The sequence below is a fragment of the Dasypus novemcinctus genome, chromosome 30, assembly GCF_030445035.2.
Source record: "Dasypus novemcinctus isolate mDasNov1 chromosome 30, mDasNov1.1.hap2, whole genome shotgun sequence".
NCBI classification, from domain to species: Eukaryota; Metazoa; Chordata; class Mammalia; order Cingulata; family Dasypodidae; genus Dasypus; species Dasypus novemcinctus.
The window spans coordinates 27,795,378-27,867,466 of NC_080702.1; the positions used below are offsets into that span (position 1 = coordinate 27,795,378).

Here is a 72,089-nt window from a genome sequence, read left to right on the forward strand (position 1 = left end):
CCTTTGGCTTTATGTTGGCATATCTTACTATCAACTATCTTTTTACCCTTACTAATAATCTTCATCTCTACACTCTCCTCCAACTCTCTTGTCCTTGTCTTTCCTTCTGGCTGCAGCACTCCCTTTAGTATCTCTTGTAAATCTGGTCTTTTGGTGACATACTCTCTGCTTTTGTCTGTGAAGACTTTAAACTCACCCTCATTTTTGAAGGACAGATTTTCTACATACAGCATTCTTGGCTGGCAGTTTTTCTCTTTCAATATCTTAAATACATCATAGCACTTTCTTCTCAAGTCCATGGTTTCTTTTTTAAAAAAGATTTATTTTATTTAGTTATCGTCCCCTCATTGTTTGCATTTGCTGTCTGCTCTCCGTGTCCATTTGCTGTGCGCTCTCTGTGTCACAAAGAACCTAACCTGGGACCTCCCATGTGGGAGAGACTTGCCCAATCACATGAGCCACCTCTGCTTCCTGGTTTGTTGTATCTCTCATTATGTTTTCCTTCGTGCATTGCAACATCTTGTTGCATCAGCTTGCTGAACCAGCCCATCACATCACCTAACTGTCTTGCTTATCTTCTCTAGGAGGCATGGGCAACTGAAACACGTCCTCCCATGTTGGAGGTGGGAGCTCAATTGCTTGAGCCACATCTACTTCTCTCTTCTGCCATTTCAAATGCTTCAGAATGAGACAAATCCTATGCCAGCTTGCAGCTGAAACTGGGAAGAAATCAGAGCAGCTGAGCTTCAGAAAGAAGGCATGGAGGGAAAGGTAGAGAATAGGTAGAGATCATCTGCCATCTTGCTTCAACACATGGCAGATGACTTTGGTGAGAAAGCACTTTTTAAAAAAATTAACTAATTAATTTTTCTTTTTTCAATTTTTGAAAAAGATTTATTTATTCATTCATTTATTCATTTATTTATTTATTTATCTCCCCTCCCCCTCCCTCATTGTCTGCTCTCTGTGTCCATTCGCTGTGTGTTCCTCTGTGACCGCTTCTATCCTTATCAGTGGCACTGGGAATCTGTTTCTTTTTTTGTCGTGTCATCTTGTTGTGTCAGCTCTCTCTGTGTGTGGCACCATTCTTGGGCAGGCTGCATTTTCTTTCACACTGGGCAGCTCTCCTTATGGAGTGCACTCCTTGTGCATGGGGCTCCCCTATGCGGGGGACACCACTGTGTGGCACAGCACTCCTTGTGTGTATCCACACTGTGCATGGGCCAGCTCTACATGGGTTATGGAGGCCCTGGGTTTGAAATGCAGACCTCCCATGTGGTAGGTGGATGCCCTATCCATTGGGCCAAGTCCGCTTCCCAGAAAGCACTTCTTATGGTACCTCAAGTTGGACTTTTCATGGCCTTGTAAGCTTTTACCCCCAAATAAATCTTCTTAAAAGCCAATAGATTTCTGCTACATTGTATTGCAAACAAAAACACTCACCAATGGCCTTATTGTCTCCATTTGGCAGAAGAAGCTGCTGAGATTCAGAGAGCTCATAGAAATCCAAGGTCATCAGCATGGGTGTTAACTCAGTTCTTTCCAACTGCAAATCCTGGAATTAATTCAGCCTCCAGGACTACCCAGACCTTTGCATAAGACTGAGTCAGCTCTGGGCTTTCTTCCTTTGCCTACCCTGAGCTTCCTTCCTGGAGGGTCCTTACCTCCATCCCAACTTTCCAGAGCTTTGCTTTGGACTCACATCAAATGGTTTATTTTTAATTTAAAAACTTTTAAATGTGATAACATATATACAACATAGCACTTCCCATTTGAACTATTTTCAAGTATACATTTCAGTGGTGTTAATTTCACTGTGTATGTAGTGCTACCCTCCTCCTCATCCATTATAAAAATTTTTCCAAACAGAGACTGTACTCATTAAGTAATAACTTCCCATTACCCCCCATCCCTGGTAACCTGGAATCTAATTTCTCTCTCTATGAATGTGCACCTTCTATTATTTCATTGTAATTGGAATCATACAATATTTCTTCTTTTGTGTCTAGCTCATTTCACTCAACATGTCTTCAAGGTTCCTCCATGTATAGTATGTGTAGCAGTTTGGTATTGTTTATGCATTCCCAAGATATTGGATCATGTTTGTAAACTGGTCTGTTCCTCTGGGCCTATTAGATTGTATTAGATTCAGACATTTCACTTTCACTTGATTAAATTATGGTTTGGGTTTTGATTAAACTATTTCAGTAGAATGTCATGTGCCCACCCCCTCGGTGTGTGAGGACTCACAGAGAAAACTACATGGCAGAGGAAACAGTTGAAGTTTTGATGCTGGAGCCCTGGGAAGTAAATATACAGGAGAAGAACAAAAAGGAATTGAGACAACTTTGTAGACACAGCAGAGGCTCTGGAAAGAGAATGAGCCTGATCATCTACATCTGTAACTTAGTCTGGAGAAAAATGAGCCCTGGGGGAGAGTTAAGACTTATCCCATCCTACGGCTGAGATCGGAAGAAGCTGGGACCACGAAGCCTTAAGGGGAAGAGGAAGGCTGAACCCTTACAGATGTCACCCACCATCTTGCTCAACACATGGCAAAATGACTTTGAGTAAGAAAGTACTTCTTATGATACCTTGAGCTGGAATCTTTAGGGCCTGGTAGAGGTGAGCTTCTACCCCAAGTAAACACCCTTTATAAAACCCAACAGATTTCTGGTACTTTGCATCAGCACACTTTTGACTGACTAATACAGTATGTATCAAAATTTTATTCATTTTTATGGCTAGATAATATTCCATAGTATTGGATATACCACATTTTGTTTATCCATTCATCTCTTGATGGGCACTTGGGTTGCTTCTACTTTTAAAGAAAGACTTAATTTATAAATTTTTTCTATGGTACCACTTTTTTTTAAAGGAGTTGTGAATATGCAGGGAAATCATGCATAAAATACAGGGTTTCCCATATACCACCTTTTCTAGTGGGTTAGACTGCTTAAAGCATATACCATGAAATGATTCTGCTTGAACAATGGGAATTTATTAGCTCACAGTTTTGAGACCAAGAAAATGTCCAAATCCACGCATCATCAAGGCCATGCTTTCTTCCTGAAGACTGGCTGCTGCCAACTCTTTGCTCCTCTGCTATATGGCAAGGCACATGGCAGTGTGTGCTGGTCTCTAGTTTCTTGCTTCTGTAGCTTTCTCTCTATCTGAATTTCCTTCCATTTATAAAGGAATTCAGTAAGAGGATTAACACCCATCCTGAACTGAGTCACACCCTATCTGAAGTTACCTCATCAAAAGACCCTATTTATAATGGGTTTACATTCACAGAAATTGATTAGATTAAAAACATGTATTTCTGGGGTGCATAGAGCTTTAAACCACCACACCAACCTATTATTAACACTTTGCCACATCAATCCACTGTCTAGTGGATCATTCAGTCTGAAAATTTTCCATTAGCATTGCTTGTAGGGTGGGTCTAGTGGTGATGAACTCCCTCAGTTTTTGTCTGGGATTGTCAATCTCTCCCTTATTTTGAAAGAAAGTTTCACTGGATATATATTCTTGGTTGGCAATTGTTTTCATTAATCATTTTAAGTATTTCAATGCACTGCCTTCCTGCCTTCATGGTTTCTGATGAGAAATTGGCATTTAATCTTATTGAGACTCCCTTGTAAACAATATTTTGCTTTTCTCTTGCAGCTTTCTGAACTCTTTGTCCTTGGCATTAGACAGTTTCACTATTACTTGTCTGGGTGTGGTTCTCTTTGAGTTAATCCTATTTGGGTTCCTTGGCCTTCTAGAATGTGCATTTTCGTGGACATAATGGACAAAGGGTATGGGGAAAGGCAGGAAGAGATGAGAGGTGGAGGCGTCTTCGGGACATGGAGCTGCCCTGGATGGTGCTTCAGAGGTAATCACCGGACATTGTAAATCCTCACAGGGCCTACATGATGGAATAGAGGAGAGTATGGGCCATGATGTGAACCAATGTATATGAGGTGCAGAGGTGCCCAAAGATGTACTTACCAAATCCAATGGATGTGTCATGATGATGGGAACGAGTGTTGTTGGGGGGGGGGAGAGGGGGGGTGGGGGGGTGGGGTTGAATGGGACCTCACATATATATTTTTAATGTAATATTATTACAAAGTCAATAAAAAAAAATTAATAAAAAAAAAAAAAGAAAATAGAATGTGCATTTTCATGTCTTTCATTAAAATGGGAGGTTTTCTGCCATTATTTCTTTATTTCTTTTTTTTCCTTAAAGATTTATTTATTTATTTCTCTCCCCTACCCCCTCTCCACCCCAGTTGTCTGTTCTCTGTGTCTATTTGTTGCATCTTCTTTGTCTGCTTCTGTTGTCAGCGGCACAGGAATCTGTGTTTCTTTTTGTTGTGTCATCCTGTTGTGTCAGCTCTCCATGTGTGTGGCACCATTCCTGAGCAGGCTACACTTTCTTTCGCACTGGGTGGCTCTCCTTACGGGGTGCATTCCTTGTGCATGGGGTTCCCCCACAAGGGGGACACCCCTGCGTGGCAGGGCACTCTTTGTGCGCATCAGCACTGCACATGGGCCAGCTCCACACAGGTCAAGGAGGCCTAGGGTTTGAACCTTGGACCTCCCATGTGGTAGATGGATGTCCTAACCACTGGGCCAAGTCTGCTGCCTGATTATTTATTCTTCCCCTTTCTCTTTCTTCTCTTTCTGGGACTCCCATAATGTAGTATATTAGTGTATTTGATAGTGTCCCAAAGATCTCTTAGCTCCTATTCACATTTTACATTCTTTCTGCTCCTCAGCCTGAATCATTTCAATTTTCATGTGTTCTATCACACTGGTTATTTGTTCTGCCAGCTCAGTCTGCTGTTGAAACCCTCTAGGGAATTTTCCTTTCAGTTATTGGTGTTCAGTGCTAGTTTTACTGTTTTGTTCCTTTGTAAAATTTTTATTTTATTGTGTGTAGCAGTTTGATATGGTTATGAATTCCAAAAATAGATATTGGATTACGTTTGTAATCTGATCTGTACCTGGCCATGATTGAGTTGTGATTAGGGCATTTAGTCCCCGTGCCTTGGTGGGTGGGGACTCACAGATAAAAGGCATGGCAAAGAACAGAGTTGAGGGTTTCTGATGTTGGAGTTTTGACATTGGAGTTTGATGCTGAAGACTTAAGCTGGAACCCAGGGAAATAAGCTCACACTGAAAAGAGAAGCCAGCCCCAGGAAGAAAGGAAACTTGAACCCAGAGAGAATCAAGACCCTGGAAGGGAGGAATCCAGGAAGCCTGAACCCTCATAGCCGTCAGCACTCATCTTGGTGCAATAAGTGAAAATAGACTTTGGTGAGGGAAGTAACTTATGCTTTATGACCTGGTATCTGTAGGCTACTACCCCAAATAAATACCCTTGGGAAAAAAACCAACCAATTTCTGGTATTTTGCATCAGCACCCCTTTTGCTAATACATTGTGATTCTCATATTTTTATTCCTTGTTTTGCAGATATCATTTAATTCTTTCTCTGTGTTTTTATCTCCATGTGCATATTGATGATCACTTTTTAAATTCTTTGTATGTCTAAAGTCTAGTCTGCTTTGTTGATGGCTTCTGGGTTTGTATCTTTTTCCTATGGATGGGCCATCATTTCCTATATCTTTATCTTGTAATCTTTTTTTAAGGAGGTACTGGGGATTGAGCCTGGGACCTCATCCATGGGAAGCAGGTGCTCAACACCAAGCTTCTTCTGCTCCCCTGTTTTGTAATTTTTGTTGCACACTGTACATTTTAATATTTTAATGTGTTAATTATAGGAAATAAGTTTCTGAGCTATATGTTCTTTAAATGACTATCCATTTGGTGATATGACAGAGATTTGCTTGAATGCCAGGGGCTAACAAAAACAAACCAGTGCAAAAAGTACCTTTCACCATCGTACAAACTGGCCCTGTTTGACTGGTGCTCTCCTTCAGATTTTAGCCCTCCTCTCAGGAAGATTGGCCCAAGGCAAATGTGAATGCAGAATCCTGTCTTCTCTGAGCCTATGCCTTGTCCTGGGTTTGTACTTGTTCTTGGCCTTAGGAATTCCATTTACAAGACTCTCTACTATGTCCATTCCCTGTGAAATAGACTTTCTCCCTTCCCAGGTGCTCTATCATGATCCTTTACTGCTGGCTGCTTTGACTTGTTTCTTACAGTGCTTTAGCAGTTTGCAAGCTGATTCTGCCTGCAGGGCAAGTTCTGGGAGGGTGAGCCAGAGACAAGTTTCCTGGTTCAGTCTTTCAGTTTGCTCCCTGCTAGACTGGCAATGACAATCAGGCATAGCAGTATGCACATAGGGGTTATTCTGTTTCTTCCAGAACAAGGTCAGGGACCTACATGGAGTGCAGGCTGACTCCACACTCTGCAGTGAAGAAGTGGGGGTGGTGCCATGAGCTTCTCCTACCATTTTCAAAATTGTGTTTTATTGATTTGGCACTCACCCAGTTATCTCAATTCTTTACTTATTTTCTGGGGTTGAGGAAGATGGCTTTGCCAGTTTTTGCTAGGTGTTCAAATATTCTGTAGGAGAAAGTCTCTCTGGAATGACTAATACTGCCATCCTAGTCACATGGCCCTCCCAAAAATGTTCTTTTGACCGTTTGTATATTTTCTTCAGAGAGATGCCTATTTAAGTCTTTTGCCCACCTTTAAATTGGGTCATTTCTCTTTTTATTGCTGAGTCACAGGATTTCTTTATATATTCTGGATATTAAACATTCATAGGATATGTGGTCTCCAGATATTTTTTCCTATTGTAGGTTGACATTTTACTTTGATGATAAAATCCTTTGCTGCTCAAAACATTTAAATTTTGATGAGGTCCCATTTATCTATTTTTTCTTTCATTGCTTGTACTTTGTTTTTTTGTTTTGAGGTCATGGGGCTGGGGATTGAACACAGGACCTCATACATAGGAAGTTGGTACTCAACCGAGGTACCACATCGGCTCCCCTGATCTGATTTTTCATTTGTTTGTTTGCTGTGTGTTTTTTATTTGTTTTATTTTAGGAGGTGTTGGGAATGGCACCTACGGTCTCCCATGTGGGAAGCAGGTGCTCAAGCACTTGAGCCAACCCAATCCCTACTTTAGTTTCAAAGTCTAAGATATAATTTCCTAACAAGGACTTGAAGGTGTATCCCTATGTTTTCTTCTAGTTTTACAGTTCTGGTTCTTATATTTAGGTCTTGGATCCATTTTGAGTCAATTTTTCAAAGGAGGTACTGGGGATTGAACCTGGGACCTTGTAAGTATGAAGCAGGTCTTCAACCACTGAACTCCACCTGCTCCACCATTGAGTTGATTTTTTGCAATAATGTCCTTTTGAGACTTTTCTCTTCTTTTGATAGATCCCATCCAGGATCAAGTATTGCATTGAATTCTCATTGTCTCTTTAGTTGTTCATTGTTTTTTAAATTATGAAAACATATATACATAAAGTTTCCCATTTCAACTGCTTCCAAACATACCATCCCATGAAATTACTGATATTTACAATGTTGCAGTATTCTCACCACCATCCATTCTTAAAACTTTCCCCAAACAGAAATCTTGTACCCATTATGCATTATCTCCCCATTTTCTTCTGGACTCACCCCCTTCCCTGGCAGCCTGTACTCTAATTTCTGTCTCTATGTGCTTGCATATTATGACATTTTCTCTATAGTTACCATAGGGCTTAAATTTAACATCCTAAGTCTATAAAAAAAATTCATTTGCTTTGATATCAACTTAATTTCAATAGTGTAGTGATTTGAAGCTGTATGTACCACATAAAAACATGTTCTAAATTTAATCCATTCTTGTGGGTGTGGACCCATTGTAAACAGAATTTTTTGATGAGGCTATTTCAGTTAAGGTGTGGCCCAGCTCAGTCAGAATGAGTCTTAATCCTATTACTGGATTCCTTTATAAGCCGAGAGAAAGCTAGAGGGAGCAGCTGGAAGCTGAACATCAATGGAACCCAGAAGAGAAGAAGAGATGAAGAGATCCCATTGTGTGCCTTGTCATGGGATAAAATAAGGACCAAGGATCACTAGCAGCCAGCCCCAAAATGTCATAACTTTTGGGAAGAAATCAGCTTCTTGATGGTGTCTGGCTTTGGGCATTTCCCCAGCCTCAAACCATGAACAAATAAATTCCCATTGTTTAATCTGACCAATTTCATTATATGTGCTTGAGCAGCTTAGGAAACTAAAAAAAAGCATAAATACAGACTATGTTCCTATACCCATTGTTCCCCACCTTTATGTAGTTTTGTCACAAACTGCATGTTTATTTAGCATGACTTCCAAGCCACTGATTATTGCATTTTATGTTTTGTCTTTTAGATCTTATAGGAAGTAAAAAGTAGAGTTACAAACTAAAAATACTGTATTACTGGCATTTATATTTACCCCTGTCATTACCCTTATCAGAGATCTTTATTGCTTCATGCAACTTTATTTTCTATTGTCCTTTCCTTTTAACCTGCAGAACTCTCCTTACCATTTCTTGTGAGGCTGGTCTGGTGGCGATGAACTCTCTCAGCTTTCGTTTACTGGAGAATGCTTAATCTCACCTTCATTTTTTAAAAAGATTAATTTTATTTACTTATCCCCCTCCCCCCTTGTTGTTTGTGGTCACTGTCTGCTCTCTGTGTCCATTTGTTGTGTGCCTTGTCTGCTCGTCTTCTATTTAGGAGGCACTGGAAACTGAACCTGGGAACTCCCATATGGAAGAGAGGCACCCAACCACCTGAGCCACCTCAACTCCCTGGTTTGTTTTGTTTCTCATTGTCTTTCCTTGTCTTTCCTCTTTGAGTATCTTTTGTTGCATCATATGGTTGCATTAGCTCACTGTGCCTGCTTGCCCCACCAACTTGCCCTCTCCAGGAGGCACTGGCAAACGAACCTGGGAACTCCCATGTTGTAGGCAGAAGCCCAATCCCTTGAAGCACATCTCTTCCCTCTCCCTCATTTTTGAAAGACAATTTTTCTGGATAAAGAATTCTTGATTGTCACAGTTTTGCTTTCTGCACTTTAAATATCTCATTCCACTGCCTTCTTGCCTATATTTTTTCCAATGAGAAACTGGCACTCAATTTTATTGAGGCCCCATTGCACATGACACATTGCTTATTTCTGGAAGCTTTCAGAATTCTTTCTCTTTGGCATTCAAAAGTTTGATTATGTCATGGTATGGGACTCTTTGGCTTTATTACTTGGCATTGATTGTCGTGGATGTGTATATTCATATATTTCATAATATTTGGGAAGTTTTCACCATTATTTCTTTGACTATTTGCTTTGCTCTTTTCTCATTCTTCTTCTGGGGTTCCCATAATACACATTTGGTTTGTTCGATGGCACCTCATACGTTCCACAGACTCTGTTTATTTTTCTTCATTCTTTCATCTTTCTGCTTACCATACTAGAAGATTTCAATTATTTTCATGTTTACTGATGGTTTGTTCAACAGCTCCAAACTGCTTTAGTCTCTCTTCAATGAACTTTAAATTTGTTACTGTGGTCTTTATCTCTGTTTGGTTCCTTTTCATAATTCACAACAATTTTGTGTTCACCTATAATTTTCCTGATATCCTTTAGTTCTTTGCCCAAGTTTTACTTGAACTCTTTGAATATATTTAGGATCATTTAAAAAAAGTCTTTGTGTGGTATGTCCCAGGTCTTACTTGTCTTCGTTGGTGGTCTCTATTGCTTTAATTTTATCCTTTCCTAGGACACCACTTCCTGATTTTAGGTATGTTTTGTAATTTTTTTGTTCAAACCTATACATTTTGATATTTTAGCAAGTTATTGCTGGAATTTAGACCCTGAGGTGTCTGTTCCTTAAGTTTATATAAAGCTAGTGTTAGGACAGCACTTTCCTTGAATGCCAAGGGTTAACAAAACAAACAAACAAAAAGAAAATGTAATACCATGCTCAGACTTTGCAGATTGACTTGTGCCAGTGCTCTCCTTCAGAGCTTATGCATACCAAGAGTTTAGAGAATAGCTCAGGTCAAAGCACAGGAACTGGTCCTTTGTGTGCATGTCTCTTGTTAGGGCATGCGCATGTGGTCTAAAAAATTCCCTCATTTACGTGGACAGGAATGTCCCTTTTCCCTGGGAAAGAGAGTTCTCGTGGTCCAGCCCCTGCAGCCAGCAATCCTTTGCCCCAGGAAGCAGGATTTGAGTTCTGCAGGAGAGCTCTGTGAGCTGCCTTGTACACACAGGGCAAGTGCAGGGACGGTGAGTCCCTCAGGCTACCAGCAGACAGATTTGTGCAAGACACATACGCTCCCAGTATGTGCTCCAGAGTTATGCTGCTCCCTCCTGAACCCCCACCAGGGATCTGCCCTGGGCATATGAGGACTTCCACATGAGTGGCTAAGGGGTGGGAGTGGGATGAGTCTTGCCATCACAAGGGTCTACTGCTTTTAAGTAAACTTTCCTTGATTCAGTGCTCATCCTTCTACTCAGTCCTTTTCTTCTGCTGTTTTGAGAAAGATGTTTCTGCCCTTTCTTGCTGGTTGTTCAAAGTTTCTGTTGGGGATGGAGCCTTGCAGCATCTTGCTTTGCCATCTTGATTGGGGAATGCCCCCACTATTATCTGATGTGCTCCTCTGAGACGACGTGGGGTCAGCCCTGTGAGCCACTCTGGGCAGATTCTCAGGGCAGCTTGGGCAGGGCCTGGGCGGATGGAGGAGAGAGAAGCAGATAAGGGAACAGGGTAGGATGCTGGTGAGCAGGTGCAGGGTCTGCAGAGGTGCCGATGTCATTTCTGAGTTTTAAATTCCTGCCCAAAGAGGAACCACACGCTTAATCACTCCCCTACCTGGAAACGGTGGGTGGCATTTTAATGGTTTTGATTTGCAACAGGAGGAGGAGGAAGAGGAGCCAGTGTTTCTCCCTGTCCATGGCAGTGGGTGCTCCGGCCCTTAAAGAGGTTTTGTGGAAATCCCGGGCATTCTTCCATCGGACAGAGGCCAGGAAAGTGCGGATCTCCATGGGCTGCAGCGTGATGGATGCAGGATGCAGTGAGGGGGCCGTGGTGTGGACGGCAGAGCCTGGGGTTGCAAGGGGAGATGAGGAGTGAAGGCAGCACCCACCTTCCTCTGCCTCATCCCACGGGAATGCCTCCCTCAAGCCTGCACATCATCTCCTGCTCAAAGTCCCCCGGGGAGCCATTCCACCTCGGAACCTCAGCCCTGTTGCTGGGGCCTGGACAGGAAACCATCAAGCCTTCCCCACCCGGAACACCGCACTCAGACCATATGCCCCTGCCCTGGGTATCTCCATCGCCTCCCTCCTCCAAGCTTCTGCCGTCCCCGGGGCAGGCGCCCACCCGTGTTCGTGTTCCACTGGAGCCTGGACGCGGCCCTCCGGGGCTGGTTGGCAGCCAGCGTGGTCTCCCGCAGGTGGGTGATGGTGAAGGCGGAGAACAGGTCCTGGGGCGTGGGTGGGCCAGGTGAGAATGGGCAGAGCAGAGCCGGGTTTCCCTGCTCCCCCTCTCTGTCCCCTTCCACCTCTGCTCACCCGCAAGTCCAAGGTCACGGGGGAGCTCAGGTGGCGGCCCGAGTCCTCCCCAAGGGCGAACTGGTGCTCGAGGCGCAGCAGCAGGGTCCGCGAGTCCCAGCGGGCCAGCGTGAGCAGGTGCACGGAGGGCGGCAGCTCCCTGCGCAGCGCGGAGAACTGCAGGGACCGGAGGGGCGGGGCTGAGCCTGGGGCCGGTGGGCGTGCCACACGTGGGAGGGCGGGGCTTGACCCGGAGGGCGGGGCTGAGCCTGGGGCCGGCGGGCGTGCCACACGTGGGAGGGCGGGGCTTGACCCAGAGGGCGGGGCTGAGCCTGGGGCCGGTGGGCGTGCCACACGTGGGAGGGCGGGGCTTGACCCAGAGGGGGGGCTGAGCCTGGGGCCAGCGGGCGTGCCACACGTGGGAGGGCGGGGCTTGACCCAGAGGGCGGGGCTGAGCCTGGGGCCGGTGGGCGTGCCACACGTGGGAGGGTGGGGCTTGACCCAGAGGGCGGGGCTGAGCCTGGGCCTGGCGGGCGTTCCACAGGTGGGAGGGCGGGGCTTGACCAGGAGGGCGGGGCTGAGCCTGGGGCCAGTGGGCGTGCCACAAGTGGGAGGGCGGGGCTTGACCAGGAGGGCGGGGCTGAGCCTGGGGCCGGTGGGCGTGCCACACGTGGGAGGGCGGGGCTGAGCCTGGGGCCGGTGGGCGTGCCACACGTGGGAGGGCGGGGCTGAGCCTGGGGCCGGTGGGCGTGCCACACGTGGGGGGGCGGGGCTGAGCCTGGGCCTGGTGGGCATGCCACACGTGGGGGGGCGGGGCTGAGCCTGGGCCTGGTGGGCGTGCCACACGCGGGAGGGCGGGGCTGAGCCCCGGTGGGCAGGTCTCAGATAGGCTAGTACCTGACCGAGTGGGCGTGGCTAAGCAGTCGGCGGGACTAGGACGGGGGTGGGGCTTAAAGGCGGTGTCTTGAGGGGCAGGGCTGAGCTGAGGGCAGGAGGCTGGTCGGAGGGGCGGGGCTGCCTCAGGGAGGGGCGGGGCTGAGCCTGGGGTCTGGCGGGCCTGCCATACTTGGGAGGGCGGGGCTGAGTCCTGGTGGGCTGGGCTTAGATAGGTTAGTACCTGACTGAGTGGGCGTGACTAAGCAGTGGGCGGGACTAGGACAGTAGGGTGGGGCTTAAAGGCGGTGCCTTGAGGAGCAGGGTTGAGCCGAGGGCAGGAGGCGGGTCTGAGGGGCGTGCCACACGTGGGAGGGTGGGGCTTGACCGGGAGGGCGGGGCTGAGTCCCGGTGGGCAGGGCTCAGGTTAGTACCTGACCGAGTGGGCGCGGCTAAGCAGCGGGCGGGGCTAGGACAGTAGGGTGGGGCTTAAAGGCGGTGCCTTGAGGGGCGGGGCTGAGGGCAGGAGACCAGGCTGAGGGGCGGGGCCGACTTAGGGAAGGGGCGGGGCTCGCCCTAAGGTCGAGCCAAGGAAGGCTGCCCTGCGGGTCCCAAGCACTGGTCCACCTGCCCATGAAACGTGGAGGTGCGAGCCTGGGAGCCGGTCAGCCCGCCTCGGAGGACCGGACAGAGGAGCAGCAGGACGGATAAGGAAGGGCAAGGTCCCCGTCCACCTATTTCTCGCCCTGTCCTTACCTGGGCTGGAGGTGGGGCCCCTCCCCAGCCCCCCTCCCTGTCCTCAAGCCCCTTCCCCACCTCCAACCTCCCCGCCCCCACTCTGCACCGAATCCATCACCGTTTGGCCTCGGACGTCGCTGCGGGGGTGGCTGGAAGGGGCTTCGCGGTCCGCGGCCAGCACCACCTGCGGCGCCAGCACCTCCCGCTCCGCCTGCAGCCGGTGCCCGGCGGCCGCGGCCTCGGCCTTGTCCAGCAGCACGAGGTGGCGGCCGCGCACCCACAGCCCCGGCCCCTGCCCGTAGGCGCCCGCCTCCTCCAGCGTCTCATTTACACCTCGATCATCGTCTGTGATGCCCCTCCGGTGCACCTGGGAAGACCGGGCAGGGAAGGGGTGTGAGCCGGGGAAGGCCGTGACCATGAGGTCGTGTACGTGTGGGTGTCGTGGGTAGGGAGATTGGGGGAGGGACCTGGGGGAGACCTGGAGGTAAGGGATGGAAACAGCTGGTGGGAGAACAGGACCAAACAGGAGTCAGGTGAAGGAAAGGGGATGTGGACAGGGAGGACCCCGACTGGACAAAGGTCCTGGACAGGCCCTGGGCAAGGAAGAGACAGTGACCTAGAGAAAGGAACTGGCGTGGGCCTGCAGATGGTCTCAGAGGGCTTGGCCAAGGGTCTTAGGCCCCCTCCACCTCTCGTGGGCTGCGTCTGGGAGGCAAGTGGGACAGAAAGAGGGTCAAGGCTTGGCCAGGACTGCAATGAGATACCATCTTACTCCCATAAGATTGGCAGCTATGAAAAAAACAGAAGAATACAAATGCTGGAGAGGATGTGAAGAAAGGGGAACACTCATCCACTGCTGGTGGGAATGCAGAAGGATCCAACCATTCTGGAGGACATTTTGGCGGTTGCTCAAAAAACTAACCATAGATTTGCCATATGACCCAGCAATACCACTGCTGAGTATATATCCAGCAGAACTGAAAACAAGGACACAAACCGATATATGCACACCAATGTTCATAGCAGCATTGTTCACTATCGCCAAAAGTTGGAATCAACTCAAATGCCCATCAACAGATGAGTGGATCAATAAAATGTGGTATATACACACAATGGAATACTACTCAGCTGTAAGAACCAATACACTACAATCACACGTGATAACATGGATGAATCTTGAGAACCTTATGTTGAGTGAAGCAACCCAGGCATTGAAGGACAAATACTACATGACCTCAATGATATGAAATAAGCAAGCTGCCTCAGAGAGCTAGAGACTGGAAGATAGGCTTACAGGAAATCGGGGGGTGGAGGAAGGATATGAGCCGACATCCTCAGGGGTGGAATCTATGATGAGCTGGCAGTAAGTATGAGCACAAAGAAGAGATAGAATGGGGTCAAGGGGTTGCCTTTGGGTGGGGCTTTGCGGGTTTGAGGGGGGCTGGGGATGGGCGGATGGGTAATAGTGCCCAAGAAATTGGGGGGAGGGAGGGGCAACATACGAACATAGGAGAGTGTCAGGTGTTGGTTGAGAGTAAAATGCTGAGAAAACCATATCAAAATATAATTAAGAGGGTTACCTGTTTAGGATGCTCAGAGGGGATGGTCTGACACGGGACGGACTCTGGGGGAATGTCTGAATGCTCATTTTGCCAGGGTGGGTTGTACCATTGGATGGAGACCCAAGTAGTGAGAGTGGGGGTGGACCCACATCCTGGGGAGGACTAATGCCATCAAATAGAGGGAACTGTATCTTTTGAGAGAAAGGGTGGCTCCCAGGGCATTAGGTCAGTTGAGCAAGTCAGGCCCTGAACACTGTTGCAAGTATCTCTGGACATGGCTCCTCGGGAAATGGAGATTGGCTGTCGCTGTGGGCCCCAAGGGGAGGGGAAAATGGATGTTGAATGGATGGAACCAAGGTAAATGTGGTGGTAAGAGAGGAGTTTCGCGAGAGTACATGAGGATGAATATAAAACATGTAATATTACACCAAAAACATATAGGGGACGACAGACTAATAATGTAAACCATAATGTAAAACATAGGATAACTGAAAATTTAGAAAACTGTATATCCTAAAGTATGGACCACAATGTAAGCACAGATGTGTTTGTTTGAAAGCTATTGTCTCAGAGTCTGTACATCAGTTTAAGTAAATATGACATGAATAAGTTATAAGAATATCGCTGTGGAAGGGAAAATGTTTTAAGGTGGATGTGTGGGAGTAGTGTATATTGTATATATGAATTACTGTAATCTAGGGCTCTTGTGAAGAGAAGCTCAATAATTAGGAAAAAAGAAAAGAAAAAGATAGGATGTAGAATTTTTCCAAATCAATACGTATTTTAGATCTAACTTTTAAACTCATTGCTATATTCCATTTTACTAGTAAGGGAACCTGACATTATATTGGGCTTCCCTTATCAGGAAGTTTTGGATCACAGAGTGGTTCAACAATGGCAGCGGAGGAATACTGGTATGGGATGTTATTGACAGGTGATATATGGCTGACAGGGAGTTATACAGGGCATATGTCCAGGGTGCATGGTAATGTTTGGATATACTCATAGTGGAAACAATTAAAAACAACAGCTGGGGGGGGGTACTGGGTTCCTGGCCAGGGGTGCTCTGTTGTGGTCCCTCGGGGAGCAGCGGCCATTCCCCGGGTGCAACAGTAAGGACCAGGAAGGAATGAGGGTCCAACAATGAGCCCCTGATACTAATGACTATGCTTGTGAGCCTATACGCCTGAAATAAGAACAAGGCCTAGAGCAGCACTGTGCCTAGGAGTTTCCTCCTGACAGCCTTCATGTTACTAAAATATGGCCAGTCTCGAAGCCAAACTCAGCATGTAAATGCAATGCATTCCCCCCAGCATGGGACATGACACCCAGGGATGAGCCTCCCTAGCACCGAGGGATCACTACCAAGTACCAGCTGATGATGCAACTAGAAAATGACCTTGAATTAAAGGTTCAATGTGGACCAGCAGAATATCCCTGTCTACATATAATAACAGGAGTTTAAAATGCTGTTTGACCTAATGTAAGGGGGAAATGGAAAAGAGAAATGAGTTTATATGGCTATGAGTCTCTAAAAAAGAGTCTGGAGGATGTCAGAAGGATTACCCTTCTGCACACCTGAGCAGAGTCTCAGAGACAGATAAAGTAGATACAACCCCAAGTATTGGTTCTTTTGAGGGCTAAAGAGACCCACAGGTTCTATGGTCATGGCAGATAGGGTTCACTGCCATGTCAGTTGGCCCTTCTTTGGAGCTGGTGTTTCTGCGTGATGAAGGTGGACACAGATGGGATCTCTTTTCACAAGACTTTCATGCTACTTCACTGGAATTGTAGTTGGTGCTGGGGTTTAAGATATATCTAGGGGATTTGAATCTCTGGACTGACAATATGATAGCCAGGCCCTGAGCCTCAGCAGACTTCAGCTCCTACACTCTGATTTATTGGACTTACCCCACTCAGCTAACATGGAATTGAAGAATTTCAACCACCACACCATGGAGCCTAGAGTGCCTACAACTGAAAGCAGGAGGAGTGCATCCAGTATCCATGTGGAATCTAAGCCTCCTCTTGACATAGATGTGCAATGGACACAACCAATCCAAGGTCCACAGAGAAAATGTGGCATTGGGTGGGAAGAGTGGCCATGGTGGCTGCTGGGTGCGGGGAATGGGAGGAAGAGATGAGATGTGGAGGCGTTTTTGGGACTTGGAGTTGTCCTGGGTGGTGCTTCAGGGACAATTGCCGGACATTGTAGATCCTCCCAGGGCCCACTGGATGGAACGTGGGAGAGTATGGGCTATGATGTGTACCATTGACCATGAGGTGCAGCGATGCCCAGAGATGTACTTACCAAATGCAATGGATGTGTCATGATGATGGGAGAGAGTGTTGCTGTGGGGGGAGTGGTGGGGTGGGGGCGGTTGGGGTTGAATGGGACCTCATATTTTTTGAATGTCATATTTAAAAAAAAATTGAATAAAAAAAAAAAAGACCTGGCAAGGAGAGCAGAGTGGGAACGGGGCATGGGCCCAAAGGCAGTGCCTGAGTGGGAGGAGATCACCCATCACAGGCCACCTGGGGAAGGGGACCAGGTGACAGTCTGGCAGGAGGACCTGGGCGTGGACGGGCTCTGGCCACTCACCATGAGCTCCAGGGAGCCGTCCCGCAGGCTGCTGCCCCCCTGAGAGCGGTCGGTCAGCACCGTCAGCTGCACCTTCCCGTCCTGGGGTAGGGGCCACGGTCAGGGGCGGCCCCCTGTGCCCGCCCCAGCACACAGGCAGCACACAGGGGAGGAGGAGGTGTGGGCGTTCACTCAGCACGAGGGGCTCATCCCAGGGTGGGCAAGGGGAGGGTGAAATGCTCGGTGGAGGGCCAGGCGTGGGGTCTGCAGGGTACCGTGATATAGATGCGGGTGTTGACCGGGTAGTAGTTTCCCGCCACAATGTGAGTCTGGTTCAGCTTCCAGGTGGGCCGGTAATTGCGCCTGGGCCGATGGGAGGCAGATGTGTCAGGTCGGGGGGCTGGAGCCCTCTGGCCCACCTCCTTCTTTCAACACTTATGTGGTCAATCCATGCCCCTGCTGTTCTCTAGGCCCGTCTCCCATAGGCCACCCCCTGCCCCCAAGGTCCCCACCCATCCATCCCCACCTCCTCTCCAGGATCTCCCGGCCATTGCTGTCTGTGTAGAAACGTCCCTTTGTCTTCAGCCTCGTGTCAAACCGACTGATGATCTCCTTCCCCCAGCCAACACTGTAAGAGATGGGAGGGCAGGAAGGTAAGCCTCCCCTAAGCCCCACCCCGCCCCTTGCCACCTTGTCTTCCCAGCCTGTGTCCACTCACTCCATGGGTATAGGCCCCACCGTCCACTCCAACTCCAGGTGCCTCTGTCCTGGGTACAGGCGGACCACCTGGGAGCACCAGGGTGAGAAGTTCTGGTGCACCTCCTGGACCAAGGGTGTCTGTGGGCACAGGGGGTGGGGTGGGGCTGGAGTAGCCATCACCTGAACCCCACTAGGTTCTGTCTCAGATGTGGACCCCACAAAGACCCACCTTGTGATCAAGACCACTAACCAACACTCTTCCCTCTATGCCATCAAGGGGCCCCTCCCATCTCTTTCCAACCCAGGCTTTGCTCCCTTGCCCCACTTATCACAATTTCCAATTGCCTACAGGAATGAGTATGTTTATGTTTTATTAAGTCAAAATGATACACAATAAACTACACATATAGTGTACAACATGTACAATTCTGAATATTTACATATCAGACCCATAATTTACCTCCTAATCCTCGGTAATCCTGCCCCACCCTATAGCTGCCTGTCCCTCAGTGACTGCTGATCCTTTCTGTCATTATAGATTTTCAGTTTTCTGAAGTTTACATAAAGGGGATCATACAGAGGGTACTATTGCTAGGGTTTCACTTACATCATTATTTCGAAATTCATTCATTCTTAAAAAAAGAAAATGAAGATACACACAGTGAACCCAAAGGTGAACCATGGACTATAGGTAACAGTAAAGTTTCAATATCTGTACATCAGTTGCATCAAATGTAACATCCACATATAAAAAGATCATTGCTGGGGAAGGGGGAAAAGAGTTTTATCTTGAGTATATGGGCATCCCCTATATTCTGTATGTGACTCTACTGTGATCTAAAATGTTTTTGAAGACATAAAAAAATAAAAAAAAAAGGATGTAGACACTGAGGAAGAAATGGTAGATGTTGCCTTGCCACTGTACATACAGGGCAACACCTACTACAGTGATGAAAGGCAAAACATCAAAATAATTTTATGATACTTTTTATTTTTTTAATACCCCAATTTATTACTTTTATTTTTTCTAAATTATTATGTATTCTATTTCCACTCTTTAAACCTATTGTTACTATTTCATTTTCCTATTAGTCGAATTTGGCAATATATTAGACTTCATTTTTGAAGTTTTGTATCACTTAGGGGTTCAACTATGGCAAAGGAAGAGCACTGATGTGGGTTGTCATTGATGGGGAATGCACGGATGGGAAGGAGTTCTCCAGGTCATGCATATAGAGTATATAGATATGTTTGTATGTTCATTGGGTACTGACATAGTGGGTAGTTTCACACACGTACTGAGGGAGTGCTGAGTTCCCATTCCAGGGAACTGCTGCACTCCCCAATGGAGTAGCAAAAATCCCCTAAGTGCAAGGACAAAGACCAGTGAGGAAGGAAGGTCCAATGATGAAATGATGAGCCCTTGATACTGATGACTATGCTTATGAGCCTGTGTGCTTGAAATTTCAACTAGGCATAGTGTAGCAATTACTTCCTGAGAGACTCCATGTTGCTCAAAGTGGGCACTCTGTAAGCCAAACTCAGCATGTAAATGCATTACCTTCCCCCCAGCAAGGGACATGACTGCCAGGGATGAGCCTCTCTGGCACTGAGGGATTACTACCAAGCACCAGCTTGTGATGCAACTAGAAAAAGACCTTGAATAAAAGAGGGAAATGGTAAAGACAAATGAGTTTATATGGCCAAGAGACTTCAGAGTGACTCGGGAGGTCTCAGAGGGATCACACTTATGCTTGTCTCAGCAGGATCTCAGAGACAGCCAACATCGATACAACCTGTTAGTGGTGCTACTGAGGGCAACAGAGACACCCAGGTCATACAGTCATGATAGATGGCTCTGGAGTTCAGTGCCTTGCCAGTGGACCCTACTTTGGAATTTGTGCTCCTGCATGTAATAGAGTTGGACTCCTCTGTCACTTTTACTGAACCTGTGGTTGATATTGGGGTTAGTGTATGCTCAGGAGACTTGAATCTCTGGACTGTCCATGTGCCAGCTGGGCCCTGAGTCTCAGCAGAGTGGCAACACTTACTCTTTCGTTCGTTGGACTTACCCAGGTCACCTAACAGAGAGGTGAGGATGGTCAACCACCACACCAGGGAACCAAGAGTGCCTACAACTGCAAGCAGGAGAATCACATCCATCAGTCATGTGGGATCTAAGCCCCCTCTCAATTTAGAGGTGGAGTGAACATTGCCATCCCAGGGTCCTCAGGATGGAGGAATAAAATATGGATTAGAGTGGACTTACTGGTGTTCTACCAAAGAATTATTGTGACTGTAGCAATGGAAGAAACTGTATCATTGATATGGAGGCAGTGGCCATGGACGTTACTGAAGGCAGGGAGAGGGAAGAAGAGATGTGATATGGGGGCATTTTTGGGACTTGGAGTTGTCCTGAATGATATTGCAGGGACAGATACAGGATATTATATATCCTGCCATAACCCACTGGACTCAGAGGGAGTGTAAACAACAATGTAAACTATAATCAGTGCTGTGTAGCAGTGCTCCAAAATGTATTCAAATGCAATGAATGTGCCACACTGATGAAAGAGCTTATTGCTGTGGTACGAGTGGGGATGGGGGGTGTGGGGGTTTATGGGAACCATTTGTCTTTTAATGTAACATTTCATGTGATCTATGTGTCTCTTAAAAAAAAGATAATTAAAAAAAAACCCACCCTGAGTAATATTCCACTTTATGGACATAGAAAAATATGTTTGGCTATTCAATATTTGATAGGTACTTGGGATTTCAGTTTTTTGCTATTAAAACTAAAAGGACATTTTCAGGACTTGGAGTTGTCCTGGGTGGTACTGCAGAGACAGATGCTGGACATTGTATGTTCTGCCATGGCCCAATGGGTGGACTGGGGGAGAGTGTAAGCTACAATGTAAACCAGTATCCATGTGGTGCAGCAGTGCTCCAAGATGTATTCACCAAATGCAATGAATGTGCCATGATGATCAAAGATGTTGTTAATGTGGGAGGAGTGGGGTGAGGGGGGGTTGGGGGTATATGGGGACCTCATATTTTTTGAATATAACATTTAAAAAAAAAGAACCCCCCCAATGAAAACACCTATGAAAATTTACACACAAGTGTTTGTAAGGATATATGATATCATTTCTCTAAAATTCCATTTTATTCCACCTTGTAGTGGAATGGCTGTGTGTTGTGGTACATAGTTCTTAAGGAACTGCCTATTGTTTTGCAAAGTGGTTGTTCCATTAAACATTCTCACCAGCAGTGTAAAGGATTACATTTTCTCCCCATCTTTACCAACATTTATATAGTCAGCCTTTATAATTTTCGTGTTCCAAATATGTGTGAAAGGTATCTCATTATGGCTTGAGTATACATCTACTTAATAAATAATGATGTTGAGCATCATTTCATTGCTATTGATTCCATTCACCAGTGGGAAATATTCTATAGCAAAATGTTAATTACATTGTTCCCATATTATTAATTATTGAGAATTCTTTACATATTCTGGATATGAATACTTCATCAGATATGTGAATTATAAATATCTTCTCCCAATTTACAGCTCTTCTTTCAATATTTCTAAGCAGTCTCTTTAAAAAAGGAGAAGTTCTTAATTTCAATGAAGTGGAATTTCTCAGCTTTTTATGGATCCTGCATACTTCCTTCATATCTGCAAAATCCTTACCTAACCCAGGGTCAAAATAATTTTCACCCACATTTTCTTTGAGAAGTTTTAGACTTATAGGGTAAAACCTGTGATCCACTAGCTCTGTGACATATTTTGAGTTAATATTTTAGATGGCACAAGACATAGACCCAAGTCCTTAAATTTTGTACATGTATTAGCATTATTTGTTGAAAAGACAGAATCTTCTACTGAATCACCCATTTTTCTCAAAAATCACGGGTTCACCTATGTGTTGGTCTATTTTTTTTTAATGCTTTATCCCGTTTCATTGATCTATTTGTCTATCTTTATGCCCCAAATCACATCATCTTGATTATTTTCTGTTTATAATGTCTTGAAATTAGGTAGCATTAAGTCCTCCAAATTTTGTTGTTGTTCAGAATTGTTTGGCTGGTCTAGGTCCTTTGCATTTCTATATGAATTTTAGATTCCATAATACACTGCTATTTTTATTTTATGTCAAAATATACAAAACTTGCACACTCTACCCACCAAGCAAGAGCTTCTTCCCCTTCCCCCAGAACTTGGTAACATATAATCTCCTTTCTGTCTCTACAAATGTGCTATTTCTAGCTATTTCATATAAGTGGAATCATACAGTATTTGTCCTTATGTGCCTTGTATATTTTACCCAGCATAATAATTTCAAAGTTCATCCATGCCTTAGCACGTATCAGTACTCCAATGCTCTTTACAGATGAATAATATTCCATGGTTTGTATGAACCACATTTTCTATATCCATTCATATGTTTATGAGCACTTGGGTTGTTTCCACCTTTGGGCTATTGTGAATAATGCTGTGATGAATACTGGTATACAAGTATCTGTCCAAGTCCCTGTTTTCAATTCCTTTGGGCATACACCTGGGAGTGGAATTGCTGTGTGATATACAGTAAGTCTGTATTTAAGTTTTTGAGGAGCCATCATACTACTTTCCACAGTGGCTGTACCATTTTGTTTCCAGTAGCAACGTAGGAGGGTCCTAATTTCTCCACATCCTCTCCAACACTTCTTTTCTGTCTTTTGTGGGTATGAAGTGGAATCTCATTGTGGGCTTTTTTTTTTTTAATTTAAGGAAAAAATATATTGAAGATCTGAAAAACAATTCCTAAAACATTGACTTTTCCAGAAAACCATAGGTCCTCAATGCATTACATCTTATTAGACACAAATACAGAAACCAAGAAATGAGTTACATTTCTTCAACAATCTGTGCAAAGATAAAATGCCTGAGGAAAAACTTGGATGACTTGCAATGGATGGGTTCTTTAGGAACCATAAAAAAGGAGCATAAACGGATGCATGAGTTCAGTTAAAGACACCAAATTGAACATTTGGCACTAACAATCAGAGCATTTTGTTATATAGTATTAACACACAAGCGTGTAGTGTCAAAAGTGGAGAACCAGGAGCATTTAAAAGCTGCTTCGTCAACCAGGCAATAAAAAACTCAACAGTGTGACTTTCCTCTGTCCATCAGTGAATACACTGGTAGAAATTTAGAAAAGAAAGAGAAAAAGAGAGGGAGGAAGGGAGGGAGGGGAAGAGGGGAAGAAGGAAGGAAGGTAGGGGCATAATCCCTTTTATTTTCTCTGTTGATAATCAAACAGAAAACAACTCTGTTGTACACTAACAGTTTCAAAGTGCATCATTTGTATAAGTCAAGGTCTAAGAACAAAAATGAATTTACAGATACCCAAATATAAATAAGTGTCACCAGTCCACCACAGCTTTTCAAGGATTCTCAAGAGGACCCGCTTCATAATTGCTGGTGCCAAACAATTCTTTACTGGGTACTTTAGGAAACTCTGAAGATAGTTTAAGAATAAAGAAATATACAGGCCCAAATGTCTCCAATTTGTACAAATAATCTGAGTAAGTGTGGCACTCCATATCCGGGGTATGAGATATATGGTTTGCAACCATTTTCCCCCATTCTGTAAACTGTCTTTTCACTTTTCTGTTAATGTCCTCTGATGCAGAAAAGGATTTAAATTTGATGACATTCAAATTCTTTATGGTTTCTTTTGCTGCTTGTGGTTCTGATGTCATATCTAAGAATTCATGCCAAATTCAAGATTGTGGAAGTTTTCCCCTATGTTACCTTTTAAGAACTCTATGGTTTTATTCTTACATTTAGGTCTTTGATCCATTTTGAGTTCATGTTTTTATATGATGAGAAGTAGTGGTCCATCTGTGGAAATCCAGTTCTCCCAGCATCATGTGTGGAAGAACTATTCTCTCCCCATTGCATGTACTTGATATCCTTGTCAAAACAAAAACAAACCAAAACAAAACCAAAAACAATTGGCCATAATCAAAGACCTAACTATGAGAACCATGACTATAAAACTCCTAGAAGGAAATGTAGGCAAGCATCTTCAGGAATTTATGTTAGGTAATAGTTTGTTACACTTTCCACCCGGAGCATAAGCCACAAAAGAAAAAATACATAAATGGAGTCTCATCAAAATTGAAAACTTTCACATATCATACACTCTATCCAAAGTGTATAATCGATGTTTTTTAGTATAGTCACAATGTTGTGCATTCACAACCACAAAAGATTTAGAACAATGACATTATTCCAAAGAGAAAAACTCCACACCCCTTAGCAATCACCTCTCAATCCCTCTATCCTTCCTTGGCCTACATAACCACTAATCTGATTTCATCTTTATGAACTAATTTGTGTTTACATTTTATATATATTGGATCATACAATATGTAGTACTTTGTGTCTGTTTTCTTTCACTTAGCATAAGGTGTTTTTTATTGTCTGAGTCTAACATCTTATAGTATTAACATATATTAGTTCCGTTTCAAAGAAAACTAGTCTTATATATGCAATTTTACCATATTCATGTTTCACATGCAGTATTACTATGCTATACATTTCCATGTTACAATTTTTAAGCTTCTATCATTTCCAAAGACTAATATATCCTTTCTGACCATTTCTGCACAAGTTAACCCTCAGCTTTCCATTCTCTAACCTCATTCTATTTTCTGGTGACCCTTATTCGAGTTATTAACTCTATGAGTTTATACAAGGTATTTAATTAATAGTAGTGCATTCATGCTGAATTGTCCTTTGTGTCTGGCTTGCTTCAGTCAACATAATGTCCTCCAGGTTCGTCCATATTGTCACATGTTTTATGACTTCATCTTACAGCTGCATAATATTCCACTGTGTGAATGCACTACAATGAATCCATTCATTGGTTGATGGACACCTGAATTGTTTACAACTTTTGGCAATTGTGAATAGCACAGCTATGAACGGCAGTGTACAGATGTCTGTTCTTGTCACTGATCTCACTTCTTTTGTGTATATAGCCAGTAGTGGTATTGCTGGGCCACATGACAAATCTATATTCAACTTTTTTAGGAACTGCCAAACTGTCCCCCACGGTGGCTGTATCATTTTATATTCCCACCACCAGTCAATAAGAGTTCCTATCTCTCCTCAACTTCTCCAACACTTGTAGTTCTCTGTCTTTTTAATAGTGGCCATTCCAATAGGTATGGAATGATATCTCATTGTAGTTTTGATTTGCATCTCCTTGATCGCTAGTGAGGTTGAACATTTTTTCATGTGTGTGTTTGTCATTTGTGTTTGGCTGTTGGATTTAAAAAAAATTATTTTAAAAGAAGCTTTAGATAGTGTAAATGATATATCAAAATATAGGTGGATTCCCATATACCCCCACCCTCCCCCTTCCACACTTTCCCCCATTCACAACATACTTCATTACTGTGGTACATTTGTTACAAGTGATGAACACATATTGAAGCATTGCTGCTAACCATGGGCAATAGTTTACATTATAGTTCACACTTTGCTCCGCACATGTTTATAGGTTTTGACAAAATATATCATGGCCTGTATCTGTCATTGCAATATCATTTAAAGCAATTCCGGTGTCTCCAAAATGCCCCATGTTTCACTTATTCTTTCTTCTCCCTCCCCTCAGAACCTCCAGCGACCATACCTTTCTATCAGTGTGCCAGGATCTTCCAGTGCTAGAATAAGTCTACTTTAGACCATGTTTGCATTGCCCCCTTATGTTCGTTCATTCCTCAGTCTTGATCATTTTAGGATGGGGATGCCCACTGTGTTTCTGATTGAGAGGGGGCAGATGGATGGAACTGTCTTGCTTGCAGTTGTAGATACTCTGTTTTTTGGGATGGGCATTGTCCATCATCATCATTTCGTTAGTTGTCTTGGGTGAGTCCAATGAAGTGGAGAGCAGGTGTTACAATACTGTTGAGATTCAGGACTCAACCAGCATATGAACAGACTGAAGATTTAAGTCTCTGGTACATTTATTTACCAGTTATAGTGCTATTTATAGGTTCAAATTAAAGGGGCAGAAAAGCCATGTATAGGGAAATTGTAAATGAGTCTACTCTGTTGCATTGGGGAACATATATTCCAAGGCCAGCCCCGCTGACAGGGTGCCAAATTCCTGAGCTTGTCTGCCCTGCCTATAGCTTCTCGATGTCTCTAGAGTCCTCAGGAGCACCCCTGCTGGAGGCAATGTTTATGTGGCAGTCAATGAGATCCTCCTGAGACATGCATAAGTGAAACCTCTGGAATGACTTCCCAATTCTGGTGCGGGGTGTCGGTGAAGAGGGATGTGTGGGAGAAGGGGGCATGACCTTAAGGAATGTGAATATGTTCAAGTGGTCATGGGGTGTTGTCTCAGTGGGTGTAGGAAAACACAATAACCGAAAGAATATTAAATTCCCATCCTGGGAAATCCTGTTACATTCTCTAATAGAGCAGCAAGCATCCCTAGAGTACATGAGCAGTGCCTAGTAAAGGAGGACAGACTAATACACCAGGTTCTGGACATTGATGGTTGTACTTAGAAACCTTTTTTTGTGAAATTGAAACTTAGCTTACTGTTACATATTGCTTAAGAGTTACCTCCTGAAGGAGTGCATCCAGTATCCATGTGGAATCTAAGCCCCCACTTGACATAGATGTGCAATGGACACAACCAATCCAATGTCCACAGAGAAAATGTGGCATGGGTGTGGGAAGGGTGGCCATGGTGGCTGCTGGGTGTGGGGAATGGGAGGAAGAGATGAGATGGGGAGGCGTTTTCGGGACATGGAGTTGTCCTGGGTGGTGCTTCACGGTCAATTACGGGACATTATAGATCCCCCCAGGGCCCACTGGATGGAACGTGGGAGAGTGTGGGCTATGATGTGGACAATTGACTATGGGGTGCAGTGATGCTCAGAGATGTACTTACCAGGTGCAATGGATGTGTCATGATGATGGGAGAGAGTGTTGCTGTGGGGGGAGTGGGGGTTGGGGGCGGTGGGGTTGAATGGGACCTCATATTTTTTGAATGTAATATTAAAAAAAATAATGATAAAATTAAAAAAAAACTGAAAAAAAAAAGAGTTACCTCCTGAAAGCCTCCTTGTTTCTCATAAAAGGCTGTTGGAATTCTGATTGGTATTGCATTGAATCTATAAATCACCTTGGGTAGGACTGACACCTTCTTCATGTTTAGTTTTCCAATCCATGAACACAGATTTTCTTTCCATTTGTTTAGCACTCCATTGATTCCTTTTAGCATTGTTTTGTAGCTTTCTGCATATAGGTACAGTACTTTTTGTTTAAGTTGATTCCTAGGTATTTGAGTCCTTTCGTTGCTATTGTAAGTGGTATTTTTTTCCTGATCCCCTCCTCAGATTTTTCAGTACTAGTGTACAGAACATTATTGATATTTGCTTGTTGATCTTGTATCCTGCCACTTTGTGGAAATCATTTATCAGCTCAGATAGCTTTGTTGTAGACATTTCAGAGTTTTCTAAATATAAGATCATGACATCTGCAAATAGAGTTTACTTCCTCTTTTCCTATTTGGATGCCTTTTTTTTTCTTGTTAAATTGGTGTAGCTAGAACTTCTAGTACAATGTTGAATTACAATGGTGCCAGTGGGCATCCTTATTTTGTCCCTCATCTTAGAGGGAAAGCTTTCAAACTTTCCCCATTTAGTATGGTGTTGGCTATGGGTTTTTCATACATGCCTTTTATCATATTGAGGAATTTTCCTTCTATTCCCATCTTTTTTTCCCCCAAGAAGGATGCTGAATTTTGTTGAATGCTTTTTCTGCATTGACTGAGATGATCATATGTATTTTTTCCCTTGTTTCTTAATGTAGGGTATTACTTTGATTTTCTTAAGTTGAACCAGCCTGGCATACCAGGAATAAATCAGACTTGGTTGTGATGTATACGTCTTTTGATATGGTGTTGGATTCTATTTGCAAGTGTTTTGTTGAGAATTTCTGCATCTAAGTTCATTAGAGAGATTGGTTTATAGTTTTTTTTTTTTCTTGGAGTATCTTTATCTGCCTTTGGTATTAGGGTGATGTTGGTTTCCTAAAATGTTTTGGGTAATTTTTTCCTCCTCTTCAATATTTTTAGAAGAGTTTAAACAGGATTGGTGTTACTTCTTCTCAAAATGATTGGTAGAATTCACCTGTGAAGCTATCTGGTCCTGGACTTTTTTGTTGTCGTGAGTTTTTTAATGACTGATTCAATCCCTTTGAATGTGTTTGGTTTGTTAAGTTCTTGTATTTCTTATCGGGTCAGTGTAGGTTGTTTGTGTGTTTCTAGGAATTTGCCAATTCATCTAAGTTTTCTAGTTAGTTGGCATAGTTTCTCATAATATCCACTTATGATCCTTTTTATTTCTCTGGTTCAGTCATAACTTTGTCCCTTTCATTTCTGATTTCATTCATTTGCATCTTCTCTCTTTTTCTTTGTTAGTCTAGTTGAGGTTCATCAGTTTTATTGATCTCAAAGAACCAGCTTTTTGTTTTGTTGATTTTCTCTATTGTTTTTTTTTGTTGCTGATTTCATTTATTTCTGCTCTAATCTTTATTATTTTTGCCTTCTGCTTGCTTTGTGAATGGTTTGGTGTTCCTTTTCTAGTTTCTCCTGCTGTTCAGTTAGATCTTTGATTTTGGCCTTTTCTTCTTTTTTAATATAGGCATTTAGGGCTATACATTTCTCTCTCAGCACTGCCTTCACTGCATCCCATAAACTTTGATAGGTTGTGTTCTTGTTTTCATTGATCTCAATATCTTTACTAATTTCACATGAAATTTCTTTGACCCACTGATTATTTTAGGAGTGTGCTGTTCAGCCTCCACATATTTGCAAATTTATCTCTTTCCTGTCTATATTTGATTTCCGGTTTCATTCAATTATGATCTGAGAAGGTACTTTATATAATTTCAATCTTTTTATATTTATGGAGAACTGCATTGCACCCTAACATGTGGTCTATCCTGGAGGAAGATGCATGAGCGCTTGAGAAGAATGTATAATCTGCTGAGTGTGGGTGCAGCATTCTGTATATGTCCTTTAGGTCTTAGTCATTTATCATATTGTTCAAGTTCTGTTTCCTCATTGATCTTCTGTCTAATGTTCTATGTAATGAGGTGAGTGGTGTGTGTTCACTGCAACACTGGATCAGTGTGATAGAGATTTCTGCCTGGAGGCTCAGGGCATAGTATTTCAAACGTTCTCAGAGGCAGTTCTCCAACCCTTCTTGGCACTCTCTTCCCTTTTCCCAAATAGGAAATAATTCTACTCCCCTCTGTGTCTTCAACAATCAATCCTCATCAGTACAGAGGGAGATTGGGAGGGTGGGATCTCTTTAGTCAGATCTCTTTAGCCACTTGCTGGCTCCCACGGAAAACAATGGCAGGGCCGCACCCTGTCTGGAAGAGTTCATGTGACACAGCGGACCAAATGTGGGTCAGCCTTAGGCTACGTCCCCCTCTCTTCCCTCTCTTGGGAAGTGGTTTGCTGGGGCCCCCTTTGTTAGAAGCTGCTGGCCCCTGAGTCCTGAGAATTCAAAAGTGTGTATAGGGTGGGAGAAGATTCCCCATAGCAGTAGCTTCTTTTGGGGGGTGGGGAGATACCAGGCAATGAACCCAGGATACTGTCCAGGGGAACGAGGTGCTCAGCCACTGAGATACATCTGCTCCCCAATGAGAGTTGGTTTTTTGTTTTTGTTTTGGTCTTTGTTTAAGGAGGTACTGGGGATGGACCTCATACATGGGAAGCAGGTGCTCAACCACTTGAGCTACATCCACTCCCCAGCTGCAGTTTTAAGTTATGGTTATGCTGTCACAAATCTTTTCCTTTGTTCCTCTCTCTTCTGGATGGTGTCCAGCCTTCCCTGGTATTCTAAACCCTAGATTTTTCCCCCCAGACTGTTTCTGCCTGTACTCTAGCTACTTTTCTGGGAGAGAGTCCCATGTCTTTCTAGTCTGCTGTCTGCCGAAACTAAAAATAAAAACTTTTGTACATCAAAGGATTTAATCATGAAAGTGAAAAGAAAATGTACACAAAGGGAGAGAATGTTTGGAAGTCACATATCTTATAAGGGTGAAATATCCATAACATATAAAGACATTCTACAACTCAACGATAGAAAGATAATCAAAATGGGCTGAAGACTTGAATAGATTTCAGAATTTAATCCATATACACTTAAAGTAATTACTTAAGAGACAAGAATTACTACTTCCATGTTGCTAATTGGTTTCTTTTTTGTTTTCTTAGAAAGTACGAGGGATTGAACCCAGAACCTCATACTTGGGAAGCAGACTCCCAACCACTGAGCTACCGCCACTTCCCAGTGAGACTTAGATTTTCCATTTGTTTGTTTGTTCATTTTTCTATTTAGGGATCTAACTCAGGACCTCATACATGGGAAGCAGGAACTCAACCACTTGAGCGACATCTGCTCCCCTGCTAACTGGTTTTTGTATATCTTATGCTTTTCTTTTGCCTCCTTTCCTCCATTACTGTGTAGCATCTGAGCTGGCCCCTCAGGGAGCCACCAATTCATTAAAAAATGAGAGAGAAAGAAGAAAAGGAAAAAGGGGAAAAAGAAGGTATGCTATGGCTTTCAGTCTCCTAATAGGTGATGATGGGAAACTGGAAGCCACAAGCACAGTGCTCAGGAATCCAACCTCGACTTGTGACACCAGTTTTGAGGAGGACAAAGTTTTCTCTGTTCTGGCCCCAGCTCACTGCACTTGCAGAATGGAGTTGCCATTTCCATTGTCGTCACCACACTCGTGGCTGCAGAATAGGAGCTGCTGGTTGCTGGCTCAAGCATGCACTTACTGCACTTGAAAGCTCAGCAGCTTCTCCCTTTGTCTGGAAATCCCATGTTGTTTCTAATGTCTGATCAGATGCTAGGGTTACAAACTGGTCAAGTCCAATATCTTTTTGTAGTTCACTCATTGTTTCTTTGTGGAGAGAGTGAGTAGAACTTCTTAGTCTGCCACTTGGAGTCTAGGAGAGTCAATTATCTTTGAAAAAGATTTAAATAATAATAAGTGTTCTTTATAATGCCCAAGTAATTATCATTTTTGGAGTCCTTCCTTCTTTCTGTACATCCAGATTTCTCTCTGGCATCATTTTTCTCCTGCCTGAAGGATTCCTTTGACATTTCTTGGTGAGCAAGTGTGCTGATTTAAAATTCTTTCAAATTCTATTTTGTCTGAGAAAAGTCATTATGTTCCTTCCTTTTAGAACAAAAGTTCTTAACCAGGGGTCCACAGACCCCCAGGGGATCCACAGAAAGATTTCAGGGGGTCCATGAGCTTGAATTATTTTGTAATGATCCTAAAATTTAATTTAAAGACATGCCAATGTTGCTGGTCATAAAACTGTCTGCTGCTACATTCTGAGAATGGGTCCATGGTTTTCTCTTGACTGGCAAAGGGGTCCGTGGAACAAAAGGGGTTAAGAAACATGTCTTTTGCTGGTGTAGGATTCTAGGTTGCTAATTTAATCCTTTCACTTCTTTATTGATGTTTCTTCCCTCTTCTGGCTTGCATTGTTTCTTATGAGAAATATGCTACCAATCTTCTTTGATTCTCTGTATTTAATGTATCCTTTATCTCTTGTTACTTTTTATGATTTTCCCCCCTTATCCATGTTTTTAAGCAATCTGATTATGATTTTTCTTGTATTTTTAGTTTGTGGTTTGTTGAGCTTTTAGACATCTCGGTTTATGGTTTTCAGTCAATTTGGGAATTTGGGGCCATTTTTCAATGAAATGTTTTGATTTTTTTATATTCTTCTCCCCTTTTGAGGAGCACAATTGTAGGTATATAATGCCATTTCAAGTTGTCCCAAAGCTCCCAGGTACTCTGTTCATTTTTTCAGTCATTAATCTTTCTCTGGACTTTTGACTTTGGATAGTTACTATTGCTAGGTGTTCAAGCTCACTCATCTTTTCCATGCAGTATCTGATCTGTTTATTCTATTCAGTGTATTTTTCATCCCCGACATTGTTGTTTGCACCTTTAGTAGTTTGATTTGTGTCTCTTTTTAGGCATTTTATATCCTTACTTAAAATGCTGAATCTTTCTTCAAAGTTTCTGAATACATTGAATGTGGTTATACCGCATTTCTATCATCTCTGAATGACTTTTTTCTCCTTATTATGGGTTGTAGAGCAGTGCTTTTCTCTATGCTTGGAAATTTTTATTGAATGCCAGACATTGAGAATGCTACTTTTGGGTGCTGTATTGTTTTTACATTTCTTTAAGTGCTTTCACTGTGGGTCTGGGAGACCTTTAAATTACTTGGAAATGGATACTTTTTAGGAAGAACCAGAGCAACCTTTTATCAAAGAGCAAATTTTCCTCAATCATGGGACAAAACTCTGAGAATTCTATCTGATGCCCCATGAATTTGAGACATAACCTTCTTTCTTGTTTAAGGCAACACTGCTTTGTGTGGCTCTGGGGCAGTAGCTAAAACAATGTGGTAATACAACCCAGGTGTAAACTACAGAAACTCACCTTAAGGATATATTTCCAAACATTCATGTCCAACATGAAGCTCTGAAGCAGATGGATTATGAGTTTTATCAACATCTGCCTCATTCCCACTACAAGAAGAAATGTCAATGCCTGGCCATGTGTTACTTTTCAAGTTCCCAACCTGTTGTGTCCTTTCAAATACAGAATCAGGATTGGAACCATGGTTTCTACTCTAGATGTGAAACTCACCAATGTCTAATCTTGGTAAGACCCTTCCAAACTCCAATCAAGGTGCTACTATGGCACCAAGGGGAGTCCTTGGTGTAAACTCCAAAGCAGGCACAATTCCCCCATTCCTAGCTAGAAATGTGAGTTGTCTGCTTTACAGTGTGGGCTTAAATCCTTACATCTACAACAAAAGTGAAAGTTCCCAATAGCTGTTCCCGAAGCTAACATTCCATAACCCCAGGGTACAACCCGGAACCAACGATTCCACGGGTCTTAAACCTGCCTCAGTGTGCAATGTAGGTCCTCAGGCCACCTAGCACCAGGACAGAACCAGTCCAGGATTTCCCACAACCATGTGTGGTCTCCCTTCCAATGCCAGAGTCCCCTTTGCCACCCGCCTCACCGCCCCTAGCTCCGAACCTTCACCAGGTGGGTCTTGGGTGAGAGATTCACTGGCACTGGAGTTGAATACTCAGGCTTGAAGATGTAGACTCCTGAGTAATTGCTGGCTATATACCTGAAGCATTGGTGGGCAAGAGGAGTGGGTCAGGACCAGCTCAGCTCCCAGAGCTCTCCCGGACACGGTGGCCACGTCTCACCCATAAAAGGCCTGTTGGACGAACAACTGAAGCTTCTGGTCCCGGTTCTCAATCTTTTTCAAGAGCCCCTTTTGGGTATCGAATACAGCTCGGATATGCTGGAAAGAGAGGGGAAGACGAGGCTAAGGATATTTGTCTCAGTGGTGGCAGTCTGTCCTTCTAGGTGCTCAGGACAAACGTCTGGCGTCACCTGTAACTATTCCCTTTTTCTCACACTTTCACACTCGCAGATTGTTGGTTCTTCCTTCAAATTCCTTCCACAAAAGATTTGGTAATGGACAGTGGTGGTGGTAGCACAAGATTGTGAATGTGATTAACAGCACTGAATCGTAGATTTGAACACAATTAAAGGGGCAATTTTAGATTGTTTAAATGTTACTAGAAAAAAATTTAAAAAAGAAAGCAGAAGACTATACAACACACACAGTGGACCCTAATGTTAGCTATGAACTCCAGTTACTAATACAATTATAATAATATTCTTTCATCTAATGGTAACAAAGGTACCACACTAATGCAAAGTGGTAATAATATGGTGGAATATGAGAACTCTAGCATGATTTTCATCTGTAAACCTCTAACTTCTCTAATAAAAAATTATTAAAAAAAAAATCCTTCCAGAGTGTGGATGTGTTTTACCATCCCTACTGTTACCACTTGCCGTTCCAGCCCTTACCATGAAAACCTGACTCTTGCTGTCACTTCTTCCCTGGCCAGCTCACTTACCCCCTCCACTCCCACAGGCTTTTCTGCAAAGAGTGGAGCACTCTGACTCCTCACTGTTCATGGAACAGCCCAGAAAGACCTGTCTCATGCTCTCGCTGCAGACACCCACGTCGCCCACCTCTTCCAAGTCTCTGCTTGAATGTCCCCTCCTTGGTGAGGACTTCCCTGCCCCTGGCCCATCACTGCCTCCTGCCTGCCCTGATGACACACAACCCTGCCCTCATATTTCTCCAGAGCACACAATGCCATCATGTGACATCATGTGATCCCTTACTTGCTGGGCTCCCCTCTAGGACCTTTTCTCACTCCTGGGTCACCATGGACCTCAGATAGGTCATGGGGGGTGGTTAGAAATTGGGATCCCACCTCATTTTCAATGGCCAGCTCAAGAGACTGTGGGCTGGTCTGAGAAGAGCTGGTCTGAGAAGAGTTTGGCTGAGAAGAAGTGGGCTGAGAAGAGCTGGTCTGAGAAGGGCTGGTCTGAGAAGAGTTTGGCTGAGAAGAGGTGGGCTGAGAACTGGTCTGAGAAGAGCTGGTCTGAGAAGAGCTGGTCTGAGAAGAACTGGGCCGAGAAGAGCTGGGCTGAGAGGAGCTGGGCTGAGAAGAGCTGGGCTGAGAGGAGCTGGCCTGCGGGGTTGGCTTGGGGACTCGGGTCACAGAGTAGATGTTGATGCCCAGGGCAGGTGCTTTGGCTGGGAACAGCAGCTCAGGGGGTCGCCCCCTACCGTCGATGTCGGGAAGGTCGACAACCTGATGCCGCAGAGGGAGGGAAACTGAGGGAGAGTTCTGCTGCTCTACAGACACCCACACTCTGGGGCAAGGCCAGGCTAGGGAAGACATTGCTCCAGGTGGGGAGACTGCCATAGGTGAGGCAAAGGTGGAACGATTCTAGGGTGCAAGAGGGAGATCCACTGATGGGGCAGAAACTGATAGGGGGAGTGAGAGAAGGGGAAGGGGTGATAGCAGGAGCTGCAGGTGGGGAGACTGTCATAGAAAAAAGATTTATGATGGGCCCCAGCCTGCAGGACATCTTGGGGGGCGGTGAAATCCACGGGTGGGAGATATTCACAGGCGTAGATGTTTCTGGGCGGGAGAGGCAAGGGACGGCGCACCTCGCTGGGCACAGCCTCTCCACTAGCGTCCAGCACCAAGAAACTGCCTTTGCTGACTGGCAGCCGCAGCATCCACTGCACCTGGCGGCCCAGGGGGTTGTAGACGAAGACTCGGAACTGGGGTGTTGGGGTGGATGTCAGCCAGGGCAGGCCTTGCCTCCCCCGCCTGCCCCACCACGGCCTCGCGCCAGGCTGGCAGGACTGACCCGTCCTGGGGCGTTCAGGCCCTGCCCAGGTGTGCACAGGCTCACCTGAGCACAGCGGTGAGGCTCCCTTGGCCTGAGCCCTGTCCCAGGTCATCCTCACCTGCATCCCCCATCCAGGTTGTCAAGGTTCCTTGACCCCCGGGCCACATCAATCTGCTTTGCCCAATTTCTGTCTACACGTGATCCTCTTCACTTGATCTTCCTAACAGGACTCCTACCTACCTACCTGTTTCTGAAAAGACCCCGCACCTCCTTGTCTCTCTGCTGAAAATGACACAGAACCCATGCCTTTCCACGCACTCTTTGGGGTTACTCACCCCAATCCCACGCGATGCTCCCTGTAACTTGGGCTCCCCACGTTACACCCGACCCACGTTGACAAACGTTTCTGCTCTCTACCTAGACCCGCCCCGCCCCGGCGAATCCCCGCCCCTCCGGGCCCCGCCCCCCCGGGCCCGCGCACGCGCTTCGCCGTCTGGGTGAGCGCGCAGGCGCTGACGTTGAGTTCGTGGCAGAACGTGAAGGTCTCCTTGGAGCCGCTGAGCCGGGCCAGCGCGTTGCTCAGGAGCACCTGCGGGGAGGGCGTGGGGGCGGGTTCTGCGGACGCCCGACCCCGGTCCCCGCCCCGTGACCTCCACGTCACGCCCCTCTGATAACCCCGCCCCTAGGCCAGGCCCCATCCTGAGCTATGAAGCCCTCAACGTAGAGCCCTTTAAGCCCCGCCCCCAGGGCCGTCACCCTCTCCAGGCCCCGCCCCATTGCTTTGGCCCCGCCCATACGGCCCAGGCCTCTTCCCTAGAGGCCTGGTCCGACAACCCCCAGGCCCCGCCCCGCGCACCTCGCAGGCCCCGCCCCAGGCTCCGCCCAGCGGATCTCGTAGGCCCCGCCCCTGGCCCCGCCCCACATACCTAACAGGCCCTACCCCAGGCTCTGCCCAGCGCACTTAACACGCTCCACCCCAGGCCCCGCCCACACGCACCGCCCAAGCCCCGCCCCGCGCACCTCGCAGGCCCCGCCCCCCGCCGCGCAGGCCCCGCCCCCGCACCCCGCAGGCCCCGCCCCGCAGGCCCCGCCCCGCACCTCGCAGGCCCCGCCCCGCCCCTCGCAGGCCCCGCCCCGCACCCCGCAGGCCCCGCCCCGCACCTCGCAGGGCCCCCAGCCCGCGGCGAGCTGGCGCGCGTAGTCGTCCGCCACCTGCTGCCTGGAGGTGCCGCTGACGGCGTCGTGGTGCTGCAGCACGGCCATGGCCTCCCCTGCGGGCGACCGGCAGCCTCCGGGAGCTCCGCGGGACACCCCGCCCGACCCCCGGGGCCCGCGTCGGCGGAGGGGGCCGGGGGCCCGCCTGGGGTCGCCTACCGAGGGGCGCGCTGTCTCCGCTGCCGTAGGGTCCCTCGTTGGCCGCCGGGCCCGCCAGCGCCTCCAGCTGGCTGCACACCTGGGCAGGGGGCGTGTTGGGGCGGCCGGGCCTGCGCGGGACCCCCGGGGCCGCCCCCACAGCCGGGCGCCCCCCCCCCCCCACCTGCAGGAAGTTGTAGCTGCGGCGCTCGTAGCGTTTGAGGGCCGGCCGGCTGGAGAAGTAGCCGGTCCAGAAGGCCCGGGGGCCGTCGGCGTAGGGGAAGAAGTCGTCCTCCTTCACCGACCTGGGGGCGGGGGCGTTGAGGGCCGGCCACAGCCCGGGGACACCCCCCCCCCCCAGCCTCCCGGTGCCCCCAGGTACCAGGTGAGGTTGGCCTTGTGCAGCTGCCAGAGGTAACAGGCGGGGGTGGAGTAGAGCACGTGGACGCGGCTGCCCTTGGCCTGCTGTGGGGAAGGAGTGGGGGGTGAGCCCTCGGGGGCATCGGGGGGCCTCACACATGCCCAGACCCCGAGAGCACCATCTCACATCCCATAAACAATTAGGAGTTTTATGTTTTGGCTGAAAGCCAATCCCCAGTGTAATACTTAAAATTTGACCGAGGCAAACTATCACCATCCTTCAAAGAAATCCTGAAATACAAAAACAAATTAACTGCCATATCAGATGGCCCTTCTTTGGAGCTGGTGTTTCTGCGTGATGGAGCTGGACTCAGATGGGATCTCTTTGCACAAGACTTTCATGCTACTTTACTGGAATTGTAGTTGGTGTTGGTGTTTAAGATATATTTAGGGGATTTGAATCTCTGCACTGACAATATGATAGCCAGGCCCTGAGCCCCAACAGACTTCAGCTCCTACAATCTGATTTATTGGACTCACCTCACTCAGCTAAGATGGAGTTGAAGAAGGACAACCACCACACCATGGAGTCTAGAGGGCTTACAACTGAAAGCAAGAGGATTGCTTCCAGTATCCATGTGGAATCTGAGCCTCCTCTTGACATAGAGGAGCAACAGACACAACCAATCCAAGGTCCACAGAGAAAAGGTGGCATTGGAGTGGGAAAAGTGGACATGGTGGCTGATGGGTATGGGGAATGGCAGGAAGAGATGAGAGGTGGAGGCACCTTTGGGACTTAGAGTTGCCCTGGATGGTGCTTCAGGGGCAATCGCCGGACATTGTAAATCCTCCCAGGGCCCACTGGATGGAATGTGGGAGAGTATGGGCCATGATGTGGACCATTGACCATGGGGTGCAGAGATGCCCAGAGATGTACTTACCAGGTGCAATGGATGTGTCATGATAATGGGAGTGAGGGTTGCTGGGGGGGGGGGAGTGGTGGGGTGGGGGTGGTGGGGTTGAATGGGACCTCATATTTTTTTAATGTAATATTTTTACAAAATCAATAAAAAAAAATAAAAAAAAAATAATAAAACAAATTAGAACTTTGATGCAAAATTCGGTTAAAACTTACTATCTAAGGACCTAAAATATTAGTCATCAAAATAAGTAGGATATTAGCACACATGATATAAGAAGAGAGGTTATGGTTATTTAAGAGTATAGTCAAATCATTCCACAGCCCCTAGAGCTTCCCACACTGACTGGAGAAGATGATCCTTAAGCTGAAAAGAGAAAAGGGGCACTAAAAGCATAGTGAGCTTCAAAGATAAGTTGATCTTTATGGAGCTTCCTGCCTAGAAGAAACTGACATAGATAGAGCCTACTGGAGACTTTAGCTTCAGGGCAAATCTAGAATGCTCACCTACATTGGATAGCAACTAGGTTCTAATAAATAGGATTAAAATGCTCTTTGCTCATTAATACCTGTCTTAGTTTGACACAGGGCTGCCAATGCAAAGTACCAGAAGTGGGTTGGCTTTTATAATGGGAATTTTATTAGGGGAAAATCTTACTGTTCTGAGGTCATGAATTGTCAAGTCAAAGAAGAGTCAGAGATGCTTTCGCACCAAAGTCAGCTACGGGTGATCCCGGTGTCCTGCCATATGGTGATCAGGCATATGGCAGGGCTTGTGTCTCCAGCATTGAGCTGCTCCATGGTCCAGCCTCTTGGGGGCCTCTTTCTATGCCTTTGTGCCCTGTTGATTCCAGACTTCAAGACCTCTCTCAGCCTCTCGGGGCTTCTCTGCCTTTCCGCAGCTGTAGACCAGTCTGGAGTCCTCTTACTCTACTTTCTCCATTATCCACATGGCAGAACCAAAATGGCAGCTTCCCTTTTCTCTGTGTGGCTCTTTCTCTGTTTCTCTGCTCACATAAGGTTCAGCAAAAGTGTAGAAAGCCAACTTGTGTCATGCTTCTCTAATATAATTCAATCAAATGGCCCCACACCCACAAGAATGGATTAGTTCAAACAAAATCTTTTTCTTTTTGAGATTCGTTAAGAACTTCAAATTTTCCCAGTCCACCCTCTGAATCCCTAGAAGATAGTTCTTTCCATGTGCAAAATACATTAATTACGTCACAATACCTATTTTTAAAAACCTTAAATCATTTCAGTAAAATGCTACGTATAAAATCTCATAAAAATCAGTTATAATCATGCAGTGTGTCTTGGGGCAACATTCCTCTCTGGCTGTAGACCTGTGAAACTCAGACAAGTTATCTGGGGAGCAGATGTAGCTCAGTGGTTGAGCTCCTGCTTCCCATGTACGAGGTCCTGGTTTCAATGCCAGTATCTCCTAAAAACAAACAAAGACAAGTTATCTGCTTCCAATATACAAGGCAGGGAGACCCACATGATAAAGATTTTCATTCCCATAGGCTGGAATTGAAAAGAGGCATCAATGATCCCAAACATTTCTGGAAACCTGCAGACATATTCCATTAGATTTCAAAGTCTGTGAGTCATTTCTAGAAAGATGTCTTGTCCTCAGGGCCTGATGGAGACCCACCTCTTTCAAGGATTTGCCTGGCACCATCTTCTCTGTTCCACCTTGATCAAGCATCTGGGTGGTAGCCAAGCTCCAGACCTCACACTCCAAGAACACTCAAGTGTGGTCCACACTTTCCGCAATATCTGGGGACAGTCTCAACCCCATTAGTACAGTGGGGTGGTGGCAACATTCTCCCTAATCTCTGGGTCACAGACCCAACCCCCTCTAAACAGTGGGGTTCCACTGATTCCAGACTCCAGGACTTCTCTTAGCCTCTCATGGCGCCTCTGCCTTTTTGCAGGTGTATGCCAATCTGGAATTCTCTCTCTCTAGGTCGTCCTTTCACTCACATGACAGAATCAAAATGGCAGCTTCCTTATTCGTCGCGTCTTTTCTTCTGTGTGTCCATTTATATAACACTTCCATGTATTTGGAAATTTGAAGGACCATTTTCAATTTATTTTTTAGAAGTATAGAAATGTCACAAAAGCACGAGAATAGCAAGCACAGCATTGTAGGAGTGCATACACAGTGACGTGAGGTAGTTGGTCGAGGGATGTTTTAGTTTCAAGGCTGCCAAAGCAAATGCATGCAATGGGCTTATACAAATGGGAACTTATTGGCTCACACTTTGAGGCTAGAAGTCCAACATCAAGGCATTATCAAGGCGATGCTTTCTTCCGGAAGACTGTGGCATTCTGAGGCTGGCTGCTGGTGATCCTTGGTCCTTGGCCATTCTGTCACATGGCAATACACATGGCAGCCTCTCCTGGCCTTTTCTTTCTTTCTTGATTCTGTTGACTTCCAGCTTCTAGCAGCTCCCTGGGACTTTCTCTCTCTCTCTTAGTGACCTTCCCTGTAAGGCCTTTGGTAACCAGATTAAAACCCATCCTGATTCAGCTACACCACATTTTAACTAAAGAAACCTCATCAAAAGTCCTATTTAATGAATTCAGTTTAAGTCCATGTTTTTCTGGGTACAGATTGCTAGGCCGTTCTTGTGTTTCTTGTGGGTGAAACTGCATATACGCAAATGCAACATCTGTGTTGTGCTCAAATCATTCCCTAATATACTCAGCATGTCAGAAAAAATCTGTGTTTTCAAAATGAACATTCTAGCAGAATTGACTGCAGAAAATTTTGATCAAATGCTGGAGTCAGAGGCATACTTTGTTTTTTCTCGAAAAAGTTTCCCATAGGTTCAGGTGACCATGTTTGTGTAAGTGTGCAAAATATACAAAATACACAGGAACACGGGTGCACACTTCTAACTGGAGGCTGCAAAGCACAGGCACCCACGTAGAATACACGGGACATATTTACACCTATCAGCTTCCAAGGGGCAGCCATGCTGCCTGTTCTGTTCAGTGCATGTCACACAAGAGGCACTCAGTAAACATTTGAGTAAATTAAGGGATGCAAATGGAGCTACTGTAACCTGTCCATGCATGCGCACACTCTCAACATCTGCATACACTTGCCTCTCACCAACATCCCTCACAGGCATAGACCCATAGACACAAACATGGACTGACCAACATACATTCTCACAATTTTCCAAGAAGAGGGGGATGCAGACATATCATTAGTCCCTGCCTTCCTGGAATTCACACCTGAGGGGCAGAGAGAGACATCAAACAGATCCTTAACTAGTTGCTGTTGTCCTGGTTGTGACATCAGACAGCTATTCATGGGAGTCAGGGTCTTGCCTGGAGGGTGGTGAAGGCTTCCTGGAGAAGGGGACATTTCTTCTGGGGCTGTGAAGGAGTACAAGGAGTCCAGCCAGAAATATTAATAACTAACAATAATCACTAGCACTTATTCAGCATTGTATGTCAGGCATTGTTCTCCATGCCCGACATGTACTTAATCATTACATTTTACAACAGCTCCATGTCATAGGGGTATACATTTTCACTTCAGATGGTATTGATGGGAAGGGATGGGACTTAGCTTCCCAGGCTGCTCAAGGTAATAAGATAAAATGATTTGGTTTAGCCAGTGGAATTTTAATCACTTGCAGCTAGAGTCTGGGAAATTGTCCAAATCAAGGCTTTTTCAAAGCCATGCTTTCTTTTTCTTTTTCACTTTTTTTATTGAAGATACATAGATCACAAAAAAATGTCACAATAAAAATATAAGAGGTTCCCACATACCCAAAACCTCTCCCCACTCCTCTCAAATCAACAACCTCTTTCACCATTGTGGCACATTCATTGTATTAGGTGAATATATTTTGGAGCACTCCTGCACCACATGGATAATAGTTTACATTGTAGTTTACACTCTTCCCCCAGTCCATTCAGTGGGTTATGGCAGGATATATGATGTCTAGCATATGTTCCTGCAACATCATTTAGGACAACTCCAATTCTCGAAAATTCCCCCACATCACATCTCTTCTTCCCTCTCCCTGCCTTCAGTAACTATTGTGGCCACTTTCTCCACATCAATGCTACATTTTCTTCCATTACTAGTCACAATAGTTCTATATTAAAATACCAGTAGGTTCACTCTAATCCATACTCTATTCCTCCATCCTGTGGACCCTGGGATGGTGATGTCCACTGCACCTCTATATCGTGAGGGGCTTAGATCTCACATGATTGATGGATGTGATTCTCCTGCTTGGAGTTGTAGGAACTCTGGGTTCCCTGGTGTGGTGGTTCATCTTCTTCACCTCCCTGTTAGCTGAGCTGGGTAAGTCCATCAAACCAGAGAGTAGGAGTTGCAACTCTTCTGTGGCCCAGGGCCTGAATACTGACTGCCAGTGATCCTTAGCTCCTCTGCCACATGGCCAGGCATATGGCAGCATCTATTGGTCTCTCCTTTCTCTTTCAGGTTTTTTTTTGCCTCCTGCTTCTTGCTTCTGTGACTCCTCTCTTTCTCTGTATTCATCCCACTTATAAAGAGGATTAAGACCCACCTTGAATGGGTGTATCACACCTTAACTGAAGTAGCCTCCCTGAATGGTCTTGCTTACATAATTTTAGAATGTTTTTCTGGTGTATATACAGCTTCGAACCACTACAGGCTGTTTTAGATTAGAGAGAGGAGATCAGTCTTCCATGCTGATATGAAAGAACAACTACTTGTCCATGTAATCACAGTTATGGCATGCTTATGTGGACACATACCAATGCTCTGTACATAGAAGCGCTCACACACATGCACACAATCCTGCATGTGCAAACATGGGCTTGCAGAGAATGTGTGCAGGTACCATGGGGTTAGCACATGGACCTGAAGATAAAACATTTCCCACAGTTTTAGGGCAGGGATTATTTTTCTATAGAGATGGCAAGTAGTGGTGATTAGAACCTGTTTTAAATTATTTAACCAAGGACAATTTCCCACAGAGACAAGATTTAGGAAAGTAACTACTCAGCAGTGTCTCCAACTAACCAAAGTTTCTAGAACTAACGTCAACACAGTTCCATTTCTGAAAGTATGCCGTGCCCTGAACATGCCCCCAAAACCCAATATGAGAGCACGAGTCTGTTCTGCTCCTAAAAGCTGTGCTTGATCAACATAGCTTTCCCCTACATAAGAAAGCAATCAATTCAGTTTTATGCATGAGGTGGCCTCATTTTTTGACATTACAGTGCATTGGACACAATTTCATCAGGATCTGTCCATATATCCCCATCACAGTTTCCAGTCAATGAGACACTGGGTTTGGTTTTCAGAAAAGTCTATGGGGGGAAGGATTTCTTTCAAGGCATGCATGATAAATTTCAGGTCACTTACATGGCTCTTCAGCTGGAAATTTGAAGCCCTAAGAGCTCATCCTTCTTTCTCCAATTAGGAGCACAATTAGGAGCACCAGGCTGTCTCACTCATTAGTTTGACCAAACTGTTCTAAGGTCTCAAATACATGGTCACCCAGCCTCTTCTAAGCATTTCATTAAGGGGACCCAGTGCTGATATTTTGCGAAGCTCTCTTGCCACAACATGCTGTTGACTCTCACTGCCCTTTTTACTAGTGGAAATAAATATCTTGGTGCTGTTAAATCGAATCAGAGTAAAGAACCACTTCCAAATAATGGGGAGGGCACACTCACCTCTGCATTGACCAGCCAGATGAGCTTGTCCAGGTTATTGAACCACTTTTTTGCATATCTGTAATGGAAATCTGCGCCCATTGTCATGATTGTGTGGTTGGTGCGGTAATATTGGACCTGAAGGCAAAATGGTGGGATCTTAGACCAGGATGCCTTGGAGTCTCCTACCATCCCAATCCCCACCAACAGCTGTTTCACCAGTTGTCAGGAGTGGACATGCACAGACTTGGCTTGTGCAGTGATGGCTCCATGTGGCATGTTTGAGCATGATGTAGCAGTTTGATATGGTTATGAATTCCAAAAGTAGATATTGGATTATGTTTGTAATCTGGTCTGTACCTGGGCGTGATCAAGTTATAATTAGGGTTTTGATTGGGCCACGTCATTAGGATGTTGAGTCCCCACCCCTTAGTGGGTGGGGACTCACAGATAAAAGACATGGCAAAGGACAGAGTTGGGGTTCTTTGATGTTGCAGTTATGATGTTAGAGTTTGATGCTGAAGCCTTAAGCTGGAGCCCCAGGAAGGAAGCTTGCAGAGGAAACAGAAGCAAGCCCTAGGAAGAGAGGAACACTGAGAGGAACCCAGAAAGCCTGAACCCTGGCAGATATCGGCAGCCATCTTGCTCCAACACGTGAAAATAGACTTTGGTGAGGGAAGTAACTTATCCTTTATGGCCCGGTATCTGTAAGCTCCTACCCCAAATTAACACCCTTTATAAAAACCAATCAATTTCTGGTATTTTGCACCAGTATCCCTTTGGCTGACGAATAGACATGACAATACATGTACAAGACATGTAAAGATTTGTTGAGCTCTTCCTAAGTGACCACACAAAGTGAGTCTCCTGAACACGGCTGGGAAGAATGCTGCCCACTTCTGATCAAGGATGCACATAGATTCAGGGGATGGACCTGTATAATGGTACAAAGAATGGACTCAACCAGTCCAAGCTGCCAGGGCTGGGTTCCAACAACTGTGCAAATTTGGGCTTGTGGACATGCTCACCTATTCACCAATCAGCCTGTCAGTTTTTTCATCTTTAATTGCCATGATAATGTGATTTTCCTCCCACTGTTTTGTCAGTCAATTAGGGGACTCCTGTGCCATGGGAAGGCCCACTGAGTGATAATATCTACGTGAGACTTAGAGGCTACTGTCAACTGTACCTGGTGATGCACAGGGGAGGGTCAAAGGTACCTGTTTGTAGACCAAATCCAGGAAGTGGGCCACCACCCACTGAGCGTTGTATTCAGGAGTGGAAATGTTCTCGAATATGATTGGGTCATCACACAGAATATCCCAGCATAGCCCCTTCGGTGGGGTGTAGAGGGAAGGGAGAATACCTGTGGATGCAACACGGGTCGTGGAGGTAAGGGTTGCTCTGGACGCTCGCATACCACCCACTTCTGCACCTTAAGGCCATCATCACTCACTGGTGAAGAGGTCGGCAGATGGGGCCTGCAGGCTGGCACTGCCCCGCCACACCTGCTCCATCTCAGCCGCCTCCTTTCGAACACGCAAGTCCTGGTAGTCCACGCGCCCCAGGAACAAGCCGTCAAAGCCCATCTGGGAAGAAGGGAGACTATTCAGAGCACAGAGCGGGGAGGGGCGGAACCCAGTTCCCATTTGCTCCCAGCAAGTGTGAGCGGGGCCAGTAGAGGCGGAGTGGGACAGGCCAGGAGTGGGACAGGCCAGGAGGCCCTTATACCCCTCAACTAAAGGGGAGCAGTGGAGGGAATGACCCAACATGAGGAGGAAGGCAAGTCTAAGTGCAGAGCGGGTTTCCACCCATTTCAAAACTTGGGATGGGGACGCCAGAACCAGAGTTCAAAGTGGAGGTGGGTCAGAATAAACTGCGTTAGCCAGAACCAGGGAGGGGAGGGGTTGGGGCTCAATCTGGTCACAAAAGGGCACACCTTGAGAGGGGTGGCCCAGCTCGAATCAGGGTGAGCAGGCATGGCCTGAGCACAGGGGAAGCTGGGACAAAGGCAGAATGCAGTGAGGTGTCCTGGCGTGGGTTGGGCCAAGGGTGGGGTGGGGTGGCACCTGGGCAAAGAGTGAGGCCTGCTCCCGTGAGTGGCCGAAGGGGTCGATGTGCCAGGCCACGTGGGGGCGGCCGGCTCTGCCAAATGTGTCCTTCAGGAAGCGCAGCCCCAGCGTCATCTGGTCCACAATAGCGCCATAGTAGGTGGTGGCCTCGTCATTCATCACCCAGCCACCGTTGGCAAATTCTAGGCGCCCTGGTCAGGAGAAACAAGATGGGGGACAGGTCACAGGTTAGGACCTGGAGTGCACAGGGCTTGTGATGCAGGGGCAAGAGGACCTGCCTGAATAGCCATGCTGAGTAAGAGAGAAAAGCCTGAGTCCCTTGGGGTCAGGGATGGAGAGGGTGATAAAGTTCTCTTGGGGAGGCAGGCTCCTAAGGAAAGAGACTGGTGGATGTGGGGCTTTTCAGGATGCATAGGAGTTCTCTATGCAAGTGAAAGTGAAAGTTCACTTTCTGCTGTTCACTTACACAGCAGAAGTACAGCAGAAATAGAAGCCAGACTGGGATTTCTCTTTGAATTTCCTTAGAGCAGGCTCACCTTGATGCACCAGCTTCCGCACAGCCTTCTGAATGCCCGATGTCTGCTGGCGCCACCAGTGGGAGAAGAAGGCCATCTCCACGTAGATGAAGCGACGAGAGGGCTTGGCCAAAAGGGCTCGCACCACTGAGTTCAGGATGTCCTTCACACTCTCAGAAAGCAAGTCATTTGGGTCTGTTTGCATGGCACGCAGATGGTAAGGGCACAAGTGAGACATGGCCACACAAAGAGAGCCAATGCTGGGTGCATCCCAAACCTCAGGGCCCCAGTATTTGGGCCCAGACCTTTGTAGGGGACTCACAGTTGCCCCTGGGAGGCCCGTGGCTCAGGCCCCACTCTCTACTCACCGCCTTCAAAGTACTGGTCCGCTGTTTTGAGCCAGCCCACGTCATTGTGTGAGTGGGCCACCAGGTGCACGTTGAGCATGTCTGGCTTCACCTTGGGACACGTCTGCACAGGGTCCCCAAACCCACACACACAGGCTTTGGCACCTTCCTACCCCAGCCACCCACCTTCTACCCCGGGGAAGATCAGAGGCTGGGAAGGAGGGTACCTTTTGCACCTTATCAAATAGAAGTCAAGCGGGCCCAGGTGTCAAAGGTGGGAACACTGTGCCTGGCCCATGTGCCAGTGAGGCTGGCCCCCTCCCGTGATGACACCCAAAGGAGACACACATCACAGCCTCAGGCAGACAGACGCACAGCCGTGCAGCAGGCACACACAAAGCAAACACACCTCCACGCCCTGCACAGACAAGCTCGCTGTGCCCTCGGGCCCACCCCGGCCTGCACCCACTTGTCAGCACTTTCCCTGCAGGCACCTCACACCTGGTAGCCACCTGCAGCCCCAGACGCCTCCAGGAGCCAAAGCAGGAGAAGGAAGGGGAGAATCTGAGGCCCGGAGACAGCAGAGTTGGTCCCAGCCCCAACCTTGGGGGTCCCCTCTGTGCCCAGACCCCTGTTGTCCCTGGAATCACGACCGTGGGTGCCCATCGCTCCCAGGCTGCTACCGTCACCTGCTTATCGGTTGTGGCTGTGACGAAACAAAGGCCCCACCTTCATGTCAGGCTGGCCAATCCGGGCGGGTGGGGCGGGGCAGGGGCGGGGCCTGGCGGTCACGTGGAGGAGATCAAGCCGCTGGAGAGGCTGGTGCGCAGGCGCAGTGCAGCCTGCTCACGTGACAGTCACGTGCATGCCCGGCTACCGAAGTGTGTTCTGGGACCTGAGGCAGGTGAGCGCCCCATCATCCCAGGCAGGGTTGGGGCAGGGGAGAGAGCTGCAACTTAGGGAGCACAGAGGGGAAGGGACCCTAGGAGGTGGGTAGGTGGAAAAGATGGTGCGTCCATCGGAGTCTTGAGGCAAGTGGCGAGAATTCTCTCCGCAGTCAGCCTTCGAGATCTGCAGATGGGTGGCCCCCCGGAACTGGAGCCTCAGTTCTATCTGGGGACAGAGCCGTATGTCAGCAGGAAGTGGGATCTGCCTTCAAAGGCAGCCGAAGTTAATCCCTTCTACTTCCATCTCGCTGAGAGAAAAAGCCAAACTCCTTGGAGCCCTGGCCTGGTGTATTTTACCTAAATATCATTTAAAATAATAAAGATCTAAAGATGCGTTATAGTTTAGTTGTCATTGGAAAAATCTAATATAACAGTTTTAGAAAGCACATATTAATATAAGCAAGTCTGTCTAGAAGGCCTGTGAAGAATGAAATGATGAAAATGAAATGAGGATCCAGTATATATTGTCAGTAGGAAAGTAAAATGGTGCAGACACAATGGAATAGGTCTGGCAGTTCCTCAGAAAGTTGGAAATAGAATGACCATATGACCCAGCAATCATATATTTTGGTATATATCCAGAAGAACTGGAAGTAGAGACTTGAACCGGTATTTGTACAATATCTGTTTACAAGAGTATTATCTGCAGTAGGTAAAATATGGAAGCAACCCAGTGTCCATCAAAAAATGAACGGATAGACAAAATATGATATATATATACAAAGGAACATTACTCAGTCATGAATCGGAAGGATTTTTTAAAATACATGCTACAATTTGAATGAACATGAAAACGGTATAATCTCATTTATGTGAAATACCTAGGAGAAGCCAATTTCATAGAGACATTTAGCAGATTACAGGTTTCCTGGAATGGGGGAGGGGATGAGGAGGAGAAGAAGGAGTTATTGCTTAATGGGTAAAGAGTTTCTATTTGAGGTGATGAAAATTTGGGGTAATAGATATTGGTGATGGTAGCATGATATTGCAAATATAATTAATATGTCTGAATTGTACACTTGAAAATGGTGAAAATGGAAAATAAGTCCCCATTGTAAAAGCCAATCCATTTTGGTTAATATTGCTTTCCGCAACCTAGAAGACTAAGCTTCTTTCACTTAGTGTGTTTCGAAGGTTTTCATCCCTACTGTAGCTTGCATCAGTCCTTCATTCATTTTTATTGTTGAATAATATTCCATTTTATGGTTATACACCCTTTATTTATCTCTTCATCAGTTGATGCTCATTTTGTTTGTTTCTACTTTTGGAACTCTTCTGAATAATGCCACTGTGAACATTCATATACAAGTTTTTGTGTGGACATGTTTTCATTTCTCTTGGGAGTAGAAGTGCTGGGTCATATGGTAACTCTAAGTGTTATCTTTTGGGGAACTGCCAGACTGTTTCCCAAAGTAGCTGTGCCACTTTACATTCCCACCAGCAGTGTATGAGACTTCCAATTGCCAACAAGTAAATATGTCTTTTTTTTTTTTATCATATTCATCCTAATTGGTGTGAAGTGCTAGCTCATTGTGTTTTTTATTTCCCTTTTCCTGATAACTAGTGGTATTGAACCATCTTTTCTTGTGCATATTGGCCATTTGTATATCCTCTTTGGAGAAATGTTTATTCAGATCCTTGCTCATTTTTAAATTGGGTTGTCTTTTTATTATTGAGTTGGGTGATTTCTTTATGTATTCAAGATATAAGCTCCTTATCCAATATATAATTTGCCAGTATTTTCTCCCATATAGTGTGTTATCTTTTCATTTTCTTGATGGTGTCTTTTAAACATGGAAGTTTTTACTTTTAATGAACTCCAGTTTATCTGTTTGCTCTTTTGTTGCTTGTGCTTTTGTTATCTCTTCTAAGAAATCATTGCCAAATCCAAACTCATAAAAATTTACACCTGTTTTTTACCTAAGAATTCCATAGTTTGAGCTCTTATATTTGGGTCTTTGATCCATTTTTTTTATTCTTAATTTTTCAAATGTTACATTAACATGTGGGGTGGATGATCACCAGGGAGGATCATCCCTGGGAGTCATGTCCCATGCTGGGGGAAAGGCAATGCATCTATAGGCTGAGTTTGGCTTAGAGAGTGGCCACATTTGAGCTACGTGGAGGCTCACAGGAGGTAACTCTTAGGCAGCCCGCAGCTCTAGGCCTAGTTCATATTTCAGGCACACAGGCTCATAATTGGAGCCATCAGTATCAAGGGCTCATTGTTGGACCGTTATCTTTGTTGGTCTTTGCCGTTGCACTTGGGGGATTGTTGCTGTTCCATTGGGGAATGTGAAAGAGCTCCGCTGGCCAGGAACTCAGCAATCTCTCCTCTGTCGTTTCCAACTGAAACCACGATGAAAATATCCAAACCTTTCTTTGTACCCTGTATACATGCCCTGGAGAACTTCCTCCCAACCGTGTGCTCCCCACCAATGACACCCCACATAAGTGCTCTTCCCCCACCATAGTTGAACCTCTCTGTAGTCCAAAAGTTCTTCAAAAAGGAAGCCCAATATATTGCCAGGTTCCATTAAGAGTAAAATGGAATATAGTGATGGGTTTAAAGGTTAGATATAGAATACATAGTAATTTAGAAAAATTAAATAAAGGAAAAATAGATTGGGGTATCAAAAAAATGAAAAAAAGAAAAAACTTTGTTTTTGACATTTTGCCTTTCATCACTGCTATAGGTGTTGTCCTGTATGTACAGTGGCAAGGCAATTTCTTCCATTTCTTCCTCAGTGTCTACCTGCTTTTTTTCCCCTAATCATTAAGTTCATCTTCACATAAGTTCTAGATCACAGTAATTCACATATACAGTATATGGCACTAACACATATCCAACATCAAACCCTTTTTCCCTTCCCAACAATGATCTTTTTACATGTTCATATTATATTTGCTGCAGATAATGTACAGATATCAAAACAATAGCTTTCAAACTTTGTTCCATTTGGGTTTACATTATGATTTATATTTTCAAAATTTTTAGTTATTTTATGTTTTACATTATGGTTTGCATTTTAGCCTATAGACTTTTATACATTTTTGGTGTAATTTAACATGTCCTATATCCATCATTGCACGATCTTTTGGAACACTTCCAATGTCCCACAGTTACACTGATTCCATGTATTCATTACCTCTTTCCCCTCCCCCCAGGGCCCACCATGGCAATCAATCTTCATTACTTGAAGGACCATATTCAGAGATACTTGGGAAAATGTTGAGGGCTTGACATACTTGACTGCTCTAACCCATTGGGAGCCACCAATTCTCTCTAGAAATACAATTCTCTCTGTTTGAGAACATCAGTCCTCACCAGGATGTGGGTATACCTTCACTCTCATTGTATGGGCCTCCATCCAATGATATAACCCACTATGACAAAATGAGCACCCCCACACTCCCTACAAGCTTGCCCTGTGTCAGCTGCCCCCCTTGAGCATCTTAAACAGGTAACCTTCTGTATTATATTTTGTAAAGAGTTTTTTCTGCATTATAATTTCAACCACATACCTGACAATCTCCTAAGTTCAAATGTTCCCCCCATCCTCCCCCCAGTTTCTTGGGCCATCTGACCCATCCTCCCATCCATAGCCCCCCTCAACCCTACACAACCCCACCCAAAGTTATCCCTATGCCCCCATTTTATCCCTTCCCTGTACAAATACTTACCTCCAGCTTATCATAGATTTCACCCAAGTAGGTGTCAGCTTGAAACCTTCCTCTACCCCCCAACTTCCTTTAAGTTTATCATCCAGTCTCTAGCTCTCTGAGACAGCTTGGTTTACTTATTTCATATCAGAGAGGTCATGTAGTATTTGTCCTTCAATGCCTGTGTTGCTTCACTCAACATAAGGTTCTCAAGAATCATCCATGTTATCATATGTGTTTGTACTGTATTTGTTCTTACAGCTGAGTAGTATTCCATTGTATGTATATACCACATTTTATTTATCCATTCATCTGTTGATGGGCTTTTGGGTTGATTGCAACTTTTGGCAATAGTGAATAGTGCTGCTATGAACATGGGTGTGCATATATCAGTTTGTGTCCTTGTTTTCAGGTCTTCTGGGTATATACCCAGCAGTGGAATTGCTGGGTCATATGGCAAATCTATAGCTAGTTTTTTGAGAAACCGCCAAACTGTCCTCCAGAATGGCTGGATCCTACTGCATTCCCACCAGCAGTGGATGAGGGTTCCCGTTCCTCCACATCCTCTCCAACAATTGTAGTCTTCTGATTTTTTGATAGCTGCCAGTCTTACGGGAGTAAGATGGTGTCTCATTGTAGTTTTGATTTGCATTTCCCTAATAGCTAGTAATTTTGAGCATTTTTTCATGTGTTTTTTAGCCATTTGTATATCTTCTTTGGAGAAGTGTCTGTTCAAATCTTTTTCCCATTTTAAAAATCTGCTGTTTGTCTTTTTATTGGTAAGATTGGAGTTCTTTATATATGCAAGATATAAGCCTCCTATCAGATATATGGTTACCAAATATATTTTCCTTTGTGTAGGCTCTCTTTTCACTTTCTTGACAAACTCCTTTGAAGTGGAGAAGGCTTTAATTTTGAGGAAGTCCCATTTATCTATTTGTTCTTTTGCTGCTCATGCTTTTGCTGTAAAGTTCATGAAGCCATTTCCTATTACAAGATCCTGTAGATGCTTCCGTACATTGTTTTCCAAGGTCTTTATGGTCTTGGCTCTTATATTTAGGTGTTTGATCCATCTTGAGTTGACTTTTGTATAAGACGTGAGTTGGTAATCCCCTTTCATTCTTTGACATATGGATGTCCAGTTCTCCAGGTACCAGTTGTTAAAGAGGCCATTTTCTCCCAGTTGAGAGGGTTTGGTGGCCTTGTCAAATATCATATGGCTGTATATATGAGGATCTATATCAGAACTCTCAATTCGGTTCCATAGGTCAGTGTGTTTCTCCTTGTTCCAATCCCATGCCATTTTCACTACTGTAGCTTTGCGGTATGTTTTGAAGTCAGGTAGTGTGATTCCTCCAATTTCATTTTTCTTTTTCGATATGTCTTTGGCTATTTGGGGCCTCTTTCCTTTCCAAATAAATTTCATAGTTAGTTTCTCTAGTTCATTAAAGAATGTTCTGTTGATTTTTATTGGTATTGCATTGAATCTATACATCAGTGTTGGTAGGATAGACATCTTAATAATATTTAGTCTTTCTATCCATGAACAGGGAATATTCTTCCATTTATTTAGGTCTTCTTTGATTTCCTTGAACAGTCTTGTGTAGTTTTCTGTGTATGTCTTTTACGTCTTTACTTAAATTTATTCCTAGGTATTTGATTTTTTTATTTACTATTGTGAGTGGTATTTGATTCCTGATTTCCTCCTCAGATTGCTCATTATTGGTGTATGGAAATGCTACTGATTTTTGTGCATTTATTTTGTAACCTGTGAATTTACTGAACTCATTTATAAGTTCTAGAAGCTTTGTTGTAGGCTTCTCTGGGTTTTCTATGTATAGGATCATATCATCTGCAAACAGTGAAGTTTTGACTTATCCCTTTCCAATTTGGATGCCTTTTATGTCTGGTCCTTGCCTCAGTGCTCAATCAGGTACTTCTAAGACTATGTTAAAAAGAAGAGGTGATAGTGGGCATCCTATTCTTGTTCCTGATCTTAGAGGGAAAGATTTTAGGATTTCACCATTTCAAATGACGTTAGCTGTGGGTTTTTCATATATACCCTTTATTATGTTCAGAAAGTTTCCTTCTATTCCTATCTTTTGCAGTGTTTTTATCAAGAAAGGGTGCTGTATTTTGTCAAATGCTTTTTCTGCATCTATAAATAAGATCATGTGATTTTTTTCCATCAATCTGTTTATGTGGTGTATTATATTAATTGATTTTCTTATATTGAACCATCCTTGGATACCAGGAATGAATCCCACTTGGTCATGGTGTATAATTAGTTTAATGTGTTGTCGAATACGATTAACAAGTATTTTGTTGAGGATTTTTGCATCTAGGTTTATTGGAGAGATTGGTCTGTAATTTTCTTTTCTTGTGGTGTCTTTGTTTGGCTTTGGTACTAGAGTAATGTTGGCATCATAGAATGAGTTAGGCAATGTTCTTTCTGTTTTGAATTTTTGGAAGAGTTTAAGCAAAATTGGCATTAGTTCTTTCTGGAATGTTTGGTAGAATTCACCTGCGAAGCCATCTGGCCCAGGGTTCTTGTTAGATGGGGGGGTTTCTAATGACTGATGCTATCTCTTTTCTTGTGATTGGTTTGTTGAGATCATCAACTTCTTTTGTCAATGTAGACTGCTTATGTGTTTCTAGGAATTTGTCCATTTCCTCTAAATTGTCGTTTTTGTTGGAATATAGCTTTTGAAAGTATCCTCTTATGATAGTCTTTATTTCTGTGGGATCAGTGGTGATATCTCCTTTCTCATTTCTTTTCTTTTTTTTTTTTTTAAGATTTATTTATTTATTTAATTTCCCCCCCTCCCCTGGTTGTCTGTTCTTGGTGTCTATTTGCTGCGTCTTGTTTCTTTGTCCGCTTCTGTTGTCGTCAGCGGCACGGGAAGTGTGGGCGGCGCCATTCCTGGGCAGGCTGCACTTTCTTTTTCACGCTGGGCGGCTTTCCTCACGGACGCACTCCTTGTGCGTGGGGCTCCCCCATGCAGGGGACACCCTTGCGTGTCATGGCACTCCTTGCGCGCATCAGCACTGCACATGGCCAGCTCCACACGGGTCAGGGAGGCCCGGGGTTTGAACTGCGGACCTCCCATATGGTAGACGGACGCCCTAACCACTGGGCCAAAGTCCGTTTCCCCTTTCTCATTTCTTATTTTGTGTATTTGCATCTTCTCTCTTTTTTTCTTTGTTAGTCTAGCAAAGGGTTTGTCAATTTTATTGATCTTCTCAAAGAACCAGCTCTTGGTTTTGCTTATTTTTTCAGGTGCTTTCTTATTTTCTATTTCATTTAGTTCTGCTCTGATCTTTGTTATTTCTTTCTTTCTTTTGGGTTAGGTTTTTTTTTTTTTTTTTTTTTTACTAATTCCTCCAAGTGTGCAGTTAGTTCTTCAATTTTAGCTCCTTCTTCTTTTTTGATGTATGAATTTATAGCTCTAAATTTCTCTCTCAGTACTGCTTTTACTGCATCCCATAAGTTTGGATATGTTGTGTTATCATTTCCATTAGTTTCAAGGTAGTTCCTAATTTCTTTTGAGATTTCCTCCTTGACCTACTGTTTTTCTAAGGGTATGTTATTTAACTTCCAAATCTTGGTGCCAAATCTGGGTCTCTGACCCTTGCAGATTTCCTGCTTCATTCAACTGTGGTCAGAGAAATTATTTTGTATGATTTCAATCTTTCTAAGTTCACTGAGACATTTTTGTGGTCTAAAACGTGGTCTATCTTGGAGAATGATCCATGTGCACTTGAGAAGAATGTATATCCTGCTGTATTTGGGTGTAATGTTCTGTATATGTCTATAAGTTCCAGCTCCTCTAATATATTGTTCAAAGTCTTTGTTTCTTTATTGACTCTCTTTTGAGATGTTCTGTCCAAAGTTGATAGTGCTGTATTAAAACCCCCTACTATAATTGTAGAGGCATCTATTCCTTCACTTAGTTTTTCCAGTGTTTGCCTCATATATTTGGAGGCACCCTTGTTGGGAGCACAAATGTTTATGATTGTTCTTTCTTCTTGAAAGATTATCCTTTCACTAATATGTAGTGTCCATCTTTGTCTCTCACAATTGTTTTGCATTTAAAATCTATTTTGTCTGATATTAATATAGTTACTCCTGCCCTTTTTTGGTTATTGTTTGCTTGTAAGATTGTTTTCCAGCCATTTACTTTCAACTTCCTTGAATCCCTGGGTCTGAGATGTGTTTCTTGTAGACAGCATATAGATGGGTCATATTTCCTTATCCAGTCTTCCAGTCTGAGTCTCTTGACAGGTGAGTTTAATCCATTGCCATTCAGTGTTATTACTTTCAAGGAATTACTTATATTAGCCATATTTTCTTTTGATTTGTGTTTGTCATATTTTGTTTGATTTTCTTTTTCTGTTTATGTCTTTTTAGTTGCTCTTACACTCTCCTCCAACTCTGTCTCTCTCATTTTTTCTTTCTTCCTACAGAACTCCCTTTAGTATTTCTTGAAGGGCAGGGTTCTTGTTGGCATACTCTTTTAGTTTCTGTTTATCTGTGAATATTTTGAACTCTCCATCATTTTTGAATGCTAACTTTACTGGATACAGTATTCTTGGTTGGAAATTTTTTTCTGTTAGTACCTTGACTATGTCATACCACTGCCTTCTTGCCTTCATGATTTCAGATGAGAAATCAGCACTTAATCTTACGGAGCTTTCTTTGTATGTGATAGTTCTCTTTTCTCTTGCTGCTTCTAGAATTTTCTCTTTGTCTTGACCATTGGATAGTTTGATAAGTATATGTCTTGGGGTAGGCCTGTTGGGATTTATGCTGTTTGGGGGGGTGCACTGTGCTTCCTGGACATGTACATCCATCTCCCTCAATAGGTTTAGGAAGTTTTCAGCCATTATTTCCTCCCCTCTCCTTTCTTTTCTCCTTCTGGGATGCCTATAATGCATATGTTTGCACGTTTTGCATTGTCATTCAGGTCTCTAAGTCCCTGCTGAATTTTTTCTATCTTTTTATCCATCAATTCTACTATCTGTTTGATTTCAGATGTACTGTCTTCCACATCACTAATTCTTTCCTCTGCCTCTTTGAGTCTGCTGTTATTTGCTGAGAATGTATTTTTGATTTCTTGAATTGTGCTGTTCATCTCCATTATTTTTTTGTGTATGATTGCAATTTCTTCTGTATTCTCTCCAATTGCTTCTTCATATTCTTAATCTCTTCCTTCACTTTGTCAAATTGTCCCTAATATATGTTTTCAGAGCTTTATTTACTTGTTCGATGTTCTGCTCCTCTTCCTGGTTTTTAGTTTGTTCATTGGATCGGGGTGTGTTTTCCTGATTATTGGTTTGGTGTGTAGTTTTTGTTGCTGTCTGGTCATCATTTTATTTTGACGGGTTTAGTCAGTTGCTTAGCTTGTTTTTCTAGTTTGGAGTTTAATTAGTTGTTGTTTTGGCATGTGTGTTAAGTCTTCTTTTTGTCACTTTGTTCTTATTCTTTTTCCTTGTTCTTGGCTAAGTTCACTTGAAGGAAAATATTAGGGCCAGAGAAAGCAAAAGGAGTAAGAAAAGACAATGAATAACAGTAGTATTGATAGTAAATATTAATAAAGGAACCATGTGAGATCTAGGAGAATAGATATTAGACTCATGGAAGGTATGTAGAGTTATAACAGTAAGAAAAGTAAAGTACACATAAGAGACAGTAAACTGAATATGGGGAGGAATATAGTGTGAATTAAGAGGTCAGTGTGTTCAGGAGAGAGGGAAGGAGAAAAGAAAGGACAATAATATAATGAGTGAATATAAGGCAGAAAACAGAACAAAGGTATTTGTAATAAAAAGTAAAAAAAAATAGGTGGGTAACAAAGAGAGGTGTAATGTAACAGAAACCATCAATGATGGAGGATAGAAAGATGTAGAGGAAAGGGAATAGTGTTGGTGGCCAAAATCAATACACACAGAAAAGAGTAAATGGAGGATGAGGAAATACAGCAAATGTGAAGTGCTCCCTGCAGCACCTAATGTAAAAAGAATAAAAAAGGAAGAGAAAGAAAGAAAGAGGGGAAAAAAGGGGACAAGAGGGAGGGGGGAAATAAGCAAGAAAAAGGGAAAAAAGAAAGAGAAAAGTGCTTTGGGGGGGATAAAGAGGAAGGAAAAACAAGACAAACCAACCAAATACTAGGGAAAGTTTCAAGCAAGGAATCCTCTTTGTAGTTAAATAAAACTCTTAGGGATTTGACATTCCGCCTTTCTCCCTTCCTCATTTTCCTCTCTCCAAGGCAGCATGAAAGCTGCCTGAGAGGTCCGGTAGGAGATTCAAGTGGGTCCTTGTTGAACCAGCTCCACACAGAAAACAATGACTCTTAATTTCCAGAGAGAGCACCCACATCTCAGCAGGAACCCCAATTATGCTATTGGAAACTTGGAAGGCACCTCCTACAGTCCCTCTCCTTTAGGTGTGCTACCAGAGGGCTAGTTGATATTCTGACTCCACCTTCTCCCAGACCAAGTTTCCTATCCCAGGGTATTTAGGTGAATTGGGCTTTCTCAGCAGATTCACCACTCCTCTCTTCCCAGACTCTCCCCAAGCCAGCTGGTATGCTCCTCCAAGCAGAAAAAAAGGGGAGGACAGAAAATTGAACCCACACTCACCGGCCCTTCTGGTGCACCCCTCACCGAATCCCTCCCACTCGTGGTTTCAGTCCAAAACTGGAGGGCCAGGGCAATCCTGGACCTTCGGGAGCACTGGACTCAAGAAAGGGAAGTCCAGGACACTGCAGACTCAGGGTATGTATGTCTGTGGAACATGGGCTATGGGGGCCTAGGGAACACAGACCTGGGGACCACGCATCTGGGGATCATGGGGCTTGGGAACACCACTGCATGACCAAGCGTTCTCAGGGAACACTGCAGCAGCCAGCCCTAGGGGGAAGGGTCCTGCTTCTCCACAGCCTCCGACCTCTGTACTTACAACTTGCAATTCTTGCATTACCTCTGTCACTGTCACTCCAAATCGACATCCACACACCTCCTGCCTTGCAAGCCCCCAAAACACCCTGCTCTGGCAAGACTCCAACCCCATTCAGCCGCCTCTTTGCAGGAGAGACTGTGAGGTGCACTCACTCAGATGCCATCTTGCCCCGTCTCTGAAGTCTCTTTTTTTAATTTTTAAAATTTATTTTTAATTGTCTTTTTTTAAAAGATACATAGATCACAAAAAAATGTTACAATAAAAATTATGAGGTTCCCATATATCCCACATCCCACATCCGACCCTCCCACCTCTCCCAAATCAACCACCTCTTTCATATTGTGGCACATTCATTGCATTAGGTGCAAAAATTTGGGAGCACTGCTGCACCACATGGTTTATAGTTTACATTGTAATTTACACTCTTCCCCAGTCCATTCAGTGGATTATGGCAGGATATATAATGTCCTGCATCTGACCCTGCAATATCATTTAGGACAACTCCAAGTCCAGGGAATGTCCCCACATCACATCTCTTCTTCCCTCTCTCTGCCCTCAGCAACTCCCGTGGCCACTGTCTCCACATCAGTAATACAATTTCTTCCATTGCTGGAGTCACAACAGTTCTATAGTAGAATACCAGTAAGTCCACTCTAATCCATATTTTATTCTTTCCTCCTTTTGAACTTGGGGTGGTGTCTAAACCATATAAACTCATTTGTCTTTACCTTTTCCCTCTTTTGGTCAAGGTCTTTATCCAGATGCATTGCTAGTTGGCATTTGGTAGTAATCCCTTGGGGCCAAAGAGGCTCATCCCTGGGAGTCATGTCCCATGCTAGTGGGAAGGTAATGCATTTATATGCTGAGATTGACTTAGAGAGAGGCCACATTTGAGCAACAAGAAGGTTCTCAGGAGATAACTCTTGGGCACCCTATAATACTAGACTAAGTTTCAATTTCAAGAGTAAAGGTTCATAAGTACAGTCATCAATATTAATGGCCCATCCATGGATGATCCTCCTTCACTAGTCATTGCCCCTGTACTCAGGGCATTCTTGCTCTTCCATTAGAGAATGTGGCAGAGTCCCCAGCATGGGAATTTGATATTCTTTCAGTTAATTTGTGGATCTTCACCCACCATGACAATGCCCCATGAACACTTGAACACATTTATATGCTTTATATGTATGCCTAGATGAACCTCCTCCCATGTATCATGATCTCTTTATATAGCAAGGAGATCAAACTTACTGGGTATGCACTTTCAGAAAATTTTCTCCCATTGAGTAGGTTGCCTTTTCACCTTCTTAACAAAGTAATTTGAGGAACAAAAGTGTTTAATTTGCAGGGGGGCATTTATCTGTTTTTTCTTGCATTGCTTGTGCTTTGGGCCTAAGGTTATAGAAACCACAACTTACCACAAGAACTTGAAGATGTTTTCCTACAATTTCTTCTAGCAGTTATATGGCTCTACCTTTTTTTAAAACAAATCAATTTTATTGATATGTATTAATAAAGCATACATCCACCCAAATGTACAATCACATAGTTGTGCGTTCATCACTTCAATCATTATTAGAACATTTCCATTATTCCAATAATGATAATAAACAAAATGCAAACAAAAAAGCCACTCATCACCTCTCAATCTGTTTCCCCTGCCACATGTAACTGCTATTCTGTTTCCATCTCTTCAGTTTATTTGTATTTATACGTTGTAAAAAACAGTCTTATATATGCAATATTACCCATAATCAAATTTCTTTATTTAAAAATATTTTAATTTAATTTAATTTCTTAATTATCTTTTTTAAAGTTGATAGATCTCACAAGATATTATGTTAAAAAACATAAGATGGGAAGCGGATTTGGCTCAATGGATTGAGCGTCCACCTACCACATGGGAGTTCCAGGGTTCAAACCCAGGGCCTCCTGACCTGTGTGATGAGGTGGCCCACGCAGAGTGCTGATGTGCACAAGGAGTGCCATGCCATGCAGAAGTGTCCCCTGCATAGAGGAGCCCCATGCACAAGGATTACGTCCTGCAAGGAGAGCAGCCCCGTGCAAAGAAAGTGAAGCCTACCCAGGAGTGGTGCTGCACACATGGAGAGCTAATGCAGCAAGATGACACAACAGAAAGAGACACAGATTCCTGGTGCCACTGACAAGAATGTAAGCAGACGCAGTAGAACAAACAGCGAATGGACACAGAAAGCAGACAAATGGTGGGGTGGGAAAGGGGAGAGAAATAAAATAAAAATAATTTTTTTTAAAAAAAGAGCTTTAAAAAAAATAAGATGTTCCCATATACCTCGCTCCCCACCCCCCACCCCCATCATTTTTTATTTTTTATTTAAAAAAAAGATTTATTTATTTCTCTCCCCCCCCCAACTCCGGTTGTCTTTTCTCTGTGTCTATTTGCTCCATCTTGTTTCTTTGTCCATTTCTGTTGACAGTGGCATGGTAATCTTGTGTCTCTTTTTGTTGCATCATCTTGTTGTGTCAGCTCTCCGTGTGGGTGGCACCATTCTTAGGCAGGCTGCACTTTCCTTCATGCTGGGCGGCTCTCCTTGTGGGGTGCACTCCTTGCATGTGGGGCTCCCCTATGCGGGGGACACCCCTGCGTGGCAGGGCACTCCTTGCGTGCACCAGCAGTGCACATGGGCCAGCTCCACACGGGTCAAGGAGGCCCGGGGTTTGAACTGTGGACCTCCCATGTTGAAGAAAGATGCCCTAACCACTGGGCCAAGTCCATTTCCCATAATTTTTTAATTGTATTTTTTGAAGATACATAGATCACAAAAAAGTTACCTTATAAGATATAAGAGGTTCCCATATACTCCACATCCCAACCCCCCTCTCCTCCCACATCAACAGCCACTTTCATCATTGTGGCACATTCATTGCACTTGGTGAATACATTTTGGAGCACTGCTGCACCACAGGGATAATAGTTCACATTGAAGTTTACACTCTTCCCCCAGTGGATTATGGCAGGATATATAATGTTCAGCATCTGTCCCTGCAATATCATTTAGAACAACACCAAGTCCTGAAAATGCCCCCACATCACATCTCTTCTTTCCTCTCCCTGCCCTCAGCAGCTACCATGACCAATTTCTCCACATCAATGCTTCAATTTCTTCCATTACTAGTCACTCATATTCATATTTCACACGAAGTTCCATTATGTTCTACAGTCCTGTGTCACATTTTTTAGCTTTTCTTCTAGTAATATGCATATCCTTAGACTTTCCCTTTCAACCACTGCCATACCCATTTAAAAACTCTGCTAGTTACAAATACTATCGTGTGCTTTCACCTTATCTATTCATTTCCAAAGATTTACAATCTTTTTTTTTAACCAATTGTGCACAGATTAACCATCAGTTTTCCATTCTCTACCCTGCTTCTATTTTCTGGTGACCTATATTCTAATTATTAACTCCATGAATTATACAATATATTTAAGTTCATAATAGTGCAATCATGCACAGTAATTCCCTTTTGCATCTGGCTTGCTTCACTCAACATAATGTCCTCCGGGTTCATCCATGTTGTCATATGCTTCATAACTTCAGTTCTTCTTATAGCTGCATAATATTCCATTGTGTGTATATACCACAGTTTGTTTATCCATTCATCAGTTGATGGATACCTGGGTTGTTTCCATCTTTTGGCCATTGTGAATAACAATGATGAATAACAATGATGTTTCACTATGAACGTCAGTGTGTGCATGTCTGTTCATGTCACTGCTCTTAGTTCTTCCGGGTATATACCTACCGAGTCACATGGCAAGTCTATGTTCTGCTGAGTCACGTGAGTCACATGGCAAGTCTAAGTATTCAACCTCCTTTTTAACTGTCACAGTGGCTGTACCATTCTCCATTCCCACCAACAGTGAATAAGCATTCCTATGTCTCCATATCCTCTCCAGCACTTATAGTTTTCTGACTTATTAATAGTGGCCATCTATTATGTGTGAATGATATCTCATTATAGTTTTGATGTGCATTTCCCTAATCACTAGTGATGTTGAACATTTTTTCATGTATTTTTAAAAAAGATTTCTTTATTTCTTCCCCCCTCATTGTTTTGTGCTCACTGCTCTCTGTGTCTGTTCATCCTGTGCTTGTCTTTTTAGGAGGCATGGGAACAAAACCCAGGACCTCCCATGTGGGAGGGAGGCACCCAGTGGCTTGAGCCACTTCCATTCCCTCGTGTGTTCTTTTTTTTCAGTTTTGGTGGTTTTTTTTTTTGCCATTTATATTTCTTCTTTGGACAAATGTCTACTCAGGTCTTCTGCCCATTTTAAAATCAGGTTGTTTATCTTTTTATTGTTAAGTTGTATATCATGGATATTAAACCCTTATAGGGTATGTGATTGCCAAATATTTTCTCCCCTTGAGGTGGTTGCCTTTTCACCCTTTTGACCAAGTCTTTGGGGGTTGAAAGCATTTACTTTTGAGGAGGTCCCATTTATCTATTTTTTTTCTTTTGTTTGTGCTTTGGGTGTAAAGTTTAGGAAACTACTGCCTACCAGAAGATCTCAAGGATATTTTCCTACATTTTCTTCTAGTAGTATTTTGGTTGTTGCTTTTATATTTAGGTCCTTGATATTTTATTTTATTTCATTTATTTTCTTATTTTATTTTTAGGTATTGGAGCTAGGGAATGAATCCTGGACCTCATATGTGGGAAGCAAGTGCTCCCCTCCATTTTATTTTCGTATAAGGTGTGAGCTAGGGTCCTCTTTCAGCTATGGATTTCCAGTTCTCCATTTCTTGAATAGGCCTTGTTCTGACCCAGCTGGGTGGGTTTGACAGCATTGTAAAAAATCACCCGACCATAGACATGAGGGTCTATTTATGAATTCTCAGTTCCATTGGTCCTTATGTCTATCTTCATACCATTTCCATGCTGTTTTTAAAAACACTATAGCTGTTCTATGGTCATGGCAGATGGAGTTCAGTGCCATGTCAATTGGCCCTACTTTGGAGTTTGTGTTTCTGTGTGATGGAGCTGGACTCAGATGTGATCTTTGTCCATAAGCCTCTCCTGTTACTTTTACTGGAGCTGTAGTTGGTGCTGGGGTTTAATGTATACCCAGGGGACCTGAATCTCTGGACTGACCATGTGATAGCCAGGCCCTGGGCCTCAACAGACTTGCAACTCCTACACTCTGGTTTATTGGACTTACCCCACTCAGCTAACATGGAGTTGAAGAAGGTCATCCACCACACCAGGGAGCCAAGAGTGCCTACAACTGAAAGCAGGAGAATTGCATCCAGCATCCATATGGAATCTGGGCCCCTCTTGATATAGATGTGGAATAGACATGGCCATTCTAGGGTCCACAGATGGAGGAATAGAGAATGGATTAGAGTGGATTTACTGATATTCTATTCATGAACTATTGTGATTAGTAATCGAAGAAAATGTGGCATTGGTGTGGAGAAAGTGGCCATGGTGGCTGCTGAGGGTAGGGAGTGGGAGGAAGAGATGTGATGTGGGGGCATTTTTTGGGGTTGGAGTTGTCCTGGGTGGTGCTGAAGGGACAGTTACCAGACATTGTAGGTCCTCTCATGGCCCACTGGGTGGACTGTGGGAGAGGGTGGGCTATGGTGTGGACCATTGACCATGGGGTGCAGCGGTGCTCAGAGATGTATTCACCAAATGCAATGAATGTCTCATGATGATGGAGGAGGTTGTTATGGGGGGAGGAGTGGGGTGAGGGGGGTGCGGACCTCATATTTTTTTAATGTAACATTAAAGAAATAAATGAAGAGAAGAAAAAAACACTGTAGCTAAGTAAATATGCTTTAAAGCCGGAAAGTGAGATTCCTTCAACTTCTTTTTTCTTTTTAAAGACGGTTTTGACTATTTTGGGCACCTTACCCTCCCAAATAAATTTGATAATTGTCTTTTTCATTTCTGTAAAGAAAAAAAAGAGAAGATTGTTGCAATTTTTATTGGGATTGTGTTGAATCTGTAAATCAGTTTGGGTAGAATTATTGCTGTCTGATGACATTTAGTCTTCCAATACATGAACAGAGAATGTTCTTCTATTTATTCAGGTCATCTTTGGTTTATTTTAGCAATTTTTTTTAAAGATTTATTTATTTATTTAATTCCTGCCCCCCTCCCCTGGTTGTCTGTTCTCTGTGTCTATTTGCTGCGTCTTGTTTCTTTGTCCGCTTCTGTTGTTGTCAGCGGCACAGGAAGTGTGGTCGGTGCCATTCCTGGGCAGGCTGCACTTTCTTTCACGCTGGGCGGCTCTCTTTATGGGTGCACTCCTTGCGCGTGGGGCTCCCCTATGTGGGGAACACCCCTGTGTGGCGTGGCACTCCCTGCGCGCATCAGCACTGTGCATGGGCCAGCTCCACACGGGTCAAGGAGGCCCGGGGTTTGAACCGTGGACCTCCCATGTGGTAGACGGATGCCCTATCCACTGGGCCAAGTCCGTTTTCCTATTTTAGCAATGTTTTGTAACTTTCTGAATACAGATCCTTCATGTTCTTGGCTATGTTTATTCTTAAATATTTGGTTCTTTTAGTTGCCATTTTAAATGGGATTTTTTCTGACTCCCTCCTCAGATGGCTCATTAATAGTGTATAGAAACACTATAGATTTTTGCATAGGTCTTGTATTCCACCACTTTGCTAAACTCACCTTAGTTCTAGGGTCTTTGTTGTGGATTTTTCAGGATTTTCTAGATATAGGATTATATTATCAGTGAACAGCAAAAGTTTTATTTCTTCCTTTCTTATTCGTGTGCCTTTAATTTCTTTTTCTTGCCTAATTGCTCTTGCAAGAACTTGTAGCACAATTCAAATAACTGTAGAGACAGTGGGCATCCTTGTCTTGTTCCAGTCTCAATTGGGAAGCTTTCAATTTTTTATTGTTGAGTACAATGTTAGTTATGCGTTTTTCATATATGCACTTTACCATGTCAAGAAAGTTTCCTTCTATTCCTATCTTCTGGAGTGTGTGTGCATGCGTGCATGTGTGTGTTTTATCAAGAAAGGATGCTGTATTTTGTCAAATGCCTTTTCTGAATCAAACAACCTGATCATGTATTTTTCTTCAGTTGATTAGTGTGGTGCATAAATACTGTGATTGCTATTTCCTCTTGGTGGATTGCCCCTTTTATTAATATGTAGTGATCTTCTTCATGGTTTATAACAGTTTTGCATCTAAAATCTATTTTTTTCTGATATTAGTATTGCTACTCCAGATCTTTTTCAGTTACTATTTGTGTGGAATGTCTTTTTTCCAACCTTTTACTATCAGCCTGATTTTGTCCTTGCATTTAAGGTTAGTCTCTTGTAGATACATATAGATGGCTCATACATTTGTTCCCATTCTGTCAGTCTATGTCTTTTGATTGGGAAGTTCAACCCCTTAATATTCAGTATCATTAATGTAAAGGCATTTCTTACTTTGTCCATTTTATCCTTTGGCTTTCCATCGTCATATCTGTCTTTTTATCCTTTTAGTTACCCTCACTAATAATCCTCATTTCTACACTCTTCTCTGAGTCTCTCACCCTTGTCTTTTCCTTTCAGGCTGCAGCACTCCCTTTAGTATCTCTTGTAAATCCAGTCTTTGGTAACAAACTTAGTTTTTGTCTGTGAAGGTTTTAAACTCATGCTTATTTTTGAAGGACAGTTTTGTCAGATAAAGAATTATTGGCTGGCAGGTTTTTCTCTTTCAGTACCTTAAATCTATTGTACCACTGCCTTCTCACCTCCATGGTTTCTGATGAGAGATTGGCATTTAGTCTTATTGAGCTTCCCTTGTATGTGATACATTGCTTTTCTCTTGCTACTTTCAGAATACTCATCTCTGGAATTTGATATTCTGAGTAGTAGGTGCCTCAGAATAGTTCTATTTGGATTCATTCTCTTTGGGGTGTGTTGTCCTTCTTGGATATTGATATTTATGTCTTTCATAAGAGTTGGGAAATTTTTGGTCACTATTTTTTCAAATATTCTTTCTGCCCCTTTTCTGTTCTCTTCTCCTTTTGGAACGTCTATAATGTGTATGTTTGTGCATTTTGTATAGCCATTCAATTCCCTGAGACGCTGTTCAATTTTTTCCATTCTTTCCTTTTTTCTGATCTCCTGTCTTTTTAAGTCATATACTCTGTTTTCTAATTCACTAATTCTATCCTCAACCAATTCAAATCTGCAGTTATATGCCTCTAATATATTTTTATTCTCATCCATTGTGTTTCATTCCCATAAGCTCTGTTACTTTTCTTTGCAGATTTTCAAATTGATTTTTAAAATTAATTTATTGAAGTATAGCACTCATACATAAACAATAAGTGTATAATAATAGTTGTGAACTTACAAAACAAACATATATAGCATCATACAGGACTCTCATAACTCATCCTACCACCAATAACTTGCATTGTTGTTAAACTTTTTACCTAATGATTAAAGGGCATTTCAAATATGACTACTAAGCAAAGAATTTTTCCCCAACCAACCCTATTATTATTTTCTTTATATCACTTATATATGAACATACATAAACAATTAAGTGTATAGTAAAATTTGTGAACTTACAAAGCAAACACACATTACATCATACCAGGGTCCCATACATCAGCTGTCCACCAACACCTTGCACTGTCATGAGACATTTTTTACAAATTATGAAAGAATGTTGTCAAAATCTTATTACTAATCATAGTCCTTATCTTACATTTGGTGTGTTTTTCCCCCAACCCACCCTATTATTATTTTAAAAATATATTTTATATGGCAGAAGTTGTGAACTTATAAAACAATCATGCACATGTGCAGAATTCCCAAACAATACCCCTCCATTAACACACCACACTGTGGTGGAACATTTGCTGCAGATAAGATAATATCATTTTATTGTTACCATGTCCATAGTGTACTTTTGGCTCACATTTTCCATACTGCCTCATTATCAACATAGTACATCTTTCACATAGATGCAAGAATATTATATTATTACTGCTAACCACAGTCCATAGGTCATTCCAGCTGTATTTTTCCCATGCTTCTCCACATTACTAATACCCTGCAGTAGTGATGTACATTTGCTCTAGCTCACAAAGGACACTCCTGTGTCTGTACCATCAACCACAATTCTCATCCACCTCTTGGTTTACCGTGCTATTCAGGTCCTGGATTATTCACTAACATTCTGTCAGTTGGCATTTACATCCCTAGACTACCTTTTGCAGGCACATCCCCATTTATAAACTAGCTATTACTCACTATGTGTTACCATCCACTCCACACAGTTCCACACTTTTACAGTAAAGTTAATTAAAACTTCTATATATATTAAACATCAGTAGTCCATCTCAGTCATCCTCTTATCTCCTTTAAGAATCCAACACCTACCACCAGGTCTTGAAGGTATTTTCCTGCTATTTCTTCTAGAAGTTTTATGGTTCTTGCTTTTATTTTTCATTTTTTGATCCATTTTGAGTTAATTTTTGAATAAGGTGTGAGATAAGGTTCTTCTTTCCATCTTTCAACTATGGATATCCAATTCTTTCAGCACCATTTGTTGAATGCACTGTTGTGCCCAAGCTGTATGGGTTTGACAAAAATCACTTGACCAAATATGTGAGGGTCAAAATCACTTAACGATACATGTGAGGGTCTGTTTCTGAACCATCAATTTGGTTCCATTGGTCTATGTGTCTATCTTTATGTGAGTATTATGCTGTTTTTATCACTATAGCTAGGTAACATGATTTAAAGTCTGGAGATGAGGGTTTGCTTTTCCTGTTTATAATGTTTCTGGCTATTTAGGACCCTTTGCCTTCCAAATAAGTTTGATGATCATGTTTTCAATTTTTTTAAGATGCTGGTGGAATTTTTTAAATTGGGATTGCATTGAATCTGTATATCAGTTTGAGTAGAATTGACATCTATCTTAATGATATTAATCTTCCAATCCATGAGCATGGAATGTTCTTCCAGTTATTTAGGCCATTTTAAAATTTCTTTTAACATTGAGTTGAAGTTTTCTGAATACAAGTGCTTTACATTGTTGTTTAAGTATATTTCTTACTATTTGAGGTTTATCTGTCATATTTTATTTTCACCACACTTTCGACACTTTTAATTACTTTTATTGATATACTTTTCATTTCTAGACTCTCTTCCAGGTCTCTCTCTCCTGTCTTTTCTTTTTGGGCTCTAAAATACCCTTTAGTATTTCCTGAAAATCTCTCTCTTGCTTAGAAATTCTCTCAGTTTCCATTTATCTGTGAATATTCTAATCTTATCCTCATTTTTGAAAGACAGTCTTGCTGGATATAAGATTCTTGGCTGGAAGTTTTTCTCTTATAGTATCTTAAATATATCAGACCACTGTCTTCTTGCCTCCATGGTTTCTGTTGAGAAATAAGCACTGAATCTTATTGGGTATCCCTTACTTGTTATGCATTGCTTTTCTCTTGCTGGTCTCAGAATTCTCTCTTTGTCTTTGGCATTTGACATTCTGATGAGTATGTGTCTTGGAGTTGGTCTATTTGGATCTTTTTCAGATAGGAGTATGTTATGCATCTTGGACACAGATATCTGTGTCCCTCAATAAGGTTGGGAAATTTTCTACCATTATTTCTTCAAATATTCCTTCTGCCCCCTTTCCTTTCTCTTCTCCTTCTTGGACACCCATGACATGTATGTTTGCATGCCTTTTGCTGTCATTTAGTTCCCTGAGGCCTTGTTCAATTCTTTCCATTCTTTTCTTCATCTGTTCTTTTGTATGCTCACTTTCAGAGCCGATTTCTTCAAGCTCAGCAATCCTTTCTTCTGCTTCCTCAAATCTGCTATTATATGCTTCCAAGGATTTTATTTTTATTTTTTTTTATTATTTTATTTTTTAAAAAAGATTTATTTATTTATTTCTCTCCCCTTCCCCTTCCACCCCGGTTGTCTGTTCTTTGTGTCTATTTTGCTGCATCTTCTTTGTCCGCTTCTGTTGTCAGCAGCATGGGAATCTGTGTTTCCTTTTGTTGCATCATCTTGTTGTGTGAGCTCTCCGTGTGTGCGGTACCATTCCTGGGCAGGCTGCACTTTCTTTCTTTCACGCTGGGTGACTCTCCTTACAGGGGGCAATCCTTGTGTGTGGAGCTTCCCTACATGGGGGACACCAGCAGAGCACTACTGGTGCGCATCAGCACTGCACATGGGCCAGCTCCACATGGGTCAAAGAGACCTGGGGTTTGAACCACAAATCTCCCATGTGGTAGACGGACGCCCTAACCACTGGGCCAAGTCCGCTGCCTCCAAGGATTTTTAAATTTTGTTTATTGCACCTTTCATTCCCATAATATGTGCTATTTTTCTATGTATGCTTTCCAATTCTTCTTTGTGCTCCTCCAGTGTCGTCGTCTTTTTTTTTTGAACAACAACAACAAAAAGGTTTATTTATGCAAAGTATTAACAGATATCTAAATACATGGTTTAAAATAATGAAATAAAATGAAATTGTTTATTTGTAGTTGTATTCATAAAGTATGCTAACCAAAATCTATATAACAATATGGCACATTAATGACAAATTCAAATACAAGCAAAGATGTTATTCTGAATTCACGTTTCATCGAGCATCAAAAACCACCAATCTTTTAGTCCTTTTCTTGTACATTATTCTGTATCCACATTCTCTGCATCTGATTGGATCTCTGGATTTTATTTCATTTTCTGTGTGACATTCTCCACAGATATAGATCATTGGCTGCTGCTTTGGAGGCTGCACATCCTTCTGGGTGTCCATTGTTAGTCCCCCCAAACCCTGGCCTCCAATTCCCTCCCTATGCAGCAGAGAAGCCCTCTTTCTCAGCAATTGGAAAGTGTTTGCAATGGTTCCTCCAGTGTCTTCTTAATATCCTTAATCTCTTTAGCCATCTCATTGAGTTTATTAAGGAGATTTGTTTGAACATATATGATGAGTTGTCTCAACTCGTTTATGTCATCTGGAGGCTTATCTTGTTCCTTTAACTGGGCCATATCTTCCTGTTTTTTGGTGTAGATTGTAATTTTTTGTTGGTGTCTTGGTATCTGGCTTACTAGAGTATTTATGCTGGATGCAGTTGTTCTCTTTAGGGATTCCTGCCCTTTCCCACTTCCCGATTGTGCAGTAGGAGCCAAGGTTGTAATTGGTGGTATAAACTGTGGAGTCTCAAGCTGCTCTCATTACTCCAGGGACCAATGAATCTTCTCTCAACTTTCTCTTTTGCTAGGGGTAGGGACAGAGTTTCAGCTGTGTGGAGTAACCCAATTGGTGCAGGCCTAGACTGTAGTTGCCCAAGAGACTGATGAGTCTTTATGCCCCTTTCTCCCCTGCCTGGGGCAGGGATGGAGTTGCAGGTGTGGGCAGCAATCTATGTAGTGTGGTTCCAAAATGACTGCAGTTGTCCTGGTAGATTTCTGATTTTCAGTCTGTGCCAACCAATGGTATCTGCAGTTACCTGGATAGGCTGGTGCAGGGACAGCCAGCCTCCTCCCTGCCAGAGGTGGGGCTGAAGCCTAGTCTAGGGCTGCAGGCTGATCTGGTTGAAAGAAACTGGTTCCTACCATCACTGTGATTTTCGGTCAGCCCAGCTTCCATTCATGCTGGGAGTGGAGTCAAAATGGTGACCACCAACCTCTTTCTTAATGGGCAGATTCACACCCCAGCTGTTCCCAGGGTTATAGCTTAGCCAGCCAATTCTACCAATCAGTAGCCAAAATTGGCAGCCAACCATCTTCTCCTCCCATGTTTTTGGGAAATGGAGCTTCCAATTGCAGCCACAGAATAGCTCCTGGAGCAGCTCATGTCACTGAGTAGGATAATCACCAGCCTCCATAACTTGGCCAGTAATTTCCTGGGGAGCCTGGTGCAGGTCCCCCAGCTTCCTCCCTGCTAGAGGTGGCACTGGGGCTTATGCTACAGCTGCAATCTGATCTGGATGGAAAGAAGCTGGTCCTCACCAGCACTGTGGTTTTCAGTCCACTTGGTTTCCCCTTGTGTCAGGTGTGGAGTTAAGATGGCAGCTACCAGCCTCTTTCTGACTTGGACAGGCTAAAACTTTAGCTGTTCTCAGGATTTATGTTAGCCCACTGAATTTACTTGTCAGTAGTTGAAGTTGGTGTCCACCCTTTTCTTCCTTCCCCATTTTTGGGAAGTGGAGCTTTCATTTCCAACTGCAGAACAGCTCCCAAGGTGACTTGTGCCTCCAGTAGAGGATGGGAACTGGCCTCCATGGCGTGGAGAGTTCTACTTATGAGTCTTTTCTGCATATGGGCAGTCTCCTCCTTCCATTCCTTCATGTATGTTGCAGGATGCTCTTCTGGCCTCCTGGGGCCCCCAAACAGGTGCTTCTGCTAGCTCCAGATAGCGCTGGGTGTTTATTAACTGCCCTGTAGCAGGAGCCGATTCTAGGAGCTCCTTATCCTGCTGCCATCTTGCTGGTTATCTCAAATTGATTTTTATGTTCATTCATTGTCTTCTTAATATCTTTTATCTCTAGCCATATTTTCCTTCAATCCTTTGAATTGATTTCGGATATTTCTGTGAACATTATTGAATAGTTGTCTTAAGTTGTGTCTCATCAGGACTTTTGATTTGTCCCTTTGGCTGGGCTGTATCTTCCCATTTCTTAATATGGCTTGTAACTTTTTGCTTATATCTAGTCATCTGATTATGCTGGTACAGTTACTCTGATGGTCATTTTCTCTCTCTTGCCTAGTGGTTTTGTTTTATGGCTCTTCTTTGAATTTTGGTTCATCTTATTCTAAAACTTTTAAATTGCCCGGTTTGAATTGATTAAACAAGGCCAGGCATCCACTAATATGGTGCAGATCAAATCCAAGAGTCCTGGGTCATGAGAAACTTCAAAAGGCTTTGTTCTGGCAGTTTCCAAGCCTGCAAC

The 72,089-nt window shown here is 43.8% G+C and overlaps 1 protein-coding gene across 1 annotated transcript; it reads right to left on the minus strand.

The window, feature by feature from the left end:
- Nucleotides 1-10,811: 10,811 nt before the first annotated feature.
- On the minus strand, nt 10,812-47,257 carry LOC101446650 (lysosomal alpha-mannosidase-like). Its single transcript, XM_071212776.1, has 24 exons — nt 47,093-47,257; nt 46,613-46,715; nt 46,266-46,439; nt 45,727-45,920; nt 45,114-45,246; nt 44,878-45,023; nt 43,679-43,795; nt 37,082-37,164; nt 36,884-37,004; nt 36,721-36,799; nt 36,508-36,617; nt 35,828-35,935; nt 34,674-34,796; nt 34,413-34,451; nt 33,321-33,418; nt 33,142-33,238; nt 17,980-18,098; nt 17,788-17,889; nt 17,537-17,624; nt 17,283-17,363; nt 13,252-13,485; nt 11,529-11,684; nt 11,338-11,440; nt 10,812-11,059 (listed from the first exon to the last, which is right to left on the minus strand). Exons 1-24 carry the CDS (start codon nt 47,255-47,257, stop codon nt 10,824-10,826), a joined length of 3,009 nt encoding a protein of 1,002 aa, XP_071068877.1. The 3' UTR covers nt 10,812-10,823.
- Nucleotides 47,258-72,089: the final 24,832 nt, after the last annotated feature.

Coding starts and splice junctions, on each gene's coding strand:
- LOC101446650 (XM_071212776.1), bottom strand. CDS start 47,257: ATGGGCACCCACGGTCGTGATTCCAGGGACAACAGGGGTCTGGGCACA. Junction 45,024..45,113: donor ATCTGCCGACCTCTTCACCA/GTGAGTGATGAT, acceptor TTGCATCCACAG/GTATTCTCCCTTCCCTCTAC. Junction 33,419..34,412: donor AGCTGGCCATTGAAAATGAG/GTGGGATCCCAA, acceptor CTCTCTTTCCAG/CATATCCGAGCTGTATTCGA.